This window comes from Thalia democratica, chromosome 6, assembly GCF_965202585.1.
Source record: "Thalia democratica chromosome 6, ktThaDemo2.hap1.1, whole genome shotgun sequence".
NCBI lineage: Eukaryota > Metazoa > Chordata > Thaliacea > Salpida > Salpidae > Thalia > Thalia democratica.
This window is the reverse complement of record NC_139170.1, coordinates 21,691,458-21,763,546: the sequence shown is the minus strand read 5'-3', so window position 1 is coordinate 21,763,546 and position 72,089 is coordinate 21,691,458. Positions and strand designations below refer to the sequence as shown.

Here is a 72,089-nt window from a genome sequence, read left to right as displayed (position 1 = left end):
CCTTGTTTAAAAAAAGTTGGCTTAACCATGACGATTGGTTACTTGAGGATGTAGACAAAGAGAAGTTTAAATGTAAGTGGTGTGGTGATGATACACCAATGGCCTTATCCAACATAGGTATAAGGGCATTGAAATCGCACAGTATGTCGAAAAAACATCTTAAATTGAAAGCCTCTAAAAGTAAAAATAATGCAATTACTTCTTATTTTGGTGGGGCTAATAGTTCAACTAGTATATCAGCTGCAACTTCTTCAACAGCTGCTGAAATTTATTGGGCTCTCAAGTGTACCAAAGAAAACTAGTCAGGAAACTCTTGCGATAATAATAACACTTTATTCACTACCATGTTTCCTGATAGTGAAATTGCAAAAAAGTTCTGCATGAATAGAACCAAATATTCATATATAACAAACTTTGGTATAGCCCCTTTTTTTAAAGATGTCTTAAAAAAACAGTTTTGTGCTTGTCTTTTTATTCCATTTCATTTGACAAGTGTTTCAATAAAGTCTTGCAAAAAACTCAACTAGATTTGGTGGTGAGATGCATGAAGAAAAAAAAAGTACACTGTCAATATTTTACTTCAGCATTTTTAGGTCACTGTACTGCAGATAATTTAAAAAAAGCCCTATTGACCGAAATTCAAGAGTTAAACCTCAAAAATTTGATCCAAATTTCAATGGATGGACCAAATGTGAACGTTGCTCTTGCAAAAAAAGTTGACTTTGATAGAGAGGCTTCAGGTCTACCTCAACTTATTAACACAGGGTCCTGCAGCTTGCACATTATTCATGGTGCATTCAAAATTTTTATTAAGATTTGAAAAATACTCAGGGAAATTTAAGGTTACTCAGGGAAATTTTTGGTCACTCAGGGAAGATTTTTTGGCTCAAAGAGTGGCAACCCTGTTTTCATTATCACTGCCACTCCTGACTCTTATTCTCGATCGGTTGCTTTTTTTTGTTTATTTAATTACCTTCAGTTTTTTTTTCAAAATAATTTTGATAGTTTTTATTTTTACTATTACTGTTACCCCTAACCCTTACTCTCGATGGGTAGCTTTGTTTTTATTAATCAAAAATTTGTTTTTTATTTACCTTGTGGTCTCTATGATGAAGGTTTAGATTTAGAGTTTTTCATTTCTTTACGTGTCTTATCAGAGTGTAAAATTAAAAGTGTAAAATATTTTCACTTCTATATTGGTGCGACATTATCCTAGGAAATTACTTTTTTTTTTTACTAAAGCACTTACAATTTTTATTTAGTTTATGTAGGGCAGATGTTTGTAGATTTTTTTTATATGGTTAAAAAACATCAGTCTCAAACTCCACCCCTTGCAACGATAAACATTTTCTGGGGATTGAAAAAAGTAACAGTATTAATATGTTAAATAATTGTGTTTTACCAATTTTTTTTATAATTAATTTAAAGATAGATTATTTTTTAAAAATAACATAAATTTTAAATTATTTATTTAAAAACACAATTATACTAACATCAAGGTCCAAAACTAATTTCTGATTTCCATTGTGATGTCACAATAATTAGATAATCAGGTTAAATTTTAATTTAGTTTCTTAAAGGGGTTATGTAGAGAATGTATACAAATTTTCATGAATAATAAGCAAGTGACTTTGCTGGAATCTGGTTCAATTTTTCTTACACTTTCCTCTGTGAGATGATTTATATATAGATTAGTTGCAATAAAACTTTGAGTTTGGCCAGTGCTTCAGTTTGCTATTCTCTGATTTAGGGACATATTGAACTCTAAACAAATTTTAGTTTTATATTCATTAAACAGTAAACAATATTACTGCAAACGAATAAAATAGGATCTGGATATTTTGCTTTTTAACTGATTTGCAAAATTTCAGACCAAACTAAAATATTTCTTTTTTTTTTGTAAGTGTTTTTTTCAGATTGTTTTGTTTACTTTTGGTAAAAAATTAGAAATACTTTTATCTCAAGTAAATCATATTTTCTGGTTTTGTTTGAAACTTTGCAAACTAATTAATAAACATAAAAAAACAGGTACTTTTTTATTATACTTATAAACATTATATCTTTATTTCCAGGGTTGCTACACAGTCAGGAAAAACAAAAAAAAATCACAATAGTTAAGAAAAATCAGGAAATTTAATATAAACAAGATCGTGTTAAAAAAGTTTATCATCACTACAAACTGAGTTTCTAATGTTGTTTTCTGAAAAATTTCCTTTTGAAATTCTTGTTTTTTTTCAGGTTCTTAATGAATTTTTGGAAATATTTTTATTATCTTTATTTATTTTTCAAGTCTTTGGTTTGGTATTTTTGTATCTATTTTAATTAAAATTGGACTTAAAAAAGTCAGGAATTTTTTCAGCTTGATCAGTGGCAACCCTGCCGGGTACTTAAGGAAACTAAGGATATTTTGAAATTCTAGAAAATCTCAGAGTAACTCAGGATATTTAACTTTTTTTTAAACTCAGAATGAAACAGGACAATTTTGATATATAAAATCTCAAGAGAGTAAAAGTTTTAGGATTTAAAAAAATATCATGGCAGATTTTTTTAACCAAAGTCTTTTCAGTCTTAAAAATCCATCCCCAAATATGAAAAAAGTAACTTAAAATTGTGAGTTTTTAAAAATTATTTATGCTTACATTTTGGATGTTTTTAACCAAAAAAGATTTTAAATGGTTTTGATTGCTTTGTAGATTATGAATAAAAACTTTATTTCAAATAAAAAAGTTAAGTAAAGTATTTTTTTAACTTTAAAACTAGACTTTTTTGAGGATGTATTTTTGCGGCTGAAAAGACTAGAGTGTTTTTTCAGATCTAGAATGATATTTAGTGATACAGTTTCAATATTTGTCATTTAATACACCCAATTTTGTTGAAGAACATGTTTTTATTGATTTTGAAATGCTTTATTTTTAATTTTTTAGCCTTATGGCTACCTCTTCACTATTCTTAGAAATAACATAGTAGTTTTTGGTTTAAATGTGAAGTTAATATTTATCATGATTGAGTTTATATTAAGATATTCAGTTTAGAGATATAAAAGTTTAACAATGCATTAAAAAGTTTTAATGTACTTTACTATTAGTTACTTATATACTTTAATAAAGTTCTATTATTTTATATTTCCTTACTCCATATATAAATTTGTTTTTTATAACTTATAAACACTCTTTTTCAGTAAAAAAAAAATAATATGAGTGTAGACTAGTGTTGTTTAATCTTTGAAAACAGTATTTAAAGTTTAGTGAACATCTAATGCAGAAGCATACACATACACCTTTTAATTATTAGAAGAAAAATGAACATGAGGTATAAGTAGTTGAAGGACTTGAAAAAAAAAAACTTAAGGTGTTTCAGGGCAGTAAAAGGTCACTAAGGGCAGTTTGTTTGACTCTCAAAAAGTTGCAACCCTGTATTGCCCAAATCACTAATTATTGCAAAGGTAGAGGAAATGTTACTTACCATTAAAAAAAAAGAATATAAAACTGAAAATTGTGCAAGGCTTGGTATCCTTGCCATTTATTCACTATACCATGCTTTAAAAATTTTTATAGTTAAAAAGGATGTTGTGTTAATTGATATTGTATATAGGGCATGCGGGAGGTAATTCACTTTTAAAAATTTGATTATATTTTGTTAAGTTTAATGTATTTGCAATATTTAGAAAGTTCTAACTCAACAAACTTTATAAAAATTAAAATTTCAAGACAAAAAAAAAAAAAAAAAGTTTTTTTGTTTGTTTTTTCAAAAACTTTAATTTAAAAAATTTTTGTAATTTTTTGTGACATAATTTTCGAAATGTTGCAATATACATTTCCTAAAAGTTTCAGATAGTTATATTGAAATAATAGGAGAATATATAATTTTAATGATTTCTATTATTTGCTGTTTTTGTTTGTGACTCCCATAAGGAACCTATTGTGATCTCCAACTTTGACTGACTATATCTCAAAAGTTATTTAGGATTTTTAAAATCTGTAAAAAGTATCTTGTAGCTTAGTTAAAACTCAACCAAATAAGATAAGTTGTGAAAAAAGTGATTTATCCACTCTTAATCACTTGATTATTTTTATATAAAATTTGTGCCGTTGTACCTAACCCACCTTACTCAATATTTTATGTTTACACCTGTAAAATGTAAATTTATTTGTCTGAGGTAGGGTAAATGACCTTTTTTACAATTTTGTCTTATATTATTTTTTATTTATAAAAACAGATAAAAATTTAATCTAAATTAGCTTTTTTTTGATATAATTACTTTTTGAGTAGTGACTGTAATTTTTTTTGAGAATTTTAATAGTTGTGCACCTGGGTTGGGGTAAGTGAATAAAAGTCAACTCAAGTTAATATAGTTTTAAGCCTACTAAGTTACCAGAAAAATAAACTTAACATTCCTTTAAAAGTTTTGTTTTAATGAAAATTGATAATTGTGTGAGCTAAAAAATAATTAAACCCATGTTTTACCAATTACTATTCTAATTAGTATGCAAATATGAACACATATTAGATTATAGTTTCTGATTGTAAATGTTTAATCTCATTAAACAAAACATTAAGCTAAATGTTTTTTTTTTCAATAAAATTGGTGATGTTGAAAAATTAAAAAATTGCAATAAATAATTAAAGTACTAATTGTACAACAATAACAAGCGAATTACAAAACAGTTTTAAATTAACACTTGAAAATTATTCATGTATAGATAGTTTTTAATATTCTAAATATTTTGCTTGTATAATTAGACTAAAATTAATATTTTTTGATAACATATTTTCTTCAATTATTTAAGATTCTTTTCATAAAAACTTTTCTTTCAACTCAACTTTTTTTTAACAGAATCATGACTGGTTTAAATGTTATTGACAAATTAAAAGAGCTTCATAATGCAAATGAGCTTTCAATTTTAATAAATGATACATGTTTTTGTGCAGCATTTTCAAAAGAAAATCCAATAGACCAGCTGAATTATCTAGAAAACCTTGAACATTTAATTGATAACTTAAATCTTGAAAAAACCATTCAAAAATTTCTAATTATTACTATAAAGCTACTTGAAGTCAAAGAAAGTTTTCTTCGCAAAAGATACTTGAAGTTTTTACTCAAATTTATTGAATCACACCGTGTAAAGTTAGGAATTCTAAAGCAATTGGTATTTCAAAAAATTTTGCAAACAGCTGAAGCAGATATTTTTGATGAATTCAAAATTATAAATGCCTTAACTGACAATGGTCGAAATATAGACCTTGTGGAAAATGATGTGAGTTTGATAATCTATTTTCAAATTAATAATTTTGTCCAAGGATATGCGTAAAGAATTGGTACAGTTGTAAACAATTTAAAGATTTTTCTTTTAAGTTTTCTTGTATTATAATTATATTTTACTTTTTCTGTTTTATAGATGGATACTGTTTTGAATGACTGGACTCTCAAATTGATACAAGATTTAACTTATATAAAGATGCTCAACAACACTGTAAGATTAAATGCAACATCATTAAAACCATCTACATTGCATCAAACAGTTTTTTGTGTATGTCAGACTATTCAAGTTTTGGAACAAGACACCTGTAAATGTTATTTAAGGGTAAGTTATTCTTATGTTAAGGATATATTTTTAGTTTAAAACTTAAACAAGACATAATTAAACATGAGTGTCACCAGTGTAAATGTAAAGTTAGAAGTTGGTAATTTTTATAGTCAGCAGGCCATAATTTACCAGAAAATGTCTTTTGTAATCCAGACAGCAGTTGCCCAGACTTTTCAAGACTAATAGCTATAAATTACATGTATAACACTTGGCGTTTCTAAAAGAAGCTGAATAATCAGGCTAAAAGTTGTAAGCTTGGTAGAATATTCATATTATTTATTTTACACTTTAGTGCTAGAAAAAATATTTTATAAACAAACTGAATCATATCAGTTTCCTTCTTTTTATAATGTAAGATGGGTAGATTAATTGTGTTGCAGCCTACAAGGTTGTCATACACTCGTATAATCAGAATAACCCGGGAAGTTTAAATTTTTTTTAAATCTCAGAATAAATAACTCAGGGCAGTGTTTTTTAAAAATTCTGGAAAGTTTTGAAGTCTTTTGAGAATCTCTGTCCTATTTTTTTGCTAGATCCTGAATAAGATTTTATTGTTTTACATATTTTGAAATATTATAACCAATTGTTTAAAAACTTTATTTTGATTTATTTTGAAAAGTGAATTTAGTTGATTTTTTTTCTATTTAAAATTTATTTAAAGATCTTGAAAAAACTCAAGACAGTTTAAAGTCACTCAGGACAGTTTTTGGTCACTGAGGATAGTATGGACTTAAAAAGAATGGTCCTGAGTCTAGATGAACAGAAAGAAGGTTGTTAAAAAAGGAGCATTTCTTTGTGAAGTTTAAATAAATCAAAGACCTAGTGGTAAATTCTATAAAACCCTGTTGTCTTTTATTAGTTTTGTTTTGAATTTATAGATGACTTAAAACAAGTATAAATCTTTATCAACAGTTCCAACTTCCCTAGGTGTTTGCAATTTTCTGAAAAATCATTAGACTTCCATAGATAAAATTAAAATATTATAAAAATCCCTAGGTTTTCCTTGATTTAATTTGTTTTTGCTGTTGTTAATTTTTTTGATAATATAACTAAACTCAGTTGGCTTTTGAAAATTTTTTTAAGTCTCAGTCTAGTTTTTAAGTAACTTTAAATCTGTTTTTTTTTCTTTAAATTTATGCTATACTAAGTCCTTTTGTGGTGATTTAGGCATTTAAGCTTTATTATTAGCAACTGTTTTCGAATTTTTGCTCATTATTTTTGATTTTTTTTTATAAACTCATGCCAACTTAGTGACTCCAGCTAGTTTTTACTCACTAGGGCTAGCTTTTTTGACACAAAGAATGGCAATTCTGTTTTTAGTATATATGTTTTTGAAAATATTATAAATTAAAAAAATTATACAAAACAGTAAAAAACGTATATATAGTTATATAGTTAAATAAAGAAACGTTATATAGAAAAATGTTAAAATTACAATTCGTTTGTTAAGCATAATTGAGCAGTTTAGGCATTTGCTTTTGAAAATTTGGGTTTCTGAAAATTATTTTTTTAGAAAGATTTACTTGTAATTGTACTTTACTGTCAACTTATGATTAATATTTAAGAATTTTCAAAACTTTTTTAGTTATAAACTCATAGCAGATTATTATTGTATTTACTTTACATAAATTCTTATTACAAGACTTAGCTCTTAGCAAGGTTCATACTTTTATCTACACAATATATAAAAACTTATACCTTGCTAAGAGTTATATTATACACATAGTATAATTAAATTTTACTAGGCATTCTTTATTTTCAGTTAATAGATGAGATGCTTTGCAAAGGTTTACTTCCTGTATCAACACTGAATCAAATTCTTTCTGCTATAACATTGATTAGCTATACAAAAAAGGACCTTGAAAATGTATCCGATGAAATCTTTTATCACTTATTGTCTGGTAAACTTGGTAACAAAGTCTTGAATAAAACTATAAATATAATAAATAATGACCCTAACAATTGTAGGGTTATTGGTACAATAGATATATTAAAAAGGGTAGTATGGTCAAACAATTCAAAATCAAATTTATATTACATAGAAAACATTTTTTTGAATAGTATCTCTGAACGCTTTAATCCTATTAGTATGGAAATTGTTTACTCAATAATAAAGGCAACTAAAAGAATACTTCAAGTTTGTAATTACCAAATGGTTTCTAGTTCATTTAATGAAGTTTTAAATATAGCTGAAAAAACTGTAAAAGTCTTAAACAATGAAAGTCCAGACCAATTATCCGTTCAAATTAGTTATGAACTTCATGAGTTATTGAATTTAATTGAAAATACTGTAATTGAAAATACTAATTTAGCAACAATTGATTTAAAAAAGTTTTTTTTTATTGTAGAGTCTGTGACCAATCACCGACCTGAATCTTCTGTACTTAAACTTATTAGTTATAGATTTAGTTCAATTAGTCAATCAATTAATTGGTGCCTTGAGCTTAAAACAATTTTAACCAGGTATCTTGATTCAAGTATTTCCAGTAAAATTAATTTTTTTGTTTTTGAAAAGCTATTAGAAGTTTTAAAAAGTCGAGTTGGTTCTTATACAAATGATGTTGTAGATTTGTGTGTAAACTTTAATTTTAACTTTGAAACTAGGCCAGAGACAATACAGCAACAAATAGTAACTTTAATGTTTGATCTTTTGGTTGTTTTAAATGGAAATGAAAGAAAAATAATTAATAATGTTATAAAGTCTTACATTACATCAAACTTTAACTGTAAAAACTGTAACTCTTACATTCTATGTGTAAAATCAATTACTACTTTGTATAAATCTCCATTTTCAAAATTTTTAAACAAGCCTGATGATCAAGAAGTATGTACTGTTATGAGCTATTTATTTATATTTTTAAATAATGTCTACAGGTTGAAAATTCACAATCTTAATTCTACAACACAACTAAACAATTGTATAAAAAGCTCTATTTCTACGTTGGTTGCAGTCAGTAACTACTTTGATGACATTTTTAATTCTTATGATAAAAATGAAATAGTAGCAAATATTAGTAATTGTTCAAGCAAAATTGATCACTTTAGTCTTAATGAAATTTCTTTGAAAACATTAGTTCCAAAAGATGATATTTTTAGTACTGATAATTTTAGTACATTTGGTTCAGATAATATTATAAAAAATGAAGTTTTTGGCTTAAATGATGATAATAGCAGTAGTGAATCTGAGAAAGTCAACTTAAAAGTTGTTCAACCCAATAATGGTACTAGTGATAATGATACATTTGCAAAAGATGATATAATTTTAAAAAGTGTAAAAAGCTCAACATATGCAAATTCTTTTTTTCAATGCTTAATAAATATATTAAAAAATGAAGTTGAAAGTGATGTACTTTATTACATTGTAGAAGATTTAACTAATTTGCTCTATCAATCATGTATAGTTAAGCGCGCAAACAAAGTGATTTTTAATGAACTTATTGTCACTATTGTCCAGTTGTTTGAAAAAGTAAACACTGATAATGTTTCAGACTTTTCAGAAGAAAGTTCAATTAATATGTTTTCAAAAAATCACTCAGTAAATACTTCTACAAACAGCAGCAGCTTTTCTAATTTACAATTAAAAATTATTGCTTTTTTGCAAAATACATCAGTATACAGTAGCTTATTAGCCCAAAGTACACAACGTTTTATATTAAAACTATTTCAGAGTGGAATGAAAGCAAAAACTTTTCATTATTGTATAATAGCATTAACAAGCTGTTTACCAGAGTTTGAGCCAACTGTTCAAGTACGTGTGATTAAAGCTATTTTAATTAAATTATCTCAAATGACTTCCACAAAAACTACTGCTACTTTTGTTCTACAGTTTTTATCAACACTCTCACAGTTCCCTTTACTTTGTAGAGATTTTAGTGAATATGATTATAAAAATATTTTTGCTATATCTTTTCAACACTTTAATTCTAAAAAGTTTCAAGATCACATTACTTCTTTTGCTCAGTATGTTATTTGCAGCTGGTTTGTCAAATGTAGAGATACTCTAAAGTCTGAATTCATACACCATATAACGCGTATATTTCAAAATGCTGAGACTAAGGGCAATGAAAAATCTACGCAAAACAGTTTAGTTGAAACCTGTCTTGATATGATGGCTTGCAACATGCATACAAGTAATGTTCAAGGTTCTAGTTCAAGTAGGTGTGAAGACTTTGACAAAACAAGTCTAAACTCCTGTACATGGTTGATTGGGAATAGGCTTGTAACAATAAGTACTCAACAGCAGAGTAGCAGTGGAAAATTGTTAAACAGCGTTATTGAAAAAGAAGAGGAAAATAGTTTTGCGTCTATTGAAATAAGACGTCCGTGTGGCCATACTTGCTGGAATATTTCTAGTATGAACCTTCAGTCTTTTCAAGTAACAAAAAAGGTGGAAGTTTTAGATATAAATAAGTCTGGAAACAATGAAGAATCTAGGAAAAGAAGTAGTACTATTTCAACTTCTAATGAATACAAACAGCGGAGAAAACTACAAAGTTGTGCTTCTTTTAACAGACAATTTCATCAATCTTCTATTACACCAGAGCAGGTATTTTTGCATTTTTTCTATACTTCTATCAGTAACAACTCTGAAAACAGGCCTCTTCTAATACCAAACTCGCGTCATCTTGCAGCTAGTTTACGTTTGTTAAACCTGTTACCAGCTTATGACGCCTGGTCTACAGGTGTTTGTTATGTTAGAAAAAATCAATATTCCGACCAAACTGGAATCATTCTAAACCAACACGGTTCCACAATGTATCAAAATTTCATTGCTTCTCTTGGAGATCTAGTAAACATTACTGATTGTGATGAACGACATACTTACCTTGGTGGCCTTGACTTTAAACATGGCAGTGATGGAAACTATACTTATATATGGCGTGAAAGAACTATGCAGATGGTTTTTCATATCACCACTCTTATGCCAAACAAATCTAGTAGAAGAATTAATGATAAGCTTAAACATTTAGGTAATAATTTTGTTCTGATTGTTTATGATGACAGTTGTAAGTATGTACCGCACACTGTTGTAAAGGGACAATATCTTATGTTAGAAGTAATTGTGCAACCTGTAAAACATCACAGCTTTTACCGTGTTTCGCTGGTTTTTCATAACTCAGAAGCCGAAGAGTTACTTCAAGACCTGCAGCGCGTAAGAAATGTCAATCAAGAAAAATTGTCAACAGTTGTAAAGCAAATCTGTCTTTATGCAAATGTCGTCGGAAAGGTTTTAAAAAACAGAATGATGAATGCTAAAAATTCAACTCAAACAACTTCGTCGTCAAACACAATAGCACGGTTAAATTGTATACAAAGACTTCGAAAGCGCACGCTAGACGACTTAAAACAAACTAATGCAGAAGCCTTTTCAAGGTACCAATTTTCTGAGAACAAGCTTGATCAGTTCGGAGATTACATTAAGTAAAGTATAAAACTGCAATTTTAGTTTAGTTGATCTAAAATATTGCAAAAACTTTATGTTTTCTTCTTAAAAGCATTGTCTGTTATGATTTGATCTAGTTAAATAAATTTATTTGTATATATACTATTTTTAATAGTTTTGTAAATATTAAAGTAAGTTTTTTTTTTGATAAATACAAAATATCAACAGTTACAAATTACGTTTTTCTTATGTTAAAGTTATTTCTTAATTTGTCAAGACACTGTGTTTTATTGCATGTAAAGTTATTGTTGTGGTTAGATACATTCTGTTTTAATTTAACTAAGGCTTACTAACAAAGTATTTGTAGTTAAAAAATCAAAATTAAAAAATTAGTAAAAGCTGTTTCAATATGTCTGTTTTATTCATATATTTATTAAATTATGTTTTTGCATGGAATAAATACTACATAACATTAAAATTATTTGTTTTAAAATAACCAAAGTTATATAGTTTAATATTCTTGTTACTTAGGCAATTATAATTAGTTTATGCTTCAATTTTTTGTGACTGATACTTTTTTTGTTTTTAAGTAAGTCTGTTTTTAATTAAACTTTAATATATTTTAATTTATGTTAAAAAACTAAAAATTGTTTTTAGAAAGATATGAAAATAAATGTTTATATTATTTAGGCCAATTTTTTGATTTCAATTAGTTTTATAAGAAAAAACATTTCAATACTTTTAAGTTAAGTACTGTTAAAGTTTATTATTAAAACATCAATTTTAATAAAAGTTCTGAAAATATTCGAAAATAATTAATCTTTTTATTATAGTTTATTTCAAGGACTAGTTTTAAAGTTTATTGTACAATTCTTAATCTTTATAGCAATTTTAGTTCGACACTTTACGCATAAAAATAGTAATAAATCTACAAACTTAACCTAGTGTTTGTAAAACCCTTATATATTTTTAAAACATCTTTCAATTTTTTATTGTTGTTCAGAATAAACTGTATATTTGTTTCTTATTTTTTATGTTCAATGAAGTATAATTAAGATTTTAATGATTATTACAACTACTTACTTTATGTAGTTAAAATGTCCTATAACACATTTTTTTACAACATGACTTTTTTTTGTTAAAAGAATATAAATTTTAAATAAAATATTAAAAATACTCAATTAAAACTTTTCTGTACAGTGACTTGACTTTTTTATTTATGTGTTTTGTGTGATAAATTTCATGTATAAAATTTTTAAACTTTAATAAACAAGCATTTACTTATAAGTTTGTTACATTTTAAGAGTAAATAATAATATTTATTTTTAAATATATTTAATTAAAATGATGTTAATAAGTATATTCTAGTTTATATTCATGACTTAATTTTACGATCTTTTAAGAAATAATAAATTATTTTACCAGGTGCATGTAAATTAACAGTTTATATAACATTTAATTAAATTTTTTATCAGATAATATAAAAATAAACTTTCAGTATGCAGTTGACATTTTAATGGACACCACTGTAAACAGTTTACATACACTCGGTAGAATAATCTAATATTTCGTTTTCATGGAAGCACATAATTTTTTAAAGCTAACTTTAATGTCTTAAAATGTAAATATTTTTTTATTTAGCCAAATAGATGAAATTTTTATTAGTTGTCCTTAAAAAGCTGTTCAGTAGGGGTAATACTATTAATAAATTTTAATGTATTTAATACTAATTGTATTGAATTGTTTTATATTTCTTAAATTATATTTTTTTCCATATGCAGTTTTAATAGTCTATTATTTTCTCTAAATTTTGCCTTTATGCTGTTTCTAACTTTGTTTAGTACAGGGATGACCAACATTGGCCCTTTATCGGCTGACAATTTTAATATTAATATCAATGTTTTTATTCTGATAAGTTTTAAGAATGTTTTGTGTTGCAACAATATAATAAAAATTTATTCACTCGTTTTTGATAAAAATGAATTAAGGTTTTAATTAGCGCGAAATAATTATTTTCAAATGTGGCTAAACAGGTAAAGTTATTGGGTATATCTTGTGGGTATAATTAAAAAAAAAGTTTATTTGAATAGCTTTTTTTTATTACTAATTAGTTAAGCTAAGCTTGAAAATTTTTTTGTGTTTATTAATTTTAAATTATTTTTGGTATTTTAAATTCAAAATATTTTCTTCGGTCTAGGGGTCAGCAAATAACAGCCCGTAATGTTATTTTCAACTGAAAACATACCTGTTTAAAACTAAAATGTTCATGTAGTAAAAACCAACAGTAAGCCTCTTAGTTAGATATAGCTAGCATTTACTAATGTTTTGTTTATTTCATCAAAATTTTAGTTAAAAATGTTATTTTTTTATTAATTAATATCATCATTTTATACACTTGCAACTCGCGCAAAAATATCTATAGAGCTCAGTCCGCAAACTATTTAAAAAAAAATCTTCGATTTAAAAAATACTGCAAACCCCTGTTTAAGAGTATACGTTAGTTTCATTTGATCTACCTAGATATTTTACTGACAAAGGCTGTTTGATATAAGTTATATTCATAAAACAGTTAATTAAATAATTGTTTTTTTAAGTTATACATTGATAAAAAACTAAAATAAGATAGAATAGTTTATAGCCAATATTCAGATGAAGATTTATAAATTATTATAACTGCATTCCTAAACCGTGTTTAGTAGCTTTAGTGATAGTTAACTGGAGTGAAAATCTATACTATTCAAGTCATGCATACAAAAGCATTAATAAAAGAACTTTAATATTCTTATTTTAGCTTGTAACTACTTAACAAAGTAAAATGGTATAAATTAATTTACATTCTAACTTTCAAAAATATCATAAGATTGCAATGCATAGGCATATCCTATTAAATAAAAATAAATTGACTTATTTTATTATTGTTAACTATCTAGTAAACTTTTTAACCACCAGATAATAAATACAAAAATATTAAAAGTTTGTAGTCAAAAACTAATACACAATACTAACAGTGTACTTAAAATTTCTTATAATAAGCTTTATTTATGAAGTAAATACGCGCTTTTGATTTCAAAAAATTTTAAAAACCGCTTGTATCTTACAAATAAATTGTTTGTCATTCAACTTAATCTTAAAAAAAAAAACGTTTTTTGTGTATAAAACTTGAAATAAAGTTTACATCAGTAATTTCTAGTACTCATAGTGTATGATTTAGTGTAGTGTTGTTTAAATTTTCTCTTAGTCGGACAAAACTTATTGAAACAAGACGTTTGCGAAACGGACTTGTTTGAAAAATTCGTCGTGAGCTTAAAGTCTCAGTGTAACAGAGTTTTACTAAATAAATTTATGCGAAATATTAATTTAATTAGCATGGTTTTGTATTGAAAGCAAAATTTAAAGCTCTATGAAATATATGCTACTAATAATCTCAACTTTGCTTGTTTTGCATGAGTTGTTATTAAGCTAAAAATGCACCATTGAACACAGATTTAATTGATCCAGCCCGTGGACAGTACATTACTTACTTTGTTTTACGTATATAAATGTTCAAGGTTTTTCACTGTTTATAATAAGAAAATTAAAAACTAACATATTCCTATTAAAAGCACATTTAATTACATAAGTAATAAGAAATCAGTTATTTTCAAGTAAAAAGAAAACAATTGTGACAATATATACAAAAAAGTTGTTTTAGATAAAATCACCATCTAAGTTTTTATTTATATTCAGCATGTTTTACAAAAGTAATTTTCATAATCGCCCCTAAATTTCAAAAATGATCTCCACCACATATTTTAAACTCCAGAATATTTAGTGTAATTTTCGAATTTCTCGAAAACTTTTTTTTTGTTCTTAATTTTAATTAACAAAATATCTAGTGTAAGTTAGCCACCTTACTAGTCATCGCCCACTTAAGCCCCTTTAATAATTATTAACCCCGGAGTAACTGAAATCGATATCAAATATTTATAGACAATATCTAGTTTCCAAGTTAAGAATCCACAAAACCACATAGCTTTAAAGTATAGAAAAACTATCAACTTGACTTTAAAAGCATGTGTAATCAAGGAAAAAACCTTCAGAAAAATTGTCAACGCTAAGCAGCGCTAACGAGCTTCTTTCCAAAAAAAAGTATGCACAATAAATCGGTATATTTAAATTCATTCCGGGGAAAAATTTTTATCTTTTTTTTATTCTTTATTTATTTATTTTTCTTAAACTGTTACCTCTTACCCTTGGTCGGTAAAATATTTTCGAATTTTCCCGGTTGGGAATAAAGCGCAGGTTAGAACTGAGCGGCTTTCCAAAAATCAGATTAAAAACCAAACTTTGTATTTATATTATAAACCTTGACTTTTGACAATGATGCGCCACTGTGCATTACTTAGAAAAAGTAAACAGTTCTCGTAGGACTTATAGGCAGGAGATATAAACTGTAGAAAAATATAAAGTTGTCTTTAGACTTTATAGTCGATGACTTACAATGCAAATCGATATTTTAATAGTTGCTTTGAGAGTACGAGGTTGTAGATGTGAACTATAGAACAAAAAAACTCGTTATCAAAGGATTTTTTGTTACAGTTAATCAGTCTTAATCGACGTGGAATGTTTGTATAAAGACTCACGTGTAGAAAACTCTAGCATCACGAGCCATTTTGTCATTAATTATAGTAAATTAAATAAAGTGTATTTAATTTTTGTTATTGATTTAAAAAGTCAATAAAGTTGCTATATCCTTTTATATCAAGAAAGAATAATATACAAAATAATAAAAAACCTGTTTTATATATTTATACTTTGAAATAAGATTCTATTTTAAACATAAATTAATAAATAGATAATACTTACTTTCTATTTAATCAATAAACATTTTACAAAAACGTTTTAGACATGAAAAAAAATATATTTTTATCAGTTGATAAATGAATTTTAAATTATCTATCAATTATAGACTACAGAGTTTGAAAATTTAGTTTAAAATAAAATGACGTTAACAAATAAGATTTAAACAAAAAAAAATTTAACTGGTAATAGTGAAAAATAATTAAGTAAAAGTATGCTAATTAGTAAATACCTTAACTTTAGTATATTGAAACGGTAGCTTGCCGTCAATAGATCTTTATTGAGTAAACCGATAGTTTGGGTGTAGTGGATTTATCTCATGATTTAAATTGTTTTAATCAGTGTAGTTTTTTATGTGTACGATACTAGTATATCATCTACATATCTTAAAACTGTTAAAATACCTTCTTACAATAATATTTTTGGAAGTTAATTAAAGAAAAATTTGCAAAAAAGTTTTGCACGATATTTTTCTCAAGCCTGTTTATCTTTATAGACTTAGTAATTCAGTATAGCTATTAATATTTTTTTTGAATTTATAACCAAGAATATAAATCTATATACTTAAAAATTTGTCTATAACAAGATTTTTCACGTAAACGAATACACAATAAATACACTCTAATTTTTTACTACAATATATAAGGAGAATAAAAATAAACTACTTAGATATTTTGACTTAATATTTTATTAATACTTATACTAATTATTTTACTCTTTTTTATTTAAAGCAACTATATCAAAGACTTCATAAAAATACCTAAACAAATAGATAGTTACTTTTTCAAGAAATTTTAGGTATAGGAAACATATAACTTAAGCTAAATAGTACAGTTACAGTACATTCGACAACCTAGACTATATCAATGCTACAGAACACATTTAACATACTCTGTAAGGACTATGGTTGTGAGAGTATGTTTAAATTATCAAAGAGGTATGTATACGTGACTCATGTAACTCAGGATAAAATATTGAATTAAAATGATGTTTACAAAGCATAACAACTTTTTTTTCTTATTGTAAAAACAACATGTGTAAACAGTTAAAGATTTAATTAGTATAAGTAAATTTAGATAACCAATTTTTTATTCTTAGTTGAAAGTTTTACTCTAAATAATTCATTATTTTTAATTAACATTTATTGACACCTTTTTAAAATTTCTACTAGTTTTTATTTAGTTCCTGATAATGTTTTTAAAAAGACGAAAAAATGAATAAAAAGTTTTCTAAACGTTAAAATAATGTTCTATGAGTAGTAATCTGTTCAGTTTGAATCTAATAATATTCAAAAATACTGTAAGTTAATTCTTGCAACATGCTTCAGCTGTATTATTTGATGAAATAAAAAAAGTTAGTTGATATTATCTTTAATATTAGTTAGTTAAAAAGCTTTATATTAATTTTTTACATGTCTTTAATTATTAAGTGAACACTTACTATTACTTGTATGCAGCTTAGTATTATTTTTATTAAATAACATAACAACTTTTGGTTTAGGTATTACTTACTTAAGTATCATCAATAGTTTTATTTTTTTGCTGCATTTTGTTTTACAAAAAAATTAAATTTAAATTTTTTCTCATAGTTCTAAGTTTAGTGTAACAGTTTGAACAGTACTGTTTATTACTATTTGTACAATATTGTAGAGGTATTATATGTATAAAACTATTATTTTTCCTCCTATTGTAACTGTTTTTGTTAATATGTTTTGTTGTCGTTATTTAAAGTTAAAGTTATAGTTTCTTACTACAACAAAATAAGTTTTAAGATAATGCACACAAATTAATGGGTAGATTTATTGGTAATTACCTAGGATGATGTCACACCAATATCAAAGTTAAAATATATTTTATTTCTTGTATTTTTAAAGCATAGTTTTTGGCTAAAAATTAATGTTTTAAGCCTAATATGATTAATCTAAAAAGATACTTTGTTTTAAACAAGCTATATTAATACAAAGTAAGAAATAAATTTATTTATGATAAAATAAAAAAAATTATCAACTTTATTTTACAATATTGTCATCAATATAAATTATTGTATTGATATAGTCCTTATATTAACAAATAAGAGACTTTGAATATTTAAGTTATATTAGTTTATGAAAAATAAGTTTAATTTTTTTAAGTATTTATAAAATATATATTTTAGCCCAAAAATATGGTTAAAAAAGACAAGAAATAAAATATATTTTCACTTTGATATTGGTGCAATATCATCCTAAAGAAATACCAATTTATCTTATTTAATGGCAAAAAAGAGTGCTCAAATTATTTTGTCCTAAGAGCTGGTGTACAAAGGAACCTTAGTAATTACCTAGCATGATGTTGCACCAATATCAAGCTGAAATTGTAAAATAGTAAATCTTTTTTAACCATAAGTTTAGGCTAAAAATTTAGTGTAATATGTGAAGTCTTACTAGATACTTCTAATTACTCTTAAGCTAAAATTAAGGATAGACTTTCAGATAATAAACTTTATAATATTATATTAAATAAAAAAATCTTTTTATATTTAGTTTAAAACTATGCTTAAAAAAGACATTGAACATTATATAAATTCAGCTTTATATTGGTCAACATCGTGCTAGGTTATTACTGAAATCTTTTGGTTATTGACTCTTACACCACTTGTATACAGTTTAATGTCTTTGTCAAAAGCTGATTTTTTTCAGCAGATGTAAACAAATTATTTAACTATGTTGTTTTAAAACTGTGGTTGTAGAATAAAATTTTCTGGTATGTTTGTTCAAAACCATAGTTCAGGGCCCGTGGGCATCAAGCTAAATCAGGCAAAATCAGGCTAAACCAGTTTTTTTTTGGAAAAACTTGAAAAAATCAGACTAAATCATTTTTTTTTATTCAAAAACTTCAGAATCTCAGTTTTTCTCAGTTCAAATGCTTGAAAATTTTTGATTGAAAAAAATTAAGAATTTTTTTTAAAGATCAAATTGAGGTGTGAATTATTTCCAAATATAAATTTAGATATTAAAGAAAAAATTAGTCAGTATTTCATAAAACAAATGCTTGAACTTTTCCAGTTTCTAATAGAAATTTAAGTTTCTTTTATCTTGTTTTGAATAGATTGTATACGGCATAATTATGACTGTTCATTAAGAATTATACAATTAAAACACTACTGTTAGGGTGCAATTCAAATTCCAACTATTTAAATTCTGATTTTTAAAGCAAAATTAAATTAATATTTTTTAGAAATTTTAGAAAATTTTAATTTGATTATAATAATCAGACCTATGTGTGCATTTTTTATTTTTTTCAAATTCAAACTATTTGTCAAGATATAGTTTGAAAACTTGAATTTTTTGTATTATTAAAAAAAGAATACTGACAGATTTTTTTTTATCTTGGTTCAAAAATTGCATACTTAAAATACGCACTCAAAATGCATATTTGATGAAAATTGCGTACTCCAAACAAATACATAAGAGGACGGTAAACATCAGGCTAAATCAGTCAAAATTGTGAAATATCAGGCTAAATTTTAAAAAAATTGTGCTTGAATCCTGATAGTTGGAGAATAAAAGTTTATGATGGTTTTTCGTAAAATAAATTCTAAATTATAGGCAAAATGGCCATTTTATCTATAACAATATATATTTTTATACTAAAAAAAATGTAATTTAATAAGAAAATTGTGGAAAATCCTAGAAATTTGAATGTTTCTAATAAAAACAGCTTTTAAATTTAGATCAGAAAGGAAAAAAAAAGTTATATACAACAAAAACTCAGTATGTTGTTCAAGTTTTATTTACTTCAATACACATTTTAAGTAGTGTTACAGTATCATTTTAGTTATTTTATAGTATCAAAAACATATTTACTTGAGTTCAATTTTATACTTAAAGATAAAAGAAACAAAAAATCCTGTACTATTTTTTTTATATTTGTTGATTACAACTAAGTTTTGATCTTGTAGTGTTTAATTTAAAGAGTTTCTTCCAACAGATCACACTTAAAAACACTAAAAGAAAATTATAAAGTCTTGGAGAAATTAAAAATAATTAATGACCAACCTATTAAATTTTGTTAATGAATTTTTTTAGTAAAAAAAGTTTCATGGATAAGACTACACTTTTTATATCTTTTTAAGTGTGTACAGTTGATTATTAAAAATATCTTCTGCACACAAGATTAAAAGTGGATATTTATTTAATTAATAACTTATACTGTTATAGTCAGTTTTTTTATGTAAATAAAAATACTTTAATCAAAAAATGGCAACCAAATAAATGAATGAAAAAAAAAATATTTTGAAAGTTTTGTTAAGTAAAGTTTTGTGTGCTCAAAATAACTTTGAAAATGTTCTCATTCAATGAATACTAACCATCAAGTTTGCCGATAAGAAAACTAACAATTTAGTTTATAAGGGTTATACTATTCAATTGTATAGTATGACGTTCAATAATTTTTTTGAATTGTATAGTATCACATTTAAAGGAGCAACAAAGTATTTTTTCATTAGTTTAATGTCTTAATGTCAATTATTTTTACCTTAATTTTATTTTCCACCGAGAAGAATAAGAAAACTTGTTCTAAAGAAATATTAGCTGCCCTGTTGTATGCAATTAGTCTATTAAAAGAATTCAAACTAACAATATTATTTTTTAAGTGTATACAAGTTTTTCTTTCAACTTTATGATTTATATTTTTAATATTTTTGAAATTATTGGTTGTATTTGTTTACAATAACTTTTCATAAACAGATATTGCTGTTTAAAGATTAAAAAATATGGCAAATTTTTTAGTTTTTAAATTGTTAAAAGTTCACATTTTATAATGGTCTGATCAAAGTCTTGCATGTAAAATGTAAACTTTTTATTATTTCTTATTAATATTTATAATATTAATTAATATATTTATAATTATTAATTATAATTAATAATTATTACTAAATGCGTTTTTTTTTCTTTCAGACAATTTCTGTTACCTTTATGTGTTTTCTGCATTACCAAATATTTTTTTATCAAGTTTAAGTATAAAATATTTTTATGTAAGTTTAGTTCAAACCATAGTTTTTTATATTCGCTTCAAGTAAACACTTTTAATACATGTCTATCAAGAAGGGATATAACTTATTTAGAATTCTAAATGTTTTAGATCTTTTCAACTTGTTAAAACTTGTTCTTTGACTAAATAGTCACAGTTAGTTAATAAAATATTATTAAACATTTTTCTTAGGTCAACTAAAAAATTAAAAAGCTTCTTTTTTGTTGATACACTTATATATGTCATAGTACTTGTATTTAAGCTGCTGCTGACAGAGGTAACACCAAATCAGTTGATGAAGGACTCACAATAAAGTTAACATCTATATTTCAAACTGAAACTAGAAAAAACTTACACAGTAGAAACGAACAGTTAAGTAGATGTTTTCTATATTTTATCATTTTTATTCTACACTAAGTATTGTTACTGACAATGCACTTAAGAACATATAGTCTATCATAAATGATTGACCTGGATTGCTTACCAACTACTGTTAATCAAATGTTGAAGTGAAGGTATAGTGCCACAAGACATGATTGATGCTAAGATGATAGCCTTGTTAAAAAAAGGGTCGAGGTGCATTGCAACAGCTACAATAAATCTTAAAATTGGCTGGTTTAACTGAAAGAGTTTTGGATAATCTAGTGTTAAACATTTACACAAAAGCTAAGTTTTATGTGTAAGCAGTACTCTGTTATACAGTAGCAAAATATAGACTTTGTCTAGAAAGCAAATTAAGATAATCAATACCTTCTACCTAGCTTGCTTGTGTTATATCCTTAGAATTACATAAAAACAAAAGATCACCAAGGAGGAAGCGCTGACACGTACTGCTTTTACCACTTTGAACCTTACTCTCAGCCAATGCAGGCTTAGCTGCTTGATCACATTCTAAGTATGGGTAAAGTGCAAATCCTAAAGTCCCTGTTATATAGCAAGTTGGTTTTTGGCAAATGCAATCAAGATTGTTGGAGTTGCTTGCTAATCACCTAGACAAATTATGTACTGTACACAAAAGACTAAAATAAAGGAAATAACAATATAAAAAATTGAAAGCAGACAAAGAAATTTGAATCAAGAAAAATTTATATTTATTTACTTTTATTTATCATTTGTTGCATCTATGTATTTTTGTTTGATTTTCTGCCGTTTCTTCTATAAATATATTTTTTTCTTCTTCCATGCACAATACAAATAGCCTATTTCAGCTGATAGTCTGCCTATCATTATTAATGGTTCCATTTTAACATTATTATTTCTATCATTATTGTTGTTATTAATACATCATTAAAACTAGCATGATTATTACTTGAATGCTTAGATATTAGTTACATTCATGAAAAAGATATTTTTAGAATGATTTTTCATTATTATTTTTTACTTTGCTGTACATACATATTTTTTAATTAAAATTCCTGACTTCTTAAAATAGATAACAGGATATGGTAATGTTAAAGTATTAAAATTCTGCTTCAATATAATTAAGAAAAAATTTCTCATTTAAGAGGAACAAGCCAGTTAATTTTTTATCATGCTTATTTCGTAAAATTGTTTTTTATTTACTGACAGAACTGTTTATTGAAAATGTTTTGTTCACAACAAAAAGCAGAGGAAACCATAGGATTATTAGATTATTCTTTAACTGATGGCAGTTTTGACAGAGACAGTAAGTATAATTTTTAATCATGTTATAATTTTTTTATTTTCAAGCTTGATAAAATGTTTTATTTAATTTTTTGTATACAATTATGATTTCATCCTGTTTAAATGGACAAGTAACTAATATAAACAAAAGAAAAACTGTAAAACTTGTTATGTTTAAAATTTTAAAAATTAGCTTTATTGCCTTGCCATATATAAGAAATTTCATAATGTTTCATCAATTATTATATCATTATAAATAAACACACCTGAAAAAAAAACACACATTGAAGTCATATAGAAAATATTGATAGCAATTTTTTTGTTTAAATTTGAAGATTCAACAAAACAAATTATAAGGTTGGAACAAGTAGTAAAAAATTTAAAAACTAACATTAGTTAAATTTGCATACTTATGGTCCAAGCTTTAATTAAAATTTATTGACTTTAAAAGCATGAATTAATTTAAGTCATTTATAATGGAAAAAATGCAATATTATTTTTCATTATTTTGAATCTGAAATCAGTTTACTTAAACAAGTTAATTTCATATTACTTAATCATTTAATTTCAAAATTATGCTAAATCTTATATATACATAACAAAATAACATAAATGAAAACCTAAGTCTTAAGTTGTCCGTAGTATTGGTTCTATGTATGTTATAATAAGTTTTTATGTAGCTACTTTCAGCAAACGTTCAGTTTTTATAGAAAGCATTTAAGCAAAATTTCAAATTTTCATAGTTATGTACATATATTACATATATAACATATATTTCTTTAAATTTTGATAGCTACGTCACAATTCAAATTAGGCACATCAGAATGTACTTTAACTTAAAGCACTTTTACTACTAATAACTACAGTTTCATTTAAGCAACGTTTATTTTAAAAACTTACAAGAAGAAAAAAAGAAGCCTACATTTAAATTCTTATTATTTTTTATTTTTATTTTTTGAAATTCCTTTGTAAATATTAATTAAGAAGTAAAAACTTAACTAAAGTTGTAAACTTTACCATACATTCAACTTTAAGATTAAAACTTAATTTTTTTGGTTTAAAAATTAATTATTTGTTTTTGTTTAATTGTTTAAATGCTATTTTCCATGGTCTTAGAAAATATCTTTCTAGATTTCATATAAGTACTGACGAGGTCTTTGACCGAAACTATGTTTACTATTTAAACTCTTGAAAGAATAAACTATATTAATTATCCTCTAGAGTTGAGATCTTTGTGTTTGTTTTCAAAAAATCAAACCATATAATGTTAATTTAATTCTTTTAAACTAAATATATCTAAAATTTTGTAAAACACTTATTTACTTAGTACTTAATACAATCAATATAATATTCGAATGTATAAATTTTCTTAACTTTGATTGATTCCAAAAATGTTAAATTATAGTATTGTTGCTGTTTAATGCAAAAATTTGTATATACTTAAAGTTTTAGTAAATAATTACTAATAATTAAATAAATCTATTACTTAATATGTTTGTATGAAAAATAAAGCTTAAGTATATAATGTAAGTAAAGAGAAATTATTACACGTGTGTTATCCTTTGTTATGAAGCCCTACCTCAAAAAAATAATATAACTGGCTTTAAACAAACAACTTATAAATAAAAGAGATGAATGGTTTTGTTTTGTTGCTATGCTTTTTTACAAAGAAATTTGTTTTCACTTCAACAGCAAACTCTCGTACACATATAAAGTACTCAGGTTGTGCAGACTCAGATAGCTTTTATTCTTCTGATAGTGGCCAGAGCATGCCTTTCAATTTTGTCTCTCCAAAAGTTGAAGAAAGTTTTATTAGAAATGAATTATCAACAAGCAAAACAACAAAGATTGGCAACACCTTTAGTTTAATGAAAGTCGGTACTTGTCATGTTATTGTAAAAAACAGCGAAGCAAAAAGAAACTCATGGTACTCTATTCCCGGCACAATTCCATTTGCTCAAATTTCAACATGTGAGATGCTAAAGGACAAAGAAGAAAGATATAAATCAAGTTTTGAAATAAATAAACATTTAGAGGTGACTGTTCGTTTATTGTTTTTAATTATATTAGTTTTTGTTAGGCAAATTTGTTTTAGATATTCTGTTTATTCTTATGTAGTCTACTTTAACGTGATTTATTTTCTGTTCAATGATTAAAGTTTTATGTCATTATTAACAACATTTTGAGTTCTATATACGACTAGACTTATGCAGTAAAAACTTTTATATAAGATTCATAATAATATTTTTTGATAATATATAATAAACAATGAACTTCATCGCACGACCAACAACAACAGCATCCAAGACAACCTACGACCGGTTTCGTCCTTTTTAGGGCTCATCAGGCAGGCATAATATATATATATATATATATTTATTTATTTAATTATATAAAAACTATAATTCAAACAGCTGTTTCACACATTGAAATGTAAAATTTCATGTGATCTTCAGTGAGTTGTAGTTTATTATAATAGTGAACAGAAATTTCGATTTTAGAATTTTTTATAGTAATTATGACGTAGTAATGGTACAGTTTATTGTACGATTAGTTGAATTTGAAATACGCTGTAAATGTTATTCTATGCTTTTTAGGAAAGTTTAAAAAGGTTATTTTGGAAAAATGTTTTAAGCTATTAGAAAAATTTTTTAGGCTGTTGGGAAAAATGTTATAAAATGCTATAAAATACTCGTGTTTGCCGCTTCGATTTTATTTTGTTTTAATATTTAGTTGGTTTTAATTTTGTTAAAAAAGTATTTTTGATAATGGATGCATATGTTTTGTCTTTCTCTTTTCTTGTTTAGTGTTACGTTCTTATCTGATTTTTCGATTTCTATTTTTTCTTAGTTACAAAGTTTGCAGCCGAATTTAGTATTGAATTTTAATTTTGTCCTATTTAATATTTCCCATTTAATTTTGTAGTCTGTATTGTTATCTTTTAAGTTCCATATGTAATTCGCTAGTTCTGTTGTGTGTCTTTTGTTAATATTGTTGAATGATGATTTGTGGTTTCTGTATCTTTGTTTAAAGGTATTTCCTGTCGACCCTATATACTGCTTTGTTGTTTTATTTGATGTTACTGTTGCTTTATAAATTATATTTGACACTAGGCATTCGTTATTTAAAGGGCAAGGTTCTTTACGGCAATTACAAAGTTTATCTTTTATGGTGCTTTTATCGTCTATATTGCTTTTGTTTAATATTTTGTTGTTGTGAGCTATTATTTTACTTCTGAAATTATTTGTGCAACTGTAAGATATTTTGATTGTGTTTCGGTTGAATATTTTATGGAATGGGTGGTTTTCGTCAAATGATGTAGTAATCAGGTTTAAGAATTGTTTGCCTATTTTTGAACTTATATTTAGACTGAATGGTGGGTTGAAATATATTATGTCTCTTTTTCTTTGTTTTTTATTTCTTTCTGGTAAAGTGGTCTTATCGTATTTTAAGGTGTTTTTATAATTGGCCGAATTTAATGCTTTTTGGTATTCATTTTTTACATTGTTGAAGGATTCTTCGTTATTAGATAGTTTTATTAGTCTTCTGTTTATTGTTTCGGGTAGTTGTTTTAGTATTTGTCGGGGGTGGTTGGAGTTGTAGTTTACGTATAAAATTGGTGAGTTTGGTTTGTTGTATGGTTGGTAACTTGAGTTTGATATGTTGAAGGATACATCTAAGAAGTCTGTTTGGAATAATCCGGATTCTATTGTTATTTTAAAGCCGTTTTGTTTGAATAATTTAAATAAATATTTAGCGGTGTTTTCGGCTGATCTCGGTGATTTGCTTCTTATTATCCCTAGCCCGTCATCTCTATATAATCCGAATTCATTATCTATAAAAATCTTACTTTTTTTGATTTCATTTAGTAAAAATAACCCTATTAAATCGCAGATTTCTGCCCCGTTAAATGATCCCATACTTACATTAAATAGTTGGTCTGAATTTGTTTTTTCCCAGGTTTGGCTTTTATGAGTTAAAATTGCTTTACAAGAGTGTATAATTAAATTAATTTCTTTGTCTGTTATTGGGTAATATTTTTCAGCGAATTCTAATGCTTTAATTAAATTATTTTTGGTTATACTAGGGTAAAATTTGGTGATGTCGAATTTTAAGAATCTGTAGTTTTTGTTAAATTTAGAATTTTTGAACCAGGTGATAACTTCGTCTGTATTTTTCCATTGGTTTAATTTGGATTGTTTTCGTATTATACAATTAATTTTATCTATTAAGTTTTTTGAGTATTTGGTGAAAGGTGATTTACTTGGGTTTATGAGTCTGTATTCAATTTTATTCGGGAAGTTTTCTTTGTGGTCTTTGATTGTAATAAATGCTTGTTTTTTTTATAGTTTTGGTATCTTGCCTTCTACGTTGTGTGTTTTTATTAGGTTATAGGTCTCATCATTTATTTTATTTATTGTGTTTTTGTTTGATATTTTATATTCGGCACATATTTTTTCGTTTAATATTTTTTCGTAAATACATTTGTCTACTTTATATAGGTTATTTGATTTGTCAGCAAACACGAATAGTTTATTTGATGATTCTATTTTCTTTAAATCGTTTTTTAATTCAGTTTGGAATTTATTATAATGTTTTTTAAATTTAATGTTACTTATAATTTTGTACAGCGCAAAATTAAATGGGAAATATTAAATAGGACAAAATTAAAATTCAATACTAAATTCGGCTGCAAACTTTGTAACTTAGAAAAAATAGAAATCGAAAAATCAGATAAGAACGTAACACTAAACAAGAAAAGAGAAAGACAAAACATATGCATCCATTATCAAAAATACTTTTTTAACAAAATTAAAACCAACTAAATATTAAAACAAAATAAAATCGAAGCGGCAAACACGAGTATTTTATAGCATTTTATAACATTTTTCCCAACAGCCTAAAAAATTTTTCTAATAGCTTAAAACATTTTTCCAAAATAACCTTTTTAAACTTTCCTAAAAAGCATAGAATAACATTTACAGCGTATTTCAAATTCAACTAATCGTACAATAAACTGTACCATTACTACGTCATAATTACTATAAAAAATTCTAAAATCGAAATTTCTGTTCACTATTATAATAAACTACAACTCACTGAAGATCACATGAAATTTTACATTTCAATGTGTGAAACAGCTGTTTGAATTATAGTTTTTATATAATTAAATAAATAAATATTAAGCTCCAATTTGATTTGTCGAGCACTATCGATCAGAACTTTGTATAAAACCTTTAATATATATATATATATATATATAAGATGTAACGTTATAAGGCGTTAAATCCTGGAGATCCTGATAAGCTAAGCTTATCGGAATGTATATCACAGATGTTCTTGTGCTAAAACTTTATTTCAACTAACGGCGTTTCACTGCTCTCAAATAAATTTAAGAACAGATCTACGGAGTCTATAAAATGTTAACACACATTAGAAAAAAAGCAGAAAAAAGCATGTATAATTATGTATAGTATTTATCTAGGTAGTAACTATAAATGGACTTTATGGTTTAAAAACAAAGTTTGGGATAAAAGTATAAAATTATAAAATTGTCTACAAAAAAAACAAATTTAATAAAGTAGGCACTAACCTCAAAAAGCTCTAAGAATAGGCAAGTTTTAAAAATGAAAATTAAATTGAGTTGTGCAGAAATGTTACGTCATAATAATTTTAACAAATTGTTCAATAATTTATACAGCTTAAAAACATGAAGTATTAAACTTGCAAGTATATGTGAGTTTTGTGAAATAAATTAGTACATAAATAGACAGAGTTATTTAAAGTAGAATCGTCGGTTATGGGGACAGATATTCGATAAATCTTGCCGCTTATTCAGAAGTAGGTCTTTATCTTCTGCTGCAATTACTGCTCTTTCTGTATTGCAAGTTGGGCAAATTCTACTTACTCCGTTGGATGCATGTTTGATCTTTGAAACAATACTCCACTCCATGTTTGGCCTTTTACCGTACCTGTGAAAAAAGCTCCAGACATAATCCGAAAAACGCGTGCTTTGTTTTTTATTTATATTTTTAAAAGTATGTTTATGATTAGCATATCTATCCTTGAAACTACCTGCTGTACTTCCGATATAAATTTTATCTGGGCCCTTACTTTCAACTTTAACTTTATAAATTACATTTTTAATAATTCTTAAATTATTAATAATTCTTAAATTCTTGATATAAACCCATTTTTTAAGAATTATATCACAACTTATTCATACTTTCCTTTATTGATATAGCTTGTGCATAACGAGATTTTAAGATATTATTTAACAGTATTCTTAAGTATTATGTAGGCTTTATTTTGCTATTTAATGAACACATACTAATGTTATTCGATTTAATTTCTAACTGTTTTATTTCATTAGCATAATTAAGTGAGTCTTTTGTATTGCATTGTGAGTATAACAGTTGAGATTGTTTTAAAACTTTTTTGCACCATTTTGTTAATTTAGATTTAGGTCAAACATAAGTTTTAACACAAAAGAATCCAAGAAATAAGACAGTTGAAAATTAATCGGAAAACATTAGCATGTGTATTCTTTATTTTAAATCATTAATTATTAGTTACTAATCTAGGGTTATATTAATTAACTTTGTTGTTAAGCTTTAATAATCATATGTATAAATAACTTGATAGTAATTCAATAAGTTTATCACTTGGGCCAGTTTAGGCTAATTTATTTTTTTGCTAACTTACTTCCTGCTAGTAATTTTTGAACTAGAGGTTATAAGAAGGTCAATGCATATTTTTACAAAAACTAACATTGACGTTACATGAGAAATTTAAGTGTAACCTATAAGTTGTTTTTATATAATATAAAATTTTAATTAAGTTTTGAAATAAAGTCGTTTTGTAAAAAGTTTCCAGTACAAAAGTGTGGATCACAAATTTTTTATAGTCAGTTCTGTTGGAAAGTTAATTAAAGTTAAAAAAATTATACTTTTTTATTTAAAACTTTTTTTGAGAGAGTTATTAGATTTTCAGGAAACATTCCTTATAGTAGCTTAAAAGACTTTATAGTTTAAGAATTTAAAAAATTCTAAACAGTTTTTAGACCAAAGTCCTTAATATTCATAATTCTAATTTTTTATAACTTATCTGAATTTTCATTAAAACAAATTTTGTTTTGCTAACACTGGATATTTTTTATAATATTTTAGTTAATCTTAAAGATAAGTTGTTCTTATCTTGTTACGGCTAAATACCAGTTTGGTAAAACAGTTCTTAAGCAAAAAAAAGAGTTTGGTTTATACTTTTCAAAATTTTATGTATTTCAATTATTAGTAAGTTGTAAACTTTTTGGTAGGTTGACATAGTCTTTAGTTTTACTAGTCATTTATTAAAAAAAAAACCTAATAAGCTCAACAAATTATATATTGTTAAAAAAAAGTTTTATTTAATTAAATTGAAAAAAAAACAATTTTTTAAAGGTGTCATACTTTGACAATGCAGAAAATGATGTCGTGTTTCATAAGAATATTAGAAAAGTAAAGCGTCAGATGCAAGTTTTTTTGAACAAACTTCAACATGCAATTGCAAGTGAAGGTAAATATATTAGGCTTTTAACAGATGCGAGCGGAAAAACTTCTTTATCACAAACTAAATCCAGTAACAATGACACAAAGACTGATAGTGAACCTGAATTTTGTACTTTAAATTATCTTTCTCCTCCTAAACTTGGAAAAGTACATGTAGAACTACAATTACATATAAAAGCTTGGGATGGAATTTTAGATCTTTGGAGAGAGAAAAGGTTAGTTAATTGAGTTGATTTATATTCATTTATTTTTTATACTTTTCTGAATTAAAAGTCTTATTTTGATATATTAATATAAATGTCATTGGTTTGCGTAAGATTTTTTTTAATAACTGTTTATAAAGTCAAGTTTTAATTAGATGTTACTATTAAATTTAACAATAGAGAGACAATTACAAACAAATCAGCTTCAATTATGGTTAATCTAAAGAAAGAAGTCGAAGAAACTCATTGGAAAATATTGTTTGCAGCTGAACATCTAATAGATTTGAGATTGAAAAGTATTTCTACATTTTTAGGACAGTTTTACCAGGATACAAATGGAGAAAAAGGCTGGATTGTTTCACAACAGTTTCATTCTTATAAACGACTTTGCAAGATAATAGAAACATACAATAAGGCTCTCAGGTAGTTTGTTCCCAAAAAGGTAATACATGCTACAAATAGTAAAACAGTTCTAACTAGCTATTTAAGAATAAAATATTTAATCATCATACTTGTGTTTAACAAGTATTTTGCTTTTGTAACTACTTGTTATTATGTTATTTTTATATGCCACGATTAATAAACCCGTTTTTTACATTTATAATTTAATCTAAATTACTATTTAAGTTCATTTAGTTGAAACTTTTCTTTTTTGTACTTATATGGATTGTTTTACTATTTAGAAAGCTAGAAGCCCGTGAAAATCTTAACTATAATCCGTGGAAAAGCTCTATAGAGTATTCTCTATCTGTTTTAACTTTACAACATTTACCTTCTGATACCTACAACAACTATTCAAACTATCCAGGTTAAAAAAAAGTTATACTTAATCAAGTTATATTGTAAACTAAACTAATCCAGCTTATTTTTAAAATTTTGATAGTTTAGAATTTAGTTACTTAGTGCATGTTTGAAGTAAAAATACAAATATGTTTATAAATACAAATATAATAATTAGAAAAAGTGAGTAAATTGTTTTTTATTTTATGATTAAGATTTATCTTTATGTTTTGTATTTTTTATAACTTTTAGAAGCTACTACGAATGTAATAAAAGTTTATACTACGTAATATTTCGTTTTCTTGCTAACCGACTACAGAAGAACTCAGTAAAGCCGTTGGTATGATGGATCCTTGAAAAGCACCAGACAGTGACAGCATACCAGCCTACTTTCTCCGCAGTTGTAAGTCATGCTTATTACCTCATCTATATGACATTTTAGTCAAGTGTTGGAGGGAAGGTATGGTGCCACAAAACATGAATAATGCTAAGATCTTTACCTTATATAAGAACCCCAAGTGGGTTAAAGCCCAACTGGGCTAAAGCAAGGCTGCGTAGTTGCTCTAACTCTGTTTGAAATCTTCTTTTCATTGCTCAAAAAATATGCTTTTGGTTCATCAACAGCTGGTATTTAGGTCCATACTAGAACTGATGGACGACTTTTCAATCTTGCAAGTCTAAGAGCAAAGCAAAATCTGAAGATTGTCACAATACGTGATTTTCTTTTTGCTGATGATGCTGCCCTCGTGGCTCACTGCGCCCAAGACCTGCAGACACTACTGAGTCAGTTTTCTTCTGCATGCTCGGATTTCGGCCTTACTATAAGTCTTAAGAAGACTAAAGTTCCAAGTCAAGGAACATATATTTTACCATCAATCAAAATCTTTTGCAAAGGTATCGAAAATGTAAAAAACTTTTCTATACCTTGGCTCAAATGCTGCGTTAAACGCAGAATTGGATACATAAATGAATAGTTGCATTGGTAAGGCCTCCAGCACTTTTGCTCGATTGACTGCAAGAGTTTTGAAAAACAAAAGTTGAGCATTAGCACAAAGGCTAACGTTTATCGTTCCTGTGTGTGCAGTACTCTGTTTTACGGTAGTGAAATATGGACGTTGTCTAGCGTTCAGAAGAAGAAAATTTATACTTTTCACCTACGGAGCTTTTGTCGCATCCTTAGAATTGTATGGCAACAAAAGATCACCAACGGGGAAATGTTGAGACGTCTAGTCTTACCACCATGTACTTTACCCTCGGTCAGCGCAGGCTTCGCTGGCTCGGTCATGTTCAGAGAATGGATGCTGAGCGAATCCCAAAGTCTCTGTTGTATGGTGTATTGTTCATTGGCAAACTCAACCGAGGTCGTCCAAAACTACGTTTTAAGGACGTATGCAGGCGCGACCTAAAAATCATCGCGCCAAATGGAGATTTACTGTAAACAAAAAACTGAAAGAAAAGGAAAAAGAATACTTTAAGAAACCGAAGAAGATGAAGAAATGAGAAGCAGAATGAATTTTATTTTTCTAAATTTTATTTATATTTGTTTATTTCTATTTTTATTTATTATCTGTTTGTTTTATTTGTTGCATCACTGTGCTTTTTAATTTGTTGTTATCATCAATTTTTATTCTCTATGCACAGTTACGCATAGCCGATCAAGGCTGATCGCGGGCCTTTTATTATTACTTTTATAATTTAAACTCTATTTGTAAAACATTTACTTTTTATTTTAAGTTCAAACACATTATGACGTATCTATTATCAAGCTTTCATAAATGTTAACTACTTACTTTATACCTTGGTTGTACACAATAATAGTTAAAAAAGGTGTATAGAAAAGTTTTCTTTTCAATTAAAATGCAAAATGTATGTGGTTATTTTTTATAAAAATAAGAACCCTAAAAAAGAAGTTTAAATGTATTTTATTATGTTTAATTTCAGTTTCATTTTGATATTCATATTGACATTAAAACTGTCCTTTTAACAAAGATGCAATGCAGTAATAATAATTTTTTATAGAGTACCCTCAACAATTTACAAGTGATCGAATAATGTTGTCGTTGTTGGGTCCTAGTAAGCAATTATTAGCAGCTTACTTGCATAAAATGTTAAGTATGGTGAAAAATACAGATAAAAATGAAAATGATAACAATAGTTTGAATTGGGCATATGCTCACAACATTGAAGTTGGTAAGTACTTGTTAAGTTTTTTCAAACATCAAGTTAAGTAACCTAATACATAATCGAGGATAGAATAACCTTCAATATTTGATAACTTTATTTTAAAAAATTGTTTATAAAATAGAATTTTACTTTTTGATTAAGTTTTTTAAACTGATTGTTTATAATAAAAGATAATTTGACTTAAAATTTATCTTAAATGTGAGAAATACTTAATGTGTTTTTTTATAACTTTAGATTTTCCAATCACTCATGTTAACTTTGGCTATTTTGAAATTAAAAAAAAAACTGAAGCTCAATCACAATAGTCTAAACTTTTTCAAAGCTTTTCAAAAAATTCCGGCTTTTTTTAAAAACTTATGCTAGTTTTATACTAACCTTTTTAATGTGACTTAAACTATGACAAATACTTAACATAGTTTTATTGATCATTTTATTGTATCTTACTCAGGGTTGCCACACACTCAGGGAACTCGTGGAACTCAGGGAATTTTCAAACTATAGATAATCTCAGGAAGTTCAGGGAATTTTGATTTTTTTAAAACTCAGGAAAACTGAGGGCAGTTTTGATTTTTTCTAAAAATTTCAGGGAAGATTTAATATTTTTAAAAAAATCTCAGGGAAATTTTTTAGCTAGATCTAGAATGAGATTTAGTTAATCCAGTTTCAATATTTTGTTCAAAATTTTTTTTATTTTTTTTATTTTTAAGTGCTTTTTTAGAAATTATGTAGCCTTGCGGCTAGTTCTTCAATATTCTTAGAATTAACATTGTAGTTTTTTTTTAGTTAAAAATTTATATTTATCATGACTAAAGTTAAACAAAAACAAACAGTTTAGAGAAATTAAAGTTGTGGTTAGCTATGCATTGAAAAGTTCTAATAAAGTTTTTATTTTTAGTTACTTATGTAGTTTAATAAAACTATGTTGTACTATAAGTCTTTTCTTTTAAATAAAGTTATTTGTTATTTGATTTCAACTACTTGTTTTCAGTAAAAAAATCAGAAATGAGTGTAGAGTGTTGTCTTACTTTTACATTAGAAGTTAAATTTTTATTTGTAACTAGTTACAAAAGTATCTTCTTCTTACAAAAAATAATGCAATCACTTCATACTATGTTGGGGCTAATAGTTCAACAAGTTTATCAGCTACAGCTTCTTCGATAGCTGCTGAAATTTATTGTACTCTGAAGTGTACTAAAGAAAACTGGTCAGGAAACTCTTGTAAAAATAATATCATCTTATTCACTACCAAGCTTCTTGACAGTGAAATTGCCAAAAAGTTTTGTATGAGTAGAACCAAGTTCTCATACATAACAAACTCTGGCATAGCCTTTTTTAAAGATGTTTTGGAAAAACAGTTTTGTGCTCATCTTTTTATTCAAAATCATTTGATGAGTGTTTTAATAAAGTTTTGCAATAAACTTAATTAGATCTTGTAGTACGATACATGAAGAAATAAAAAGTACACTGCCAATATTTTACTTCAACATTTTTAGGGCATTGTACTGCCGATAAATTGAAAAAAAGACCTATTGATCGAGATTCAAGACTTAAAACCAAAAGATTTGATCCAAATCTCAATGAATAGACCAAATGTGAACATTGCTCTAGCAAAAAAAGTTGACACTGATAGAGAGGCTACAGGTCTACCTCAACTCATAAACACTGGGTCCTGCAGCTTGCACATCCTTCATGGTGCAATCAAGTCTAGGGTTGAAGCTACACCTTGGAAAATCAAAAAAGTTTGAAACATCTCCATTGCTTGTTTGACCATACATCCGCCAGAGGAGATGATTATGTATCTGAAACCGTTTCAATTACCTTTCCTTTATCATTTTGTGAAACAAGATGGTTAGAATCTAAGCAAGTTGCTGATAACGCTATTTTAATTTGGCCTAATGTAGTAAAAATGGTAGTGAATTTTTTTTAAAGGATTTGAAAAAGACTCAGGGAAGTTTCTGATCACTCAGGGAAGATTTTTGACTCAAAGAGTGGCAACCCTTTATTTTTTCACATTAATGTATTTACAGATTAAATAGTACTGTGCATGACAACAATTCAGCACTTTTACTGTTTGTAAATACACTGAATGCACTTAAACAAGAAGTTATTATTCTTGAACAGTGTTTAAAGGTAACGCGGTTGTAAGTAAGTGTCCAATTCAAGGTTGTAAGCATCAAACACCAGATGAATCAAATGATGCTATGTATATAGCCTTCTCTAAATTCACATAATTGAGCATGATCCGTTGTCTAATTCAAATTAATCGTGCAAAAATTACAAATGCAATCCAACTGATTCGACCAAGGTTAAGCGAAAAATTAGTAATGAGGCGTGGCTAGCCTATATCTCAAGATAAGAGGCATTCAAGATAGGATCAAATAAATGCACCGAAAATTCAAAAAAATAGTTATTCTAATATGCGCATGGCAAGCTAGGTTACCTTATGTTTTGCAAATGATCGTTGATCAAAGTCAATATTATAAAATTATGTTGCTAAATTGTAGGGAAAGGGAGTACAGAACATTTTTGTTGTTGTAAAGTTTGCATAGACTTTTATGATTCGGGTGTGTTTTGGCTTCATTTAGAAGAATTTAAAAGACAATTAAAATTTCTTCAAACAAAAAATGCACTTTGAAATAACTATTCATAAATATAGGTTTAATCGTTTGCTAACAAAAGATCCTAGTGAAGTAACTTCACTGGAATATAAATAAAAATAAATTGTACAGTAATCTTCCTTTATTGTACCAACATATGTTTCTGTGTGTTAACAAATCAACAAACTTCAACTGGGTTCTGTAAAAAAATAATAAAAAACTTTGAAATTCTAATTTTATCTTAAAAAATCTAATAGTTTTTGATTGTTTGACTTAAATAGTAATAAAGTAATTTAAACTTATTCTAGACTTATATTAGACATATTCTGCAACAAGAGCATATGGGTATTACCGTATTTATTACCATTAACTTAAAAAAATTCTGGAATTTATAACACTTCAGATTTGTGTGACTCTCAATTACCTCAGTACTAGCTATAACTTCCTTTTGATTAGGATAATATTTTTAAATTGAATGCAGCTCTTCAACGCCCACCTCAACTTTTACACATTTTGAGATGCTTCTGCACTTATTGATCCCTATTCTTTCCCTTTTCAGTTTTCTCTTTTATCTGTTTAAACTTTTTTTTGTTTTGCTACCAAACTTTGCTCCATCTCATTCAGAAGTTTAACAACTTTATTAACACATTTTTAAGCTTTAAGAGTAAAAAGAACCAGTTATAAGTTATATACAGTCATTTATTATCCCATTTGCTGTGAAGCGTTGGTTCCTAAAATTTGCTACTGCTGCTCGCTTACCAATCCGGCAAGGTGCCTTTCAGATTCTAAATATTGGTTAGGACTCCCGCCAGTCTATTATTAATTATTAAGTTGATCTCAGCAAAACATGGTGGATTTGGCAAACAAAACTTTCTAAATCTATATTCTACCCCCAATTTCAACTCAATACTTCGTAAAATATAGTTCTACTACGTGTATATTGATAGAAGCTTACATCTTGTAGCTAAGTTTTGTGTCTTGTAAAGAACATTTAATAAACAGTAAAGTATAGTATTTAAAAAACATAACAAAACACAATTAATTTTTTTCTTAAATTTGTTTAAGTACTTTCGTAATAAGTCTTATAAAAAATTGTATCTTACTAAATTAAACTGAATTGAAATGGAATAAAATTATACTGTAGTTTACAGTTTTAAGTATAAAATGACGTAATAATCGAATGTAAGAACTAACTAAATGCTTATACTGTAAAACTTTGCTGTACTAATAAAACATTTAAGGCCATAGGGGGGGGGGTAAACCATGTTTTTACAAGTTGATCTTAATTTATAAATTTTTTTCTAAGCTTCAAGATGCTTTTTACCAATAAAAAAAATTCAAATTATCTTTTGAGATATGATAATATCAAAGTCGGGCCGCATAATAGGCTTCCTATGGGAAGGGAAACCTAAAACAGCAAAAAAAACTATTTCATTTAAAATCTATCTCCTCCTACATTTTTCAAGCAATCTTCTTCAAACTTTAACAGTCTAATCTTTATACAATAACAGAAAAACGTTGTTTTGAAATTAAAAAAAAAGTTGTAAAAATAAATTTTTTTTGAAAAAAAAACTCATTTTTTCTCTAATTTTTGTGATAAAATTTTTATTTTTTTTTAATTACTAAAATTCTAAAGTAAAGTTTTTTCCTTTTATTATAAGGAAAGTTTCCTAAAAATTTGAATAAGGGGGAGATAAATTTTTAGTGAGTTTTAAAATTTCCAAGAAAATTGACCCCGAAAAATTAGTGATCCATACGTTTATATTGGAAAATTTTTACAAAAAATTAAATATCTCAAAAGTTAAATGATTTTTTTGAATTCTATAAAAACTGGCTTGTAGTTTGTAATTAAAGCTTTTATATAAAAGCCAAAGTTAATTTTTGTGAAAAAATGTTGGACCCCCCTATGGCCTTAATTTAATAAGATACAATTTTTGATAAGACTTACTACAAAAGTACTCAAATATATTTAAGAAAAAAATGAAATGTGTTTTGTTATATTTTTAAAATAAGTTATGCATCGGAAAAATAGCTGTTAAAATATAGTAGTAAACAGTTATAAGTGAAATCTAAAAACGATTTCATAAAAACCTTCGAAATTAGAAGCATTTGAGCGAACAAAATTCTGAAAAACATTGCCGATATAAAAATGCAAATAAACGGGTTATTTGTTTAAACTGTAATGTTTAAAGTGTGATTTTTTCAATAATTTTTCAAAATATGACGAAATTATTAAGCAGTATGAATCTAAAAAAAATTGGAACTAGTTTACTTTATGTTGTAGGTGAATTTTATTTTTAAACTTAAAAAAGTACCACTTTACAGACAAAATTTGCACGTATTATGTCATCATAAGTCAAAAGCAATTTAAGGGCATAGGGTTGTAAATCACTTTTTTCACAGTTTGGTTTATTTTATAGCGTTTTAACTAAGCTACAAGTTGCCTTTTACATATTTTTAAAATTCAAATATTTTTTGACATATAGCAGGTCAAAGTCGGAGGCAACAATAGGTTCATTATGGGAGGCGCAAACTAAAACGGCGTAAAAGACTATTTCACTAGAATTCTATCTTCTCCTACGTTTTTTAAGATAGTTATTTCAAACTGTTAGGAAATTTTTCTTGCAATATTTACATAGTTCTGTCGGAAAGAATTTAAAAAATATAAAAATTTAGAATTGAAAAAAAAAACAATAGCTTTTTTTACTAATACAGGGTTGCCACTCGGTCAGGAAAAGTCAGGAAATTTTTTTAAAAATGACAAAAGTCAGGAAAAGTCAGGAAAAAATGGGGAGTTTTGAAAAAAAGTCAGGAAGAGTCAGGAAATTTGATAAAATTTAAAAAAAAGTCAAATTTTGTCAGTTTAAATTTACAAAATTCCTTGTTTTCCAAAGCCTTCAAATGGTAAAAATTAATTAAAAGTCCTTTAAAGTCAGGAAAAAATTCCAAAATTTTCCTAGAAATTTACAAAAATATTTAATTTTATTTCCAATGCCTTCATCTGGTATAAATTAGTAATATATCCTTTATAAAACTGCAAAAATTTTCTATTAAAATATTGAACAAGTACCCTACTTGAACAAGCAGATTTTGTAAGCTTTTTAGTATTGATGATATGTAGCAAGGACACTTCCATAGTGAAACTGTGATATATAAACAAAAGTTTATCTAGCATTATTTTAGAATCAAAGTGTTTTTTGTTTAAGTAAATAATTGAGTTCTTTATAACTAAGCAGTTAGTTTAGTATTTTATGTAACAAGTTAATGTGTATACTGAAGCGGAATGCAGACCAGATGAAAGAAACCATATCTTCATTAGTTGAAGAGGTTGAAGTGCTAATAAAAAAACGGAGAAAATAAATTTTAGTACATAAATTTAAAAAAACAGTATTTGATTTAGTTCTTAATTGTTTAAATGTTTTAACTGTAAAAGTTCGTTATTGTTTTAAGGTTTGAGTTGTGAAAGTTCCTTATTGATTTAAGGTTTTAATTGTAAAGTTCCTTATATGTCGTTTGTTTATCTAGATACATTTATGCTAGAAAATGCTAAAAAATTGTGTCTTTTTTTAGACAAGCTGTGTTTATAAGTAAATAATACAAATATTTTGCTGATAGAGCTGTTTATTACAAAATCAATCATACACAGATGGTTTAAGTGATGTACTGGAAGTTTGATGATGGAATTCAGCAAAAAACTGTTGTTTTTAACCTGTATTAAAATTAGATTGAAAGCTTTATATAGTTTAAAGTGTTAGGTTATGTATTTTAGAATAAATTTAATTTAAGAGTTTGATTAAGAAAAGTCAGGAAAATTTTTGTAAACAGTCAGGAAATTTTTCTCAGCTTGATCAGTGGCAACCATGCTAATAACAATAAATTTTATAAAACTACCTAAGTAATCAGATTGCTGTAAAAAACCATTCAACAAAAATCAATTAATGTAAAATAGTAATTAACGCAAAAAAACAAACATTTTAAATTACGAAACGAAACAAAATGTTTAACACAAGCAAAGACACTTTTAAGTAAATAAAACAAACAAGGAAACTTTTAAACAAACTAATCTAAGACGCTTTTAAACAAATAAGGAAACCTTATAGTCAAACTCGTTCTGCTTACACAGTTCTGGTTTATTTAAAAATATTGAGATTGCTTCTAGTCTAACCAAATCAATGGAATTCGTACTATTGTAAATAACCTTAAATCATGATAAATAATAGTTCTTTGCACAATTAACGTTGTTAATCAGATGTTCTGCTATCAAAGATCTTTTTGTCGCAATTATACCAGTTTTCGTCTTGTTATTAGTCTTTTCTTTTATAAAGTTTAAACACATTTCGGTATATGTTAATTCACTCTCGTGTTTAGATGCCTAGATGTTTGTCCAATATAACTTCTTTTGCAAAAGCAATTAAATTTGTAAACAATACAAATTTTATCAAGGTAGGATATTGGGTCTTTAAGTTTCAATCTAAGAACTGGTTTAGAAACAAATATTACTCTAGGCTTAACTTGGTTATAAGTAGTGATGCACCGGACCCACAATTTCGGATCCGGACTTTTTTTTCAAATTAGAATCCGACCGGATCTGGATATCAGACAAAATGGCAATATCCGGCCGGACCCGAATAGTGAGTCCGGTACATCACTAGAACAAACTAGGCTGAGTCAGAATGAGGTTTTTAAAAACTGAAAAAAAAGAACTTTAATCTAATAATAAGTAGAACAGCTAGCCACAAGGTTTACAAATTTAGGTGTTATTTACAATTAAAAATCTGAAATCAAGTTCTTGAACAAAATACACTAGAAAATTACAAAGTATTGAAAACTGGATCAGCTCAAACTCATTCAAAATCTAAAAGAAAACTAGCCTGAGTTTTTATAAAAAACTAAACTAGCCTGAGGCAGCCCAAGATTTTGTAAAATTCCCAAAAATTTTTAAACTAGCAGGTTTGCCACTGTTTAAGTCAATAAAACTAGCTAGAGTGAGTATAAACAAGCCTGAGTTAGAATGAGGTTTTTAAAAACTGAAAAAAATACTTTAATCTAATAATCAGTAGAACAGCTAGCAAAGGTTGACAATTTGGTAGTAAAGTTGTGGACTGATTGTGGTACACTTAACTTATTAGTACTACCCATCATAATTAAATCCTACCTTATTTAACTAATATCTAACAAATACTAAATTCTAACTGAGACTACTTTCTATAATCAGACACGACAGTTTTGAGTGATGAATCTTTTATATAAAACACAACAAGAGATACTAGCATATACAAAATTATTAATTACTTCGGTAACACTTTAAAAACTGGAAGCTATTTAAATCTATATCAAAAGACTTAAAACAAAAAACTAAAAGTTAAATAAAACTTTTAGTAAACAAGAAACTGTAAAATTTTTAATAAACTATTAAACTATAAACCTGGCTTAAATATTTAAACAATTAAACACCTGTTGAAATATTCACTTTAAAAACAAAACACTATTTACAATAAGCATTCACAAAAACGTTCAAGATATTTTGTTGCTTCAAGCTACACGCCAAACTAACTAACTGCTTACATATAAACTACCTGTCATGTTATGATGTTTTGTTGCATCAGTATTTAGTTTGAAACATTTCGTCATATGATTCTCATTGGCTCGTACATTCAACCTTATTAACTCTAAATATTCTCTGAGTTCAACTTTAAACAATAAATAATGCAAGTATTCATTCAAAAGTTTTGAATTTTACAACATATATAAAGAGTTGCATTTCATGAAATGTTTATTTCATAGTTTAAATGTAAACAAATGTAAATTAGTCACGTGTACAAAATGAGCCAATCACGGTAGGTGTTTAATTTTAACTGACGAAAATGACTCTTATTAGTTTACACAGGGTTTGTTTTTGAAAAAAATACTTTTCAGTATGCTCTTTTTTACTAACTAGATCCGGGTCCGGCCGGATCTCTGTTAGGATCCGGCCGGACCCGGATCCAGACTTTTTTTTTCAAATTAGAGTCCGGCCGGAACCGGATCCGGACTTTTTTTTCAAATTAGAATCCAGCCGGATCCGGATATCAGACAAAAATGGCAATATCCGGCCGGACCCGGATAGTGAGTCCGGTACATCACTAGTTATAAGTCGACTGTGTTAGTTGTCGCACTTTCTTCCCAAATAAATATGATACGTTACCCAAATATGGTAGTTTAAAAACAGCAGAAAATTTATCCGGTCCAAACATTTTAGGCTTCTAATGGTTGTCATCGTGTGATTTTATGACTCTTTTTATTAGCTCTGATGGATAATCATTTCCTATTAGAATTTCATTAATCTTCTTTCTTTCAGTATGAAGCAGTTCATGAAAACAAATCATACAAACCCGATGGTATAAGGATCTTATCAAGTTTATTTTTGTTTTCTTGGTGCAAAAAGAAAGAAAATGCAAATACTGCCCTGTAAAAGAAGGCTTTCTGAAATACAAAAGTTCAGTACATAAGACAAAGCTTTAATTTCCTTTTCTTCAAAATTATATTTAGACAGATTTGTAACATTTGTTTTGGACAAGATCCATATTTTAAATTTAGCAATCTTTTAATACTACAATTATTTTAATATTTATTCGAATATTAAAAAAAAAATTAATTTAAACTATGGATTTTGTTTAAAACAAAATGTTATAAATCTGTCTAAATATAATTTTTAAGATAAGGAAATTAATGCTTTGTCTTATGGACTGAACTTTTGTATTCCTCCTAAAAAGGTAAATAAAGAATTGACATATTTGGGTTTCGAAAGTTTTTTGAAACAGACCAGTGCATTTAAACCAATAAAAGTTGGTAATGAAATGAAATTTAAAGCTAATCTTTCAGCAATGTCTCACAAGTATGCCAATACTAAACCAGAGAAAATGTTTATGTTAGATACGAATGAAATGTCAGAAGTCATTAAAAATATTAAAAAGAGTAAAAAATCGTCTTAGCAAAGCCTGATAAGGGTTCAGGCATAGTGGTGCTTGAAACAACAGAGTATTCGAGTAAAATGTTTTAAATAGTAGTTGATAAATCACATTTTTAAAATGGGACCAGCGAGTGATTTTGACAATCTTTAAAAATTGAAAAGGATATAGTTGATATACTAAAAGACTTGGTATCCAAGAAAGAAATAAGCCAAGAAACGTTTAATGAGATGAAATCTATAGACTTAATAAGACCAAGATTATGGTTTACTGAAATTGCATAAAACGGAAGATCCTTTGAGACCAATTTTGTCAATTTCCAAGTCTCCCCTACATAAGCTAGCAAGGTTTCATAAATTATTACTTGAGCCAGTACTTAATCATTATTCACGCTTTGTTGTCAAAGATTCCTTTGAAGTAATTGAGCGGATTAGGATATTAATCAGGAAAACACATTCTTATCTTCCTTTGATGTGAAAAAAATATTTTACAAGTATCCCATTGGATGAGGTTATACAAATTTGTGGTGATGTATTATATAGCTTGATAAACTAAGTATCAAGAAAACTATTTTTATTCAGTTAATGAAAATAGCTACAAGCGACGTTCTGGATTAAGTGCAATAAGTGCATTCTTATTTTATTAAAAATGGTTTAGTTTTTATAATAACTAGTTTTACCAAAAAAAATTGCAACAAACTTTGGTATTAAGTTTTAAATGTCTATATTATAAACATAAGTTTTAAAACACTTAACTTCTATTATTACATTCAAAAACGCTTTACTTAGTATTATTTTATTGCGTTTTAGATGAAGATGATGTAATAACTCATGTTTGTGAGAATGAACTTGATAATGTTCTGGATAAGAGAAGTGTAATAGGTATGTAAAGATTGATATATATGTAAACTAGTATTTACAGACAATGATAAATTTTAAGTTTAAGTTTTAAATATGATATAGATTTTTTCAATATTTTGCTTCTATTTTTACCTGACTTTTATATTTATTTGTTGTTTTATAGGTTATTGTTTTTTTACTAGATTGATCGAAGCCGATAATTTTTTTTATTACTTTAGCTTTTGTAGTTAACTTTAATGTTTAAAATTTACACTTAAATATTCAAAATGTGTTTTTATTTACTTTCTCTGACTGACAATTTGTATATGTATACTTTTATAATGAACACACATAACAGTTATGCAAACTAGAATTTTATTTCTATACTATACAGGTTAAACAGTGTTTACATATTGAGGAATTAAAAAAAAATGTTAAATGCATAGCTATCTAAATAAGTTTTCCATCTCCAAGCTCATATAAATTTTGAAAGTTGTTTGTTAAATTAAGTTATAATGCTTTTCTCATTAATACACTTTTTGCCGTGTTAAACTAAGTTCATTATTACGTAAATTTAATTGACATATACTAAAATAAATTATCGAACAGAGTCGCTCTCAAATGTGAAAAACTTGTTACGACTTAATAGTAAATTTGTCTTGTATTTCTTAAACTGTCTTGCGGCTAACACAAGTCTATTGAGAGGTAGAGTAACTGCTGGATTTAATTCACCAAGATCATTATCTTCGTCTTTTATTGTATGTTTAACGTAAAGTATTAGTTTCATTTTAACAATTTTTATAAAGTGAAACATAATTTTTAGTAAATCTAATTTTCCCAAATTAAATGTTTGACGCTCTTAATAAAAATTTTTGGTGTTAAGTGCTTTATAATCGATTTATTATATTTCTTTTTAAAGTAATGCTTCTTGCTCTGGTTAGACTTGTTTTATGTATAAACTTTAAGATCTTTTTGTAAGTTTTTATCTTAGGTTCAATATAAATTTAACAATTTAGATACTTAATTAACGAACAGGACATATCTTAACAAATTAAAAAAAAAAAATAATAATAACAGGTTAAATCTAAAAATGTAGTTTTTTGATAATATAAAATCAGTTAGTTTTTACTTCAACGTTACTATAAAACTGCATCTTTTTCCTGCATTTATATTTTTTCTTTATTTGCATTCTGTACGCATTTCTTTTACCAACTAAAAGTATAAAAAAAGGTTTTTTATATTAATAAAATTGTATAGTGTCTTAATTTATTTAAACATAGCTTAACAATGGAGATTCAGCAGCAAGTTCAGACGATGAATCTGTCAGCTCCTCATTACTAGGCAGTGGAAATTGTTTATCATCCAGATCAGCTTTACGGTTCAATCCTTCTGTTTCCAGTAAAAAAACTGTGCTTTGGCGTGATTCGTGGGACAAGGATGAAGTTGCAGACTGCGCTAAGTCGTACATGACACAGTTGGTAATGGATGGAGCCAACAAGGTTTTAGTTTCAAAGGTTTTGTACTACCAAAACCCTTCCTACCAACCAACCTACATGGAAGATAGCGAACCGTTTAGAACCCTGGCTCATTTGGCTAACATGACTACCTTTGAACTGCTGCCAAATGATGTTTTGGCTCATCTGCGCAAAGCTGTTCAAGTGATAATTATTACAAAAGGTTTTTTTTTCTAGTACTAATGTCATTCAGCTGTTTTTATGTCTTATACCTACAGTAGCTCATTCTGTCAAAAAATAAGTTCTTTAAATTAAATTAAATGTCATTAAACCACAATTCTTCTTTGACTTATGTATTTTAAGTTTTAATGCATTACCTTCAAATTATAAATAAAACTACTTATATATTAACATTGCATATCTACTTACATTGTTTGTATGTGATATATCGCCTCAGTTGCTATAAATTATAGCTTTTTGTTTGTCCTTTATTAATGTCCTGTTGATGTTAAAGACGAAAAAAAGCTATTAACTTGTCGCTTATATTAGGAATTTTTATGGCCTGTTAAATATTTTTTTAAATCAACATTTGTTTTAAGTTGATTTTTATAATTTCTTAACTTAAGTGAGAATAAAATTTTTATTTTAAGATAAAAATATTATTCTAAACAGCAGTTTAATTTCAAAATCTAGCTATATCAAGCTGGGAACATCATACACAAAAGCAAAATTATCAATCGCTACAAGATAATTGTGAAGTTATTCAACCTCCAGGTGGTGCTGTTGAGTTGTGTTCAACAACAAAAACTTGTGTTTTCGCTGTTCACGCACTCATACATATACTCGACAAGTTTGTTATACAAATGTAAAAAACTTGTTAAAGCTGTTGATTTTTGGGTCTTTTTTAATAATTAGTTACACTAAGTCTTGACGATTAAATTGTTTTAAAAATCCTTCAGTTTATCTATTTATATTCAAAAATTTTTCATTAAAACGTAATAAACATGTCATTAACAATATTGCGAAATTTATTTTTCCATAGACTTCTACTTCACAAAAGTACAAAGCAATTTTTTAAATATCTGTTTTTGAACTACTTAAAATTTCATGTATATTTTTATACAGTATAGTTGTACGGTTTTGAATTACTGTTTTCAAATAATATTTAGAGTATTTTATGTATAATAGAGTTTGATTTTTTCTTTAAAATACTGACTAGTAAAAATAAATACGTGCAGGCTAAATACATTTGCTAATATAAACGCTTTAAACTAAGTCTTGTGATACTAGTCTTTTAGATGGAGTAATATATTTACGTTTATGTCAAAATATCCACCAAACTAATCATTAAAATGTTACCAAATTGATGACCAAACAAAAACAAACAAACAAAATTGTATCATTTTTTGTCTGCATAGTTTTTTATTGCGTTTAATAGACTTGTTCAAATAAATTTTTAATTAAGCAAAAGTTTAATACATATTTTTATGATGTACGTTAAGTAACAAAGCATATGCAATTATTCTTGATTATTTAGTTACATCAAATAATTTTTTTTATCCATTATGTTAAGTACGGTTACATGACAATTCAATATACGACTATTCAAGTTAAAAAAAAGATTTTAATGAGCTATATCACAAAAAGTTATTTAAAATTCAAATAGAAATAAAAATCTACTAAAAGGTTTAATAAATAAGGTTATAATGATTTTAGAAAAAGTTAAGAGTAAGTTATTTATAATTACTAAATTAGCTATGTATTAGTAATAGTAAGTCTTAAAAACTCCTTTAGCCATATTCCAAAAAATAGTGTAAATGTGAGAAAATTAAAAAAAATAACTCCTGTAGTAATAATTTTATTAATTGATAAGGTTATGATGGTAATATTTTTTCTTAATTAATCAAAGGATATGACTCATATTTTACATGCCGTGCACCTGATTTTTTTTTCAAAGATTAACGGTTTCAAAATAGTAACATAGTTTATTAACAGTTTCAGTTCTAATGAACAAGTAGCCAAAAAGTCATTGTCACGATTAGAAGCTACATTAGAGTTGATTCACAAATGGATGCGCCAAAAAATTCATCTTTTTACACAAACTTGGAAAATAAGACCTCTAATGCAAGTAGGTGTATAAATTTTATTATATAAAATCAAGTATTTGTCAATAATGCTATTGAAAGTTTTCAATTATTTCAAGATCTAATAAAGCAGTTACAATTTAAACATTAAAATTATATTGCCCAAACTTTTTAAACAAAAAAATATTGATTATTACCCAATAACAATTTAATTTAATCCTAAGGTATGTTTGGTGGACTTAAGTCACATGACTGACCTTGCACTAGGTTGCCTGCCATTAATTGAGTTTTGTCACAACCACGTGGAACGTAGAAGAAATGAAAACCCAGGAACTCTTTATATGGCAACTGTTCACCTACGAAATATCGATGACACTATCACGAAAATGCAGGTATTTATACAGAGTTTATAGCTTATTTTAAATATAATTAATACTAATTATCATATAAACTAATAGGCCCTGAAAGGAGAGTGTATGAAAATGTACAAAGAGCGTTGTGAAGTTACCAGCAAGAAAATGGTAAAAAATTTGTTTCCAACTAAACGAAAATGGAGGCAAAAGAAAGTAGTTGGTTTGTCTTAGTTTAAGTTTGCAATTAAATTGTTGTTGTTTTGTTTTCATAAATAACATTATGTAACTTGTAAAAGCTAAGCTTTAAGTATGAAAACAAGCAGTTTTAAAAGTTAAAGTCTTTAAACCTATCAATTAAGTAATGTACATGGTGGCCAAAAAACTTCGATTTTTGAACAAAAATCACTAAAAAACCTGGAACTTTAAAGATTGTTACATGTTTAATTTCGACTTGACACAAAAAATCTATAATACATATAACTATTCAAAATATAAATTCAAGCGTTTGCTAATAAAGATCCTAGCAAAGCAAGTTTACTGGAGTATATAACAGTTATAAATTTGTACAGTATTCTTTCTTTATTACACTAACACATGTTTCTGTGTGTTAAAGGGTTAACACACTTCAGCGGAGGTATGAAGCTCAAAAAATACTTTGATAGCGCATAAAAATTATTTTGTTGTTTAAAAGACACATTTAAAGTAGCTTTATAGTATAATGTTTTTATTCTATATAACACAGTTTTTTGCTTCTAAACTTGACTTTTAACTAAAAATAGACCCAAAAACGTGTACTTTAAAAAAACTGGAAGAAATTACTCTAAAACATTTTTCTACCCCGAGTTTATTATATTTTTTCTTCTAATCTTTGAGTAGTATATATTAATTGTTATTCTTAAGCGTGATTTTTTTTTAATCCTTATATACTCAATTACTGTATAATAAGTTTTGTTTTATTCATTTTTGGCTATAATACTATTTTTGTTGTTTAACCTTATAACTAAAAATACTAGTGATCTACCGAATCCAAGATTCGGACTCGGATTTGGATTAATTCGGCCTTTTTGGACTCGGATTCGGCCGAATCCAAATTTCAAAATGAGACTCGGATTCGGATCCGGCCGAATTCTTATTTCAAAAAAATATTCGGATTCGGTAGATCACTCTAAACTTTTTGAATTTTACTTAGTTGTTTGTCAAAAGTTAAGTGAAATGTAAAACTAGTTAATAATTTTACGCTTGAGTGGATAAAAAATGGATTTTCACACTTATAAAAGCCTTATTAATTTAGATTTTGAGTTTTTCACACAGTATAAAAACTATAATTAATTATATTTGTCAGACTCTCAAATAATACATAGTTAAGGCGTTTAATCTCAGCTTTTTGAATAACTGCTCTTGTTTATTCATCATGTGTTTGGTTTTTTATGTATGTTTGCTCATTGTAATGAACTGCTGCAACTTAAAAAAGCAAAAAAATGCAACATAAATATATAACATTAAAGCAGATGCTTGCATACCTTTAGCTATATACTTTTTGTTAATATTTTATCATAGATTTAATTGATAACTTTGATTTATAACATATATGTTATAACTTGAAACATTTAATATTTTATTTTAAAAACAATGTTCTAAAGAAAAAAAATCTGTTAATACTAAAATTTTAATTAATTTGTAGTGAACTGATGCAACTTACTTGCATTATTCATCGTTGAACTCTGAATATTTAGAGAATATTTAGAGCTTTTTTCAGTTAAGAGAAATAAGGCTTAAAATGATTAATGTAACATTTCATCAAAAAACTTTGCCTAGTGATTCATAAAACTTATAAAAGCAGCTTATATTTTTTGAGTAACAAATTTTGAAATCTTGTTTTTTGGTTCTTTTGTTTAATAGATACTTCACCCAAACTATCTTGCCTAATTTATATTAAGCAGTGTAGAATAGTCTTTAGTATTGATAGATAAAATTCACTGATGCATTATAATAAGTTAGTGTAAAAGATTATTTTATTTCTTATGTACAATTTAAATGATACAGAGGGTCCTAAGAATAAACGTGCTAGAAAGTCACCCCGTCTGCAGAAAAAATATGGGCAAAAAGGTCAGGTTGACAATCTACCCATAGACAGTCAACCAGACCCAACTGAGATTCAACCACTAGCTCACAAATTTTTGATATTTTTTTATTTTATTTGATATTATATTTTTTGGAGGAGTGAAATATTGTTATGAAAACAAAATCTTAAAATAATTGAAGTTATATCATTCTCTTTACAAGGTTGCCAAAAAACCTGGAACCATGGAGTTTGAGAAATTTTGAAAAAAATTTGGAATTTTGAGCAAAAATTACTAAAAAAATGGAACTAAAAACAGGGTTGCCACTCGGTCAGGAAAAGTCAGGAAATCAGGAAAAGTCAGGAAAAATTTTTAAAAATGACAAAAGTCAGGAAAAAATGGGGGGTTTTGAAAAAAAGTCAGGAAAAGTCAGGAAATTTGATAAAATTAAAAAAAAGTCAGTTTAAATTTACAAAATTCCTTGTTTTCTAAAGCCTTCAATTGGTAAAAATTAATTAAAAGTCCTTTAAAGTCAGAAAAAAATTACAAAATTTTCTTAGAAATGTACAAAAATATTTATTTTTATTTCCAATGCCTTCACCTGGTATAAATTAGTAAAATATCCTTTATAAAACTGAAAAAATTTTTTATTAACTTATTGAACAAGTACCCTACTTGAACAAGCAGATTTTGTAAGCTTTAGCAGATTTTGTAAGCTTTTTGGTATTGATGATCTTTAGCAAGGACATTTCCATAGTGAAACAGTGATATATACACAAAAGTTCATCAAGCATAATTTTAGAATCATAGTGTTTTTTGTTTAAATAATTGAGTTCTTTATAACTAAGCAGTTAGTTTAGTATTTTATGTAACAAGTTAATGTGTATACTTTACCTCTTTATAATTTTTTCAAAGTTATTTAAATTTATAAATTAAGTTATAAGAGAGGTATATGCCAAGATTAAATTTACTTATTATTTGTATTTTTTGTAGAGTAACTTAAGTTTTTAAAGTAAATAAGAGTATATTTATTTGTTACAAATTTTATACTAAATGATAAGAGGAAATATTTTATACAACAGATATATAGTTTATAGCGAAAGGTGTTTACATGATTTTATCTGCCAATTAATTGCTAATAACAATTTTTTTTTTTCATTTAAACGGTTTATTGAGCAATGCTTTCAAAATTTAACTAATTTCCTTGTCAAAACAAAATAAATACTCACAAAAATTAATTAATCAAACAAAATACGAGTAAACTAAAGAAGCAATCAATATAAAACTAATCAGACTAATCATAAAAACTAAAATAGATAATTAGAACAAAAATGGACTATTTAAAAATGTTAAGTGTAATTCTAGATCTTTTATCAGGACCTAGTTGGTGGTTAAGTTTAGGTTTAATTTTTTTAATCATAATAGCCTTTACTGCAAGTAAAACATTTCTATTTTTACAAAATTTAATTACCTCAAAGCAATTAAAAATATCATTATGATTCTGACAGATTCTACATTGTTCTATAAGTGAAAAAACTGCACTATTTGTAGGTTTTGTATGTTCTTTAATTCTGACGAACAGTTGTCGCTCCGTTTCTCCAATATATTGGGTATCCAGGTCACCTGGACATTGAAACTTATAAACGATGCAATTTCTGTAGAGTTTGTTGATCTTTTCTTTCAATGAAAAATAGTTTCCAACTTTAGATGTTCGGAAAGCTACTTTCATATCAATTCCACTTGTTTTCAAATTTTTTGTTATATTTCTGCTCAATTTTTCTGAAACCTTTGTTATACAAGGAACAGTTAAATACTGTTGTTTAGGAATTTGTGGCTTATCTTCTAATTTTTGAAGTTTTTCTATTTCATTGTTTATGAAACTAATCGGATAACCGTTTCTCAAAAGAAGATTCTTTATTCTATTTGTTTCTAGGTTCTGTAGTTCTTCTGACACTAATCTTTTGTTTCTGATGAACAATAGTCTAATCAAGTTTTTCTTCCATGATTGCGGGGTACAAGAGTGAAAATTTAATAGAACATCTGTGTTTGATGGTTTCTTGTAAATTGAGGTAGTAAATCTGTTCTCTTCCAGCTTAACACTTATGTCAAAAAAAGGAAGTTTATTTGATGTACTTGTTTCCATTGTGAAAACAAGATCTTGATGTAGAGTACTTAATTTTTGATTGAATTCATTTGCCATTTCTTCATTTGAGAAGATAGTAAAAATGTCGTCTACATATCTCGTGTACATTTTAGGTTGACGTTCATTTAGAAGACCTGTTTCTAATTTGCTAACGAATCAATTGGCCAAAAAGGGGGCCAATGGCGATCCTATAGATAGTCCATCTATTTGTTTAAATACTTGATTATTAAAACAGAAGATGCTCTGTGAGCAAGTTTTCAGTATGTTCTTGAATACCTTTTTTGTTATTTTTGATTTTGTGAGTACTGAAAGATTTTCTTTTGAGTATACATCGATTGCTACCATGTTTATCGTTTCCTCTAATGGAACACATGTGTATAGACTTTTTATGTCAAAGTAAAATCAACTTTTATAAATCAGTAAATTCTAAATCAATATTTTCTAAATCAGTTTTCTAAATCAGTTTTACAAAGTAAAACTTTTATAAATCGTTTTAACTTATATAAATTGTTCACTTAGTTTAATAAAATACTACCCAAAATATATAGTTTACTTTTTTGTGTCTTTTTTTTTACAGTTACTTAAGTATATTCTTTTTTAGTTGATTTTTGATTTAAGGATTTAATATTAAATAGTTTGGGTAGTGTTTTATTAAACTAAGTGAACACTTAAATAAGTAAAACTGATTTAGAAAAGTCAGGAAATTATTCTCAGCTTGATGAGTGGCAACCATGTAAAAAAAAATTTACATGTTAAGTAGTAAAGTTTTGATTTGACACAATAAAATTTATCATTTGATTAAAATTTTTTGTCATCATCACAATTTTTTTTAATAAAAAAACACTTTTAAAGTAGCTTTACAGTATCTTTTCAATGTTTTTATACTTTGTTATATAACCAATTTTCTTAAGAACTTGATTTTCTTAAGAACTTGATGTCGAAAATATGTTAAATTTTTTTTAAGAACTTGAAAAATCTCGAGATGACTCATGACAGTTTAAGGTCACTCAGGGCAGTTTTTTTGACTTGAAGAGTAGCAACCCTGAATAATGTAAATGTTGATGGTAGTTTATTTATGATCCAGGTAGAGTTTGACTACGCACAATCAAAACAAAAAGCCTTGCTTCTTCTTCTAGATGTGGATACAAGGTGGAACTCAACATATCTTATGCTAGAAAAACAGAAAAGGCTAAATCAAGTGTCCGGTACTATGTGGCTAACTATAAAAACGATCAAGATTCGAATATTACACCTGAAGAAAGGCAGTTGTTTAATGACATTATTCTACTGCTCAAACCTTTTTTTTTTGTAATAAAGGAGTGTAGTAAAAACAATGCATTGCTCTCAAGCGAGATCCTGCATGCAAAATTACTGACAAAGTTTGTTAACTTTTATGAAAATTCAGAAGAATTGTCAAATGTTTGTAAAACTTTAGCCAAAAATATAGGAGAGGCTTGCCAAAGAATTTTCTATACCAAAACAACAACTTAAACCTGAATGCCAACAAACTACTGTTAGTCACAACAGCTGTTGATAAACGATATCAACTTTCCGCTTTCCCTTCTTACCTCAAAAATAATGTTAAAGAGCAGCTAAAATTAAATGTTTAAAAGCATATTTGTTTCGAGGCTAATCAAGGTGGTGATTATTCTATACTGCCACCAGAGAAACCAAAGCCACAATACTCTGAAAATTTTGATCCGAAGAAGTTTTCAACTTACTATTCATTGTTTAAAATAGAATCAAACACAGTTACACAAGAGGACAAGCAATAGGATTCTATTGATGAAGAAATTGAAGCAGAAATAAAGGGCTTTTTTACTACAGAAAATTTGAATGCAGAAACTGAAGAGGATCTAGAATCTGAAGAGGTCTTAAACTGGTGGAACTTTAACAAGACAAAATACCCACATCTTGCCAGTTTTGCAATGAAATATCGTGCTGCACCATCATCTTCTGTGTATCCTGAAATATTATTTGCTGAAGCTGGGAATTTGTACGAGCAAAAGCGCAATCGCTTGCTTCCAAAGACCGGCGAAAAACTTTTATTTCTCACCACAACTTGAAAAAACAAGAAAAGTCTTTTGTAGTATAACAGAGACATCTTTTGCGATTGTAGTTCGTTTTATATGTTTAAAACAGTTGCTTAAATTAATCTATATTCCTTTTTTGTATTGGTAAAAGTATAATCCTAAGTGAAATTTAATTTTATTTTTTATTACAATTGTAATTCTTATTCTTTTTAAGGCCTTTACTACAGTTGGTATTATATTTAAATTTATTACGGTTCCGTGTTTTTTCAATTACTCTTTGTTTTATTAATATAAACACTTGCAAAAGTTTATGTTCTAATTCGTTTATAGTCACAATAAGAACTAACTTTTAAGTTAAACGTAAAATGTTTAACTTTTTTTGTGATTTGTTTTCTGCTTTAAGCATTTATTAAAGTCTATAATTTATTTATTTTGCATAACAAAAGTACAACTTAATTGTTAATGTTGCTTGCATGGCCATCAAAATATTGAAACTAAGTTTTGTGTATGTAGCTTAATTTTTTCCAGCAAGACATTTGTTTTTTTGTTCGCTTTTAGAATGAATTAATATAAAATAAAAATTTATTTATTTATTAACAATTAAAAAAATTGTTAATGCTTTATTTTATGAAATAAGTATTAATGTAATACGTAATTATTATTGATAAACTTATATTGTATTTACATATCAAGCAGATTAAATCTTTCGGATTCAAACTATTAAAATATTCTGACTAGGATTCGGCCGAACCCAAAATTTTTGGACTCGGTAGATCGCTAACAATTACTTTAATAATAGTAAACCAAATGCTATATATTTTTTGAAGTCTAATTGGAAATAATTATTATTTGGTTTAGTTTAGTTTTTTTCTAATAATATGATGAATTGTAAATTTTTTATATGTCTTATGTTTTGTTGATATAGTAAAATTTGTGATTATTATTTTTATGTAATATAACTTTAAAAGCTTGACTAATTTAAACTGTTTACCATCACTGATGGGTAAAAAATATCATATTCATAATAAAAAACAGTTTTTTAGTTATACTAATTATATTTTAATAAAATAAGTGTTTAAGATATTAGTTATTAATATTTAAAATTTATTTAAAAATATTTATAAAAGAAAATTTATATTTATTTATATATAGTTGTATTTATAATTTACAACTATATATAAATTTATATATAGTTGTATATTTTTAAATTTTACCTTAGATCGTTTATTTATTAGAATGGAGATAAACAAATAAATCTTTTGTAATATTTTCATAATTATAAGTTGCAGAGCATAATAAATTACAATAGTTAATATTGTTTATACTAATTCTACTGTAAATTTTGTGAAAAACTTTTCAACTTATATAACTAATAAATTTCAAAACTTTGTACTTTAGTATACTTAAACTTTAAACTAAACCTATGTAGTATTTAAAATTCTGCTTAACTTTGTAAGTATAAAGCAAAAAAAAAAGTTAATTGGCTATGTTAGGTTAACATTCAGTTATTGTTTTAGTTATTTGTTTGTGGTTAAGAAATAAAAAAGTAAATGACAATAAAACTTATGTCTTATATTGCATATTACAAACTAAACTATAATCATACATCTTATTCCATACCGTTGATGTTTTTAGTGGTTTTATGTAACCAATAACATAAGTAAAGCGTCATTTTAGTTTATACTTCTCGTTCTACTTTTTATTTTACTTTAACTTTATCATTATATATTGGATAGCACAGACGATTTTGTTTTTTTTTACATTTCTAGTACAGTAGTTTTTTAAGTTAAAAAACATGAAAAAACTAACTAACTTTTATATCAACAGATAACGAGCCTAGTGATTACGTGGAAAAGTGCTGTTCAAAACTACTGTCACCCGTTTGTCAAGCAGTTTCTGTAATGGACAGTAGATGCCAGTTGACTGCTGTGCCAACCATACTATCTGCTTTACTTGACTCAATTGTCAGAATAATAAGCAGAAAAAGCATTCGCTTCAAGTTTGTTTTTTAAGTACATTTTTTATTTTAAGTTTCAAGTGATGTTTTAAATTTATTTATAAAAAATCATAACAACATTTATAGTTGAGTTTAGTAAATATTTTAGAATTTGGGGTGGGGCATTTGAGCACTTGCTCCACTTGAAAAAATAAAGAAAAAAACCTTTTTTAAAGTTTTAGCTTTGTTTTTGAAGTTGCTTCATTTTTAACTTCAATTTAGAGTATGACAATTTTGTTCGAAAATCGAGTACAATGTTGTGCATCTCAGTAGAAATGAAAAATGCCAATGCAAAATTTCCATAAGAATTTGAGCAAAAATTTAGAATGCGCTTTTGAAAATACTTGGGATCTACCAGATCCAAGATCCGGATCCGGCCATTTTTTGCTTCGATCCGGATCCGGCCGGAACCGGGTATAATTAGTTTTGAAAAACTTTGTTTCACTGCAATCAGCTTCTTTCAGTTTTACATACTTAGATTATTGTATTTTCAATATTCAATATATATAAAATTAGTCAAGCGAAACAGACTAATTAAAGTTTAGTTAATTCAATCATTTGTTGTAAATGTTAAGGTACATACATCCATTAGAGTAAAAATAGTAAATTGCAGATTTGATTCTTCTACTGACTCTATAATTTAGTTCTATTTATAAACTTCAATTTTATTTATATAAAACATATATTAGAATTTAAATGTATTTCTATTTGTTAAAAGTCTTTACAATTTTAATTTAACTATTTTATTTTCATTTAAATATATTAAATAATTTAAAAACTCTACAAATACAGCTCATTTAATATTTGGTTACTGTAACTTTAAGAGGCAGCAATTGTTCAAGAATTTTTGTTATTTTTCGTTTACACAATAAAATTCTTTTTAGTCCTGGTTTAGATGACAACAAGTATATGGTAGTATAAAATATTGCTGTGAGAAGTTTTAAATTTTGTTGAACGCCTGCTGCCTCTTAAAATTATAGTAAACTAATATTTTAAATACTTCATACATACTTATGAAATTATTTTTTTAAGGATAATTTAAAACTAAACAAGAATGGCAGCTACAAACTCAGTATACTAAGTACACTCAGAATAACTTTGGATTTTAATTTTAACTTGTTAAATATTTTAGATAAGTCAAAACACTAATGCCTAGTTAAACATTTTTTAAAACTAATGTTAACTAAGTTTTTTCTAAAAAACTCTAGGTAGTTTTAAGATTTTTTAAACTCCATAACTGTTTTTTTAGGAGAATAAAATGAACCAGTAACAATACTTAGTTATTATTTTTTTTATAACCAACTTTATTGAAAGACTTTATTATAAAAGTTAATTTAGTTTTTGTTTATCCCTGTGGCTATCTATTTTTACTTTTTGACAAATTATCACAACATAAATTTAATAAACATCAATTTTGGCAGAATTTACAAATTTTTTGTTATTTTTCCTAGTGTTCAAATAAAATTTTTAGACAATAACATTGTGTTTTTTATAACAAAATATTTGTATTAAACAATTTTTATTAGTATTTAGTGGTATTATAATTATGAAATTTTATAAGTTTGTTCTGTATTGAAACTACATAAAACTTTAAACGATTAGGATCCAGATCCGGCCGGATCTTGATTTGAATAATTAGACCCGGATGCGGCTAGATCCTAATTTAAAAATAAGATTCGGCTCCTAAATAGTAGATCCGGTAGATCACTAGAAAATACCCTATTACAGAACAAGTTTAGGTAAATATGTAATGTACAGTACACTAAAGCTGATGTAAACAAACAATGAAAACAAAATAATTGTAAACATCACTTACACAGGGTTGCCTGAAAACCTGGAATTTGACAGTTTAGACTAAAAAACCTGGAATTTGAGAAATTTTGAAAAAAAAACCTGGAATTCTTAACTATTTTTAACATGTTCAGTAGTAAAATTTCGATTTGACACAAAAAATCTATCATTTAAATAAAAAATATTTGTCATCATCAAAATGGTTTCAATCAAAAAACACATTTAAATTAGCTTTACAGTGCCTTTACAATCTTTTTATACTATTTAACACAGTTTCTTACCTTAACTTAACATTAAACTAAAAATAGACCCAAAACTGTGTAATTCTAAAATCCTGGAGGAAATTTTAAAAACCTGGATAAAAAATGCCAAAAACATTTGGCAACCCTGCTTATAATATTTATTCTGTGAAATTTTAAGATAGATTGACCATAAATCTAAAGTAAATCTTGAAAAAAAACAAAAACAATTTTCTTTAATAATGTTAAAGCAAAAAATTACACAATTATGAAGAACAAAAAGCGTATCAAAAACTAACTTGTTTTAACTAATCTAAAACTTTAATCAACATTGCGATGTGACACAACCAGGAAACGGTGGCTTTGTTTAAAAAAGAGACATTAGTATATAGATACTTATTTTAAATTAAAAACTTCATGCAAAAGTCAAGCAAATAAATTTCATCATGTGTAGTTTCAAATAGTGCAAATAGTTCAATTTATGATAATTCAAATATAATAGTTTTGTTAATGTTAATTTTCTCTATTAATTTATCATTAATTTCTTACATAATTCTATTAATAAGACCTACATGAACATTTCTCATTAAAAATTAAATATAACTTTAAAAAGTTTTAAAACTTCTAAAATATGGTTATTTTTAGTATTTATGAGTATTGTAAGTATTATTATATTTTTATCATCATATGTTAAAGAGTTAAACCTACATAATATTTTATGTTTTTCTAATTTAATTTATCTTTAGAGTTCTGGCTTCAATTGTTAAGACTACAATTTTGTAGACTTCTGTAATTGGCTAATCAAGAGGTTACTAAAATTCTAGTTGATAAATACTATGTTTACAAACTAAATAGAAAATTTAAGAATTTTATTAAAAAAATAAGAATTTAAGAAAAAGGAAATGATAGAAATGTTATTATTTTTTTTAGTTTTCAAAGGGTAAAAAAAACAAATAGTTTAATATCTAAGGATTTTAATGATTTATAAGTCTGATTTTAGGTTTAATGCATATTTATATCGAACTAAAATAATATAAACACCTATGACAAATAATTAACTAAATAGTGAAAAAACTATAAAATCGTTGATATAAAACTTTGAAACCATTCTCTTATGAGTTTAGGCTATGAAAATATTTATATAAAACAAAAGTTTTCCAAACATCTATAAAAATTTTTTTTTAGTATAATAATGATTTACAAGTTTGGTACAATTCTCTTTTGAGTTAAGGTTATAAACCTATTTATACCAAACTAAAGTATTATAAACACCAATAAAAAACTTGAATGATTTAGGTTTTTTTATGTCTTATATTGATTTAACTACTTAAAAGACCAAAGAGTTTCATATTAATGACAAGTTAAATGTTTTCATTTTTCGTTTATTGAGTAAAAAAATCAAATTATTACACAAATTTTATTACTTAAGTTATTAAATGAGTAATTTTTCTGCACCCCCTAACAAAAATACCACGCGTCGCCACTGGTAAATACTATAAGAGTTTATATTTATCATTGAATCAGACGTTATACTATTTTTTTCATTAAAAAAGTAAAATGATTAAAACATCTGTTATGTTAAGTAGAAACTAGAAGTTATTATACATGGTAACTATCAGTACTATCAGAATAAGTAAAATCAGTAAATTTAGATTAAAAGTATATTCTACAAATGACCCATTTTTAAACAAATCATAAGTAAACACTATTTAATACGCATATGTTTTTGTTGCACCTTGTTTTAGCGATTTTTATGCGATTTTACATTTTTCAAGTATCATGTCATAATTTTTTACCAGTCAAGTTTTTAGCTTAGTGTTTTCTCTATACTATAAATATAACTTATCAGTATTTATGTTTTTATAATAAAGTCGTATACGAAAAGTTGTATGTTTGTAAATTGTAAAAATAACTAAGACCGTACTTAAGTTATTTGCAAATGTATTAACGCTGAGTAGTTTGACTAACAAACATGGTAAAATGTGTCAAAGCAATAACAAAATTATTTTTATAACAGTAATTTATTTTCAGTTAACAAGATAAAGCTATATATATAAGGTTTATTATAAGTTTATTTAAGTTCCGGCGCTATGCACCTATTTATGTGAACAAATCATAAATAAAAAGTTTTGGTAAAAATAAAAAACATAGGTAGCGTAGTATAATGTTGTCATTGTATGTTTTTTCTTTTGCTCTTAAATAGTATGTTTGTTTTCATTAAGTAAATTAGATATGTTATGCTAAGTGTTGACAACTTAACCTTGCATTTTGCTCTTCTTTAAAAACATTTTTTTAAACGACAGTCATAAAGGGGCAACGAAGCTGCACACGGACATACAATATGTAATCGATTACGTCCTGAAGGATGAGTTTTCTCTTTGCGATGACGTACGTTCCCGGGTACCCAACTTGCCTGCAGTAAAAAGGGCTGTATGGGTGAGTGATGTTCTGATGAGCACGGGTCGTCACACTATGACGTCATCAAGACGAAGCGCTGTAGTTTCTTCGAATTTTAAAAGTTTGTTTGCACCTTTTTAAGTTAAATAGTACCATTGTAGCGTTTTAAAATACTCTGCATATAATTTATTTCCTTCAAGTATCAGTAATTCTACGTAAATTAGGAGGGTACGGAGCTTACTCGTCGCGTCAACGACTCCGTCCTCCGCAAAGTGAATCCGATGATGAGAACGATGATGAAAGGAGAGAAAACAGATGGATTCCAACCGAAAACCAACTGCTCCAGTTGATAGTCGTAGAGGGACGAGAACGATCCACTGGTGAGAAAATAAAAAGACTGCTCCCCTGCTATTCGTAAAAATATAGTTTTTGTGACATTTATTTATATAATAAAATCCCTTTACTGATTTTATGCTTTAAACTGGCTAAAAACTGTCTAATTTATTGTATTTCGCAGTCATTAAAGCTACATCATTTATTTATTGACCATGTATTTTGTTTTTTAGTTTTATGAAAAAGATTTAGTAAGTTTTTAATCTTTTTTCACACTTTTTTTCATTCAGTATATGCATTAAAGTCTTTATTAATTACGTTTAATACAATCAATATTTTAGTTTCAGAACAAATAATTTTTTATTTTAATGTTATTAGTAAAAAATATGTGCTTTTAAACTAATATTTATCAACAGATTTTGTATAGGAAAAGCAATTTTCATATAATTTTTTTTTTTATTGTAAACTGATGAAGATTTTCTGAGACACTTTTAGGTACAAATAAAACAACATCTTTGTTTTGTGTTTCCAATGTTTTATATAGACCGTATCAATTTTTGTTTTATAAATTCTTTTACATTACTATTTTTGACAAAAATTTAGAGATTATTTTTATTCAAACTAAATTATGTATATTAGAAATATAATCCATACCAAAGTTTGAACTGGTGATATGTTCTTATCTTACAATTACAAATAAATTGTTTAATATCTAGCATCTATATACAAATTCATTTATAATATCTAAACTAAAGGTTAGCAACAAAAAGCACGTGACCTCTTTTTTAACTTGTAAACATCTTGTGCAAGTCCAGCTAAATTAGCTTATAAGTAGCAAAAAAATAAATAATGAGCTCTTAATTTGAAATTTAGTACTCAGTAGTGCTAAGTAAATAACTATCTTAGTGCAATTTCAGTTAAAAAAAGTTTTATTAATTATTGTAATACAAATTTTTAAATAATACTAAAAGAGACCGCAAAATTAGTACAAATAATTTTTAAGCAGTCGAGCCAGCGAAAAAAGCTTACTGGTAAGTCGGGCCACCGACTATAGATGTTGTCCAATCCTATGCTAAAGCGTTGTATATTAAAAAAAAGACACTACTAATATAAAATTAAATATTCCTAACAATAAAAATACTTAAACTTAATTTAAAATTACATGTTTATACTACAAATATATAATAGTCTAAATATAGTATAGTCTAATATATAAACACATACAGAACTCTTTTTTTTTATGTACGGTAGTCTTAAGAGATTCTGTAGAGTTAGTTTAGGGTAGTGTTATTTTACGAGTAGAAAAATGAAATGTCGTCAGTCTAATTAAGTATATTAATACATAACTAGTTGTTTTTATTATCACACGGGCTTTGCATGTTGGATCTCTAAGATTTGACGCCTTGTAGCGTTATACCTAAAGTAACAGTTTTTTTTTTAAGATTACAACAACGTGTACGAATCTTTGATGGAAATAATACTAAATTTCGTTAGTTATAGAAACAGGGTTGCCAAAAAAAAAAGAATTTGAGAAATATCAAAGAAAAAAGCTGGAGTTTTAAACAATTTTTTATGTAAAGTAATGAAATTTTAATTTGACACAAAAAATTCTGTCATATATAATATAGATAAAAAAAAGTTTACTAAAATTCTTATTTAAATTGATTTAAAAACTTCTTATCAATTTGTACTTTTTAAGATAGTTTTTTTTTTCCCTTAAACTTTGCTTTATACTAAAAAAAAATATCTAAAAACTTGAACTTTTAAAAACTGGAAGAAATTTTTTAAAAACTTTTGGTAACTCTGTAAAAAATCTCTTACAGATAAAAACTAAATGAACTATAAGATTGTTTTTTTAGATATTTTTATTAAGAAAAATATTAAGTTTTGTAATGTTTAAACTGCATAGTTTAAGTCAAATTGTATAAAAAAAACGTTATCAATACTTCATATAAAATTTCAAAGATGCAGAAGAATATTTTTTATTGGTTAAATTTTAAACAATGATATATTGAAATACTTATTTTTTTACCCTTTTGTCAATATCAAACTAATGGTAAAGCTCTTTATAACTTTTATTGTCTAGCTTTAGTCAAGTTTGGTAAGACCACTCAAAAGTCTAACTTTTTTGTTTATAATCTTATTTACAAAAAACAAAATATTCTGTTTTTTATCATATAATTGCAAAAGTACTATTAAATAAGAAAATTATTGAAAATACATCTATTTTCATTTTTAAGTGGTGTTATCTTTTTTTTTCAAAAAAAAAAAGCCTTTTTTAGATCTTCATATACTTTTTGTTAATGGTTTTTATTGCTAGTTAGAATTGTTAACTATTTTTAAATTTAGCTACGTGTTACATTCCTGCCTGAATCTAAAGTATCTTTTATATCTAGATAAAACAACCATTGTTGAAAAATATTCATTAAAAATTATTTGTCTTGTTTTCTGGCACAAAAATTAGTCAACTATAAAAATTTACAGTCAACTTCATGTTTTTAATATTTTTGTAGAGTTATCTAATATGACTTACTACAATAGAGAAAATTTTATAATTAAAGATGCTTTTAAAACTTGCTAATAAGTCTAATTTTAGTTTGTTGTTTAAAATTAAGCATAAATTTATAACTATATAGATATACTCAAAGAAATAAAGGTTGTTTAAATTTTTTTTACTTGTAAAATGTAATAAAAATTATCACTGAAAATTATTTTCTAAATTTTTTGATGTTTTTTGTTATCTATTTGTTTTTCATTTAATTTGACTGTATATTATAATAATAAAAGGTAGGTAAATATTTTAAAAGGTTTTATTGTGTTTAAACCTAAAAGATAACTGAAACAATTTTTGAACTTTTTTAAAACCTGTATAAATTTTTTTATTGTTTAATTTTAGGATTTTGATTTAAAAAGTAATAAAGGAATCGTTAAACCATTTTTTAATGATAAAATATCTAGTTTAAGCTTCTGCTAAAATAGGTTTTGTATAGACAAAAATATTTTTTTATTTTGTATTAGTTTTTATCTGATCCTGTAAAAAATTACAACAACCTTTTACTTATGTTTCAAAAATAAAAGTAATTTTATCATTATAAATTAAAAATATTTAAAATATGCACATTAATATTATTATTTTAATTAATGCAAAAAGTTTTTAGTGTTTTTTCTAAACCTATAGTTCTGTACTTAAATTTTGTAATTGTTTTAAATGCTTAGTTTACTTTTATATATATTTAACTTTTAACTAAAAAAATATATTAAGAAGATACTGTTTTAAGCTTTAATTTAAAAATATAAACAATAGAATTTAAGCAAAAGGAAAGTTTTACAAGTAAATTACTTAAGATTTCTGTATTAACTTTAACAAACTTTTAAAGCTACCTTGAAAAACTAATGTACAACTTCTAAGATTAATTTATACATAATAAGTTTAAAATTTAACACATACTTTAACAAATGTATTTAAATTACTGTTTAAAAAAATGTTGTGTGGAGTACAATTTATAAATGATCACTTTTTCAAAACTAATTTATTTTTGATAATAACATATTATATAAAAACTATTTTTTGTCATATTGATCAATTTAATGACAAATAGATAAATTTGTTATTTAAACTTGTATCTATAAATTGGATATATAAAAATAAAATAACAAAATCCAATTATAATAAAATAGTTTCCAAACAACTTTTTTTTTAAACTGGTTAATTTCTTTGAACTTTTTTATATGTGGTAAATGAAGCATTGAATAGTTTAAAAATATTAAACCAAGTTAAGCTTCATGTTTATAAAAAGTATGAAAAATGTTTCATTTAGAAAATGTATAATTGTAAACTGATTGAAAATGTGTGATAGTCTTTTAGTTTTAAAATTTTTGTTTGATTTAAATTCAATTTTCAATATTTCAAATCGTGTATTAGTTAATATTTTTAGACAGAAAGATTAGCTTAACTAAGCAATTCTATGTAGAGAATGTTCAAAACAAAGCTGGAAAATCTTAGCATGCGATCGACGCATGCAGCACAACTGGCAGATTTTAAGTTGTTCTCGTATTTGATTGGCTAAAAAATGGAGCCATCACAAAACATTGATAAGTTATAGTATACTTAAGTTTTCTTTCCCTCAAGCTTAAAAGTAAAGCTTCTAATTTGAGTTTTTTATTTTTTATTTTGAGTTAGCTTACCAAATCGTTACCTAGGTTTTAAACAAACTTATTACTTGTTCAACAAATTTATCAGCTTTCCTTAAGTATGGTGTTAACTATTTGATTTTGTTTATCTTAAACAATTCTAAAATAATATTTTGAAGCAGTTTATCATTATCCTTACATAATTTGTAATTGTTTATAAGTTAGGTTTTTAATACAAATTATAAAAGCTGAAGTTTTATGTTGTACTATTTTTTTATTTTCTTTAGAAATAAAATATTTACACATCTTTGAATATAGTTCAGCCAAAACTTGAAATTTATTTTTTTTGTAGTATACTATGAGTAATGTATGAAAATCAAAGTCATTCTTTATCGAAACTTTTGCTTAGATACGTGGTCACTTTTAAATATTGTGAATTTTATAAGTTAACTTAATTGTCTTTACAAATAAATAGTCACTTAAATATAAGTTTTTGTTTTTATACTGAAATTATAATAAGTGAGTGGTTGAATTTTTTTATCATAACATAGTTTAATTAAAGATCTCAATTTTTAAAACTTAATTGTATTTTATAAAAAAAAAAAATTTCATAAGACTTACTTGTTTTATAACCTAAATATATACCTTTTTTTACAAAAGTTTACTAATACATGTAAATTTTTATTTTTTTGTAAAATATTTTCTAGACTTAGTAGTACAATGTTACATACATCAAAAAAAATATTTTAAAGTTTATTTTTCAGAGCATTAACGAGTTAAAATTATTAATGGAATGATTAAATATGCAGTTTAAAATTGTAATAAATAGTTTTATAAAGATGTTTTTTTAAGTCTATATCAAGAAGATAATAACATATTAATTGAAGTTGATAGTATTATGATAAAATCTTCACTATTTAGTTGTGCTTAAATGTATATATTTATAAATTAACCATGAAACTAATACTTAAAAAAAAACTCACTTCAATATTTATCATATATATCAAACAGGTAGAATATTTGTTATATACTCATTCAAATTTTTTAAGAAAACTCATTATGAAGATAAAAGTTGACCAAGTTAGAACATACGACAATGCAGGGTACAGACGTAGAGCTGCTTGCTTATGTGTCCGATCTGATTGTGAATCTGAGGTTAGTTAATTGTTGTTTTAATTATGAAGTGTTTTCCATACAAGTCTAAACTATATTTGAATTATTTTTTTTAGATTTTTTTAACTAAATGAGATCAAATGTGTATTTTCACAATAGTTTACCTTGACTTTTGTATGAATACCAAGAACAGAGGTCTTCAACCTTTTTAAAAAATAGGCTCACTAAATTACTGGAAAACTAATTTTATGCGCTTTAGATTATAAAAATATATATTATTATTTAAAAAGTTATTTTTTATGTTCTTAATGTCTTTATATGTAGAAATTGTAATAAGAACTGTTACTTGATGTCATAATAAGCTTTTTTTATCAAAAAAAGACACAACAAAAGTCAATTTGATAATAATTATTATTCTTGTAAATTTTATGTGTATATTAAAATAGTTTCTATGCATGCTACTGAGCACAGGTGCACCACTGACCTAGGGTCAAAATATAAGTAAATTAAAATATATATAATTTTAACTTACAGCTTTTTCAGTAATTTTTTTTGTAAAAAGCTCCTTGTATCAACCTGTATCAATATAATTTATATAAGCAGTTTTCTAAGAAGTTTTAAATTTTATTTAAGTTTTAGTTTTTTTTTAATGTTTTTAAGTAATATAATACAAACTTTTAGTAAGTTTTTTGAGTATTTTTAATATTTTTATTTAGGGTCAAAGTATAAGTAAATTGAAAAATATGTATAATTTCAACTTACAACTTTTTTAGTAATATTTTTTGTAAAATTCTCCTTGTATTAACCTGTATCAATATAATTTATATAAGCAGTTTTCTAAGAAGTTTTAAATTTTATTTAAATTTTAATTTTTTTTTTAATGTTTTTAACTAATATAATACAAACTTTTAGTAAGTTTTTTGAGTATCTTTAATATTTGATTTATTAGCAAAATTACATATAATAATACTTTAGTATAATTTATTAATATTAAAATTTCATTACAAAAAAAACAAAAGGCTACTTTTTGTAGTTTTATTCTCAGTTAAAAAATATTACAGAAAGCATAGTTATTGATATAAACTATTCAAAATTCTTTTTTATTTTTCATTCAGTTATCATTATAAAATATATAGCAATGTATTTAATAGCTTGAAAAAGTTAATATGGGATACTAAAAAAAATAATATATTGGAAACTAAAAACTTTCCAACAATTTATTAAACCAAATAACTAGATGTAAAAATTGTCTTTGGTATTCAAGAACACACTGTTCTGCTTTAAAAATTTTTTAAAGCTAAACTAATCTACTGTATAGTTATTAAAACTTATATCAAAATTGTTTTTGGCTTTATTGTTGTTACTTGTACTAATTGAAAGAAATATTGATTAACTATCAAGTCTTTATCTTAAAAATCATATCTTATATGAAGTAGGACACAACTAGCATTTATTTTTACCTTTTATAATATGTTTTTTAAAGAACAAGCACACTTTTATTTAGAACATGTTGTATTTATGTTTTTACACAAAAAATAAAAGTTTAATCTAACAACATTTTTGTTTGTGTGCAAATATTTCATTACAAAATTTAAAAATACAGGTACTGCTAATTTCAAGTGGTAGATGCAAGAACTTATGGGTTGTACCTGGAGGTGGCTTGGAACCGGGAGAAGAACCTGAAACAACTGCAGCTAGAGAAGTTGATGAAGAAGTTAATTTTTTTCGTTGTTTTAAGTATATTTCATAAGTTCTTTATTTAACTTGTAGTTGTTGTTACTTTTTTTTTAGTTATGAAAACTAAACAATATTTTATAAATATCTTTACCTGTTTAACGTGTTATATATTTCAAAGATTATGTATATCTATATTTTTAATTCAGAGCTGTAGATGATCAGCTACTATAAAAAAAGGATTTGTAAAAACTGTGTGTAAGTACAGTTTCAAGTTTAAAAATTTTGTATCAGCTTCATAATCTAAAGTAAAGTGTAGCTATTTATTAATTTCTTTCATAGGCTGGTGCAGTTGGTAAGCTTGGCAGACTGTTGGGTGTTTTTGAAGTGAGTTAATACTTTATTATATGATTAATACAAATTTAGAATTATTCAAACATCCCATATACTTTTAAAAAAATAGTCAGGTCAGAGTATTTTTTTTACAAATAAAATCGTTTTAAATAAAGATGTTTAAAAATTACTTTTTGATTTAGAATGTTATTTTTTAGTTAGCTAATTTAAATTTTTTAATACTGTTATTGTTCAGTTTTTAAATACTTGCAAAACAACCAAATAAGTATTTTTGTTTACTAACATAACAATTTATAAAAATATTTTTTTATCTTTATTAAAAATTAGAATAAAGAAAGAAAGACAAGGACCTATGTGTATGTGCTTCACGTTGATTATCTAAAAGATCAATATGATGATTGTAGCATCCGTGGACGTAGATGGTTTTCGTTAACAGAAGCAATTGAAAGACTAAGTATCCATAAGCCTGTTCAGACTGCTTATTTTGAGAAACTTATGAAAGACAAGGTAAAGTGTAAACCATACTTAATTATGTTCAAAAATATAACACATATTAAAAACTCAACAGGAACATATTAAAAATTCATCCAATTGTCAGTATGCATGCCTTCAAAATATTCATCAAAACGTAATCCAAGAAAGTCAGTTAACAAATAAGTTTATAAAGTGTAAAGGGTGTTCTAAATGGTACAGCGAAACTTCAAAGTATGAAAAGAATGGAAAACATCTTGATAAGAATGTGGTTTTTGTAAATAAGAAAGTTAATAAATATGTAGTTAGACAGAAGTTTGAAAATCCAGATATTTTTAACTTTCAATCCCCAAAGGAAAACATTAAAGATGACATGATTCCATATCAAACAAGTTAATTTGAGTATTATTTTTATGTCTGCTTCATAGGCTTTTTATATGTAAGTATCCTAATTAATTATTCCTGCTTGTAGGAAGCAATGTTTACAATCATTTATTTTTTAATTTAAAGGTTATCGTTTATTTTTTAACAATTTTTTTTTAAATTTAATAACGCTTGTTAATTAATTACTGTACTAGCAGTTCTCAAAATAAAATAACAATTTTTAATATATTAAAAGTTTTTATTTTATAAAACTTAAACAACTATTGATTTAAATTTTTTGATAAAGTTAATTTAAGTTTTAAAAATTGACAAAAAAAAACATCAATTTACAGTTAGAATATTGTTTTTAGACCTATAATTCTTTAAGAAGTAAAGAAAGTTTCTAAATATTTTACATACGTGAGTAGTGTTGTATTTAAACTTTGCTATCATCATGTCCTAAATAAATAACTATGGCTAATAAGGATTTAAGTATTACTTTCATTATATAAAAAATTGCTTTTTATAAATCTGAATAAAATGTTATTTTTTGTGACATGATGCGGTATCAATTTACATTTAAAATTATTTTTGATTTCACCTGTTTTGTGAAATATTTAAATATGTAAAGTAATTAATACATTTACTTATCTTTTAGATTGTTATAAAACTTGACAAAAAAAAGTATTTTATTTATGCTGAATCAAGTACTGAACACCTATTTTTAAGGACTTTAAAGTATTTTGTGCCTTCTATGTTTTGTATTCTAATATTAGTAATCTACTAAATCAGCTTTTAAGCTCTATATATGTAGTAATTACTTTAATAACTAATGAAAACTTTTGATTAGATCGTGTAATATCGAAGATAGTTTCATTTAAAAAAATTTTTGGTACTATTATATTTAAGTTGTTGTCAGTTTTTGGATTAAAATTTTGTTTATTTAGCAGTTTTTTTTAGACTTTTTAAATCTTTTAACACAGTAATAAAAATAAAATATTAAAAAGTTTTTGTTTTTATTGCTAATACAATTTGTAACCGTTTTAGTACAACAGAAATTATAATTTATGTGTTTTCGTTTTTATGATTATTTTGGTATTTATTTTTATTAATAAAAATTCAGAAGAGTTAAAGTTTATTAAAAGTATATTTATTTGTTACTTTTTAAACTTGAAAGTAAATAAAAATTGTTCAACTAAATTTGATGTTCGACTGACTTACTATTAATATTAATGTTAAATTTCGTATTCAATAAAAAAGTTCCATAAAACTTTTATTTTTAAGACTTATAAGTTATAACCATAAAACTTATAAGTGTTTTTATAGTTTGAAATACAACATTTTTAAGTTAACTGGTACATTAAATCGGCTAAAGTTTTAGTCGCATTTTTTTTCTATTTATGCAAAATTTAGAAATATAATTTAATGTAAAAAAGAAAAATTTTCTGTTTGCGCACTGAATTAAACTGTTGTTTAGTTTCCAACAACAAAACAACGCCTAAGGAATATTTACATTGAGAAACATTAAGTTTTTCTTGTTACGTGCTGTAATAAAACTTATCATATTTATTTTTTTGATCAATTAAGTCTATAAACTCCAAGTACTTATTTAACGTCTCTAAATTAAATTATTTTTCAATCAAGTTTTTTTTTTTGGTTAAAGAAAATAATGAAGTGAAGTTACGTAACCAGTGAATAAACAAAAAAATTAAACTGATTTTAAAAATAATAAACAGTTTTGTAAAACTGTATTATTGATTTTGAGATTCAAACAATTTCTTGTACTATTAACCTAACCATTCTTCACATTAAGTTATCTAAGTGTTTTAAAGTTTTTTAATTATAAAAATATTTAGTTTTTTTTAATATGTTTATTTTATATATTTAGCTGCTTAGTAAGATTAGTTATAGAAGTTTTATTTGTTTCAAAATACAGTAAAATTTGGTCATAAATATTTTAATTTGACTTCAGGTCAAAAACAGCCAATATGTTGTACAACGGCGCTTAAATAGAAGTTTTATTTTTTTTTTCAACAGCAAAATGTTAGTTTGTATTTTGTTGGTTGTAAGATATATAGATATAATTTTCTTTCAATTAGCTTTGTTATCTTGTGTATTAAATACACTGCTAAATTGCAACAAAAATAAACTTTAGTACACTACTTTTTTATAAAAAATAACAATCTAAACTATCTGTAAAACAGTGACAAGGTCAGTTAAATAACAATAGGCTCAATATAGAATTCTGATCAGTTAGTAATTCAATTGAAAACATTAGAAGTTATACGTAATCAAATATGTAAGGGGCGTTTCTGAGGCTTGTAAACTGTTTATTAAGTGTCAGCGGTTATAAAAAAGTAAAGATAATACCAAATAGAACTAAATTACCTTTAAGTTACTGCTATAAATAAAAAAAGTCATTTTATAAAACATGTTTTTAGTAAAGAAATTGAATCCTTTTGTTCATTATAGAATAAAAGACATGTATAAATTCTATACTTTATCGTTATTTAGTGCATTTGGAAATAGGGAGACTCTCTACAAAAATTATGTTTACAATTTATTAAAACACTACGTCTGAAACAAATGTTGATTGGCTTTCAAAAGTAGATCAGATCCTTATTATTATTAAATCATAAATTTGTTAAACTTTAAAAAAATACATTAAAATAAATTAAATGATCTTTTTATTTATATAAAACTTACAATGAAGCTGAGTGCTGACAATTACCGTAAAGTTCTTTTATTTTTTTTAATGCTAGATTTAATTTTGCAGTATTTTTTCACGAAACAAAGAGTAAAGCATTGTTCCCAGTTATTATTAAAATCTAACTTTTTTGTTCAACATTTTTAACTATTTTTCTATGGTTATATAAATGGTTAAGACCAAAATATTTATACAATTTATAGAAATCGTTAGTCAAAACGTTGGCCCAAAGCCTCCCGTAGCATAATTTATTCATCAGAAAACTACTGGAAATTTGCTCGAGTGCAATCGGGCACAACAAAAAAGATAACATTTGAGAAAAATTAGAAGAGTCAAAGTTAATTATCTGCAAAAAAAACTATGATCGATGGGAATTGTTTGTTAACAAAATTCATCTATACACAGTGTGCCAGAAATCCTGTAATTTGAGAAATTTTGTAAAGTGTCTGGAAAAATCTGAAGTTTTGAGCAAAAATTACTAAAAAACCTGGAATTGAAAAAAAAAACATGTCAAGTATTAAAACTTAGGTAATATACAAAAATTCTTTATTATACAACATTTTTTTATAGTATTAAAGATTTCATTTATTATAAAAATCATTTTTAGTAGCATTTCAATATCTTTTAAATATTAATATTTAACATAGTTTTAAACTACAATTTAACAAAAAAAAGTTATACTTTTAAAGACATGTAAGTAAATGTATTATAAAAAGTTTCAAGAAATTTATAGCAACCCTGTTTAGAGTCTCAGCGAAGAAAACTAAGCAATACGTAAAATTGTCGGGTTTTACGTTTAAAAGCAGATACTTGGGACAATTTTTTTTAATAATAGT

At 25.7% G+C, this 72,089-nt stretch overlaps 3 protein-coding genes across 6 annotated transcripts in view; all 3 read left to right on the top strand.

Moving 5' to 3' along the window:
* LOC145838892 (uncharacterized) overlaps positions 1-11,302 on the top strand; it is a 17,116-nt gene extending 5,814 nt beyond the window's left edge. The window contains exons 3-5 of the mRNA XM_082946513.1: positions 5,127-5,255; positions 5,397-5,582; positions 7,348-11,302. Coding sequence (XP_082802639.1) covers positions 5,127-5,255; positions 5,397-5,582; positions 7,348-11,010 — 3,978 coding nt within the window. The 3' untranslated portion in view covers positions 11,011-11,302. The remainder of the gene's footprint in view (positions 1-5,126; positions 5,256-5,396; positions 5,583-7,347) is intronic.
* A 5,796-nt stretch (positions 11,303-17,098) lies between these two features.
* Positions 17,099-60,919, top strand: LOC145838011 (uncharacterized). Of its 4 annotated transcripts, none has more exons than XM_082945527.1 (17): positions 17,099-17,160; positions 22,386-22,482; positions 24,153-24,496; positions 29,900-30,222; positions 30,391-30,633; positions 30,894-31,018; positions 33,010-33,180; positions 43,528-43,599; positions 44,167-44,315; positions 44,838-45,234; positions 45,705-45,861; positions 47,007-47,139; positions 47,320-47,487; positions 47,554-47,668; positions 55,512-55,683; positions 60,014-60,228; positions 60,332-60,919. In XM_082945527.1, the coding sequence occupies exons 2-17, from the start codon at positions 22,401-22,403 to the stop codon at positions 60,523-60,525; spliced, it is 3,060 nt and encodes a 1,019-aa protein (XP_082801653.1). In that variant the 5' UTR covers positions 17,099-17,160; positions 22,386-22,400; the 3' UTR covers positions 60,526-60,919. The 4 variants fall into 4 exon arrangements, with proteins under 4 accessions (XP_082801653.1, XP_082801655.1, XP_082801654.1 ...); XM_082945528.1 differs by lacking the exon at positions 17,099-17,160 and adding an exon at positions 21,099-21,187; XM_082945529.1 differs by lacking the exons at positions 60,014-60,228; positions 60,332-60,919 and adding an exon at positions 58,457-58,508.
* Positions 60,920-65,586: 4,667 nt separating this feature from the next.
* On the top strand, positions 65,587-69,418 carry LOC145839592 (diphosphoinositol polyphosphate phosphohydrolase 1-like). Its single transcript, XM_082947206.1, has 5 exons — positions 65,587-65,726; positions 67,288-67,398; positions 67,701-67,745; positions 68,040-68,219; positions 68,281-69,418. Exons 1-5 carry the CDS (start codon positions 65,631-65,633, stop codon positions 68,578-68,580), a joined length of 732 nt encoding a protein of 243 aa, XP_082803332.1. The 5' UTR covers positions 65,587-65,630; the 3' UTR covers positions 68,581-69,418.
* The last annotated feature ends 2,671 nt before the right edge of the window (positions 69,419-72,089 follow it).

Excerpts from the sequence above, each read along its gene's own strand:
- LOC145838011 (XM_082945527.1), top strand. The coding sequence starts at position 22,401 with ATGTTTTGTTCACAACAAAAAGCAGAGGAAACCATAGGATTATTAGAT. Across the intron at positions 24,497-29,899 it reads AAATAAATAAACATTTAGAG|GTGTCATACTTTGACAATGC; the intron begins GTGACTGTTCGT and ends AATTTTTTAAAG. Across the intron at positions 33,181-43,527 it reads TGCTCACAACATTGAAGTTG|ATGAAGATGATGTAATAACT; the intron begins GTAAGTACTTGT and ends ATTGCGTTTTAG.
- LOC145839592 (XM_082947206.1), top strand. The coding sequence starts at position 65,631 with ATGAAGATAAAAGTTGACCAAGTTAGAACATACGACAATGCAGGGTAC. Across the intron at positions 65,727-67,287 it reads GATCTGATTGTGAATCTGAG|GTACTGCTAATTTCAAGTGG; the intron begins GTTAGTTAATTG and ends TTAAAAATACAG. Across the intron at positions 68,220-68,280 it reads AGAAACTTATGAAAGACAAG|GAACATATTAAAAATTCATC; the intron begins GTAAAGTGTAAA and ends AAAACTCAACAG.